The sequence below is a fragment of the Chroicocephalus ridibundus genome, chromosome 1 (genome assembly GCF_963924245.1).
Source record: "Chroicocephalus ridibundus chromosome 1, bChrRid1.1, whole genome shotgun sequence".
Classification (NCBI taxonomy): domain Eukaryota; kingdom Metazoa; phylum Chordata; class Aves; order Charadriiformes; family Laridae; genus Chroicocephalus; species Chroicocephalus ridibundus.
Genome location: NC_086284.1, coordinates 170,199,359 through 170,253,816, shown reverse-complemented (window position 1 = coordinate 170,253,816; position 54,458 = coordinate 170,199,359). Strand labels below are relative to the sequence as shown.

General features: G+C 44.4%; 2 protein-coding genes across 6 annotated transcripts; one reads left to right on the top strand and one right to left on the bottom strand.

Annotated features, from left to right (window-relative positions):
- Positions 1 to 5,905: 5,905 nt before the first annotated feature.
- USP44 (ubiquitin specific peptidase 44) lies at positions 5,906 to 28,936 on the bottom strand. 5 transcript variants are annotated; one of them, XM_063322770.1, is made up of 6 exons: positions 28,789 to 28,936; positions 21,653 to 23,167; positions 9,803 to 10,001; positions 9,238 to 9,346; positions 8,221 to 8,426; positions 5,906 to 7,318 (listed from the first exon to the last, which is right to left on the bottom strand). In XM_063322770.1, exons 2-6 carry the CDS (start codon positions 23,084 to 23,086, stop codon positions 7,119 to 7,121), a joined length of 2,148 nt encoding a protein of 715 aa, XP_063178840.1. In that variant the 5' UTR covers positions 23,087 to 23,167; positions 28,789 to 28,936; the 3' UTR covers positions 5,906 to 7,118. The 5 variants fall into 5 exon arrangements, with proteins under 5 accessions (XP_063178840.1, XP_063178837.1, XP_063178838.1 ...); XM_063322767.1 differs by lacking the exon at positions 28,789 to 28,936 and adding an exon at positions 28,512 to 28,589; XM_063322768.1 differs by lacking the exon at positions 28,789 to 28,936 and adding an exon at positions 28,178 to 28,314.
- LOC134511503 (uncharacterized) lies at positions 26,055 to 28,729 on the top strand. The gene is made up of 2 exons (XM_063325587.1): positions 26,055 to 26,199; positions 27,768 to 28,729. Exons 1-2 carry the CDS (start codon positions 26,055 to 26,057, stop codon positions 28,727 to 28,729), a joined length of 1,107 nt encoding a protein of 368 aa, XP_063181657.1.
- Positions 28,937 to 54,458: the final 25,522 nt, after the last annotated feature.

Genomic DNA, 54,458 nt, shown 5'->3' with positions numbered 1-54,458 from the left:
AATACCCAGAAGACGGGAATCATCTTGTTTCTCGAGTATGTTTTTGTAGAGAGTATATTTATTAGAAGTGCCAAAGTAGAGAGTTCAGAACCTACTTTGCAGGGTTTTTCCTTCATGCAGACCTTGAGACACACGCGTCATTACAGAACGTACAGCAGGACCTCACGCTCTGTCCTTTTGATGCAGGTATGGCCTAAGATTTTCCTCATTAGGAGACTAATTTTAGACTTGAACAACATGCGTCTCCTCTTAGATGTGGGGTTTGGGTTTTGGGGTTCTCCCCGCCCCCCCGTGCTTCTTGATTACCCGCTTGAGTAACTCTTCAACCAGAATGAGTCTTCTATTAATTGAATGGACCCTTACACTAGTTTTCTGACTGTAAAATAGCGAAGTTACTTGGTTTCATGTTCAATTGCATTAGCAGCGTTCCTGACGCAGTGCAGGCGCTCGCAGGGGGCAGCAGGCACCCTCAGTTTGCGGCAGTCTTTCCCAGGTTGTTGGAACTGTTTAAATCCTGCCCGCTCTGCTGGCACGAAAGGAGCAGGACGAGGCAGAAACTTTTGACTGCAGCTTTTGCCAAAGCGAAGTGCACTTGACATTGTCCCCAACCAAAAAAAAAAAAAAAAAAGCTGTATCACATTTGAGTTTGGGTGAGCTGCCCTGGTGCGTTCCCTTTCCCTCGGGCAGGGTGGCCCCGGGGCTGGAGCTGGGCGCAGGATCACGCGGCGCCGTGGAACAGGGGAAGCAGGGCCGGGGGATGCAAACGCTGCCAGCCGTAAAGGGGAAGTCTTGCGTGGAGAGGTGGTTTGGTCATCTTTGTTTCTCAAAGCTTCTGCAGCGTGGGTACTCTGTAGAGCATAACAAATTTTGTTAAAACTACAGGGCCTTTCCATCTAAAGGCCAGATTCTACTGCTTTTACTTAAAGAGGTCGGAGTATTCAGAGTCACAGGGCTGCTGTTCAAAACTATTTTTCTGCCTGTGTTTGTGGTAGATGATTACCTTAACGACTTTTGCATTTGTCATTTTGGCTTAAAAATGTCACCTTACTGGAAAGATCAAGGGTTTCCCTTTTTAGCGGCCGACTTTATGAAAAATGGAAATAAACTTGGTGCTAAGTAGCAGCTGTAAGGTATGTCCCTGGGGACGCGCTCTTCTACTTCAGGCTCTAGCTTGGAAATAACAAAGCCCTTCTAGCACTAACTGTGTGGAAGCTGCCGTGTAGCAGCCCGGCTTGCAAGGGAGCAGGCATTTTAAGGGCGAGTATAACTCACTTTTGAGCATCGAGGGAGGGAGGTAAAGTCGCTGTTACAGCGAGAAAGCTGCCGTTGCGCCTTCCAACTTCCCGTTGCCTCCAGTATATCAAAATAATATCCATATTGCATTAAAAGTACAAAACCAGAGTAAGATGGTATCACGGAAACTTAATGATGTGATATGTAAACGTGACTGGAATTTGTTAATTTGATTTCTACAGGTGGTATTTGGAGGCAGAGGAACTTTGCCAAATGCTACTTATTTCAAATATTATTTTCTTTCAGGAAGGAAGAAGAGAGTTAGGCTTTTTGTAGTTAATCATTTGCTAGGATTTTGCACTTCCAGCTTGTTGGTACTCAGCGTTCCGTGGAACTTCTATCATCTGTCCATAAACAGAAGGCAGGCAGTGTATTTCCTTAAGTCCATTCAGAAAATAATGTTTCTGGCAAATGGTTTTATGAAGGTGTGTTTAGAGATAAAGACAATGTAACTTGAGAACAGCATAGCATCATTTTTTTTTTTTCAATAGTGTGTATTTTTCTACATGGATTCAGGAAGCAGTTCTCTTTTTACAAATTGAAATGTTTGAGTACTTTTAAAGTACATGAAAGAATAATTAGACAACTGTGCTGTGACTCTCTCAGGATTTTTGATGTGTGTTTTTTGTCGGGGCAGCCACCCAACTCTTGTAGCCGAGGTTAAGCGTCATAGATTTTTACTTTTGCTTTTATACTGATGCTGACTTCACTCTTATTTTGCAAAGCTACAGTGCTATAAAAACAACAACAACAACAAAAAGCTGTGTAGACTAGTCAGCAGTTAAGACGCAGAATAAGGCTTTTAGTCATTTTTGGGCTTTAGGTGTCTGCTTTCCCAGTTCTTGAAGTTAACATTTTTTCTCAGTAAGGCCAAATCTCTGAAGCCCTTGAAATGGAGAGAGCTGTAGAGAAGCCTCATTTACCACTAGATGAGAGTGAAGACGCGTAATCCCACTGCCTGCTCTCTGGATGCGTCTGTCTATTGCCACCTGGGGCTGGGAAATGGTTTTACTTTTCAGTTTAAGAATGGGCTACTTTGACCTGCCTGACGTGTGGGTGGCGCTCAGCATGTTCGCAAGTGATAGAGGGTGGAGAGCGAGTAGCTGGTGGACCAGCTGGGGGCACTGCCACCCAGAGGGAGCAGGACAGGCTGTGGAAATGGGCCAACAGGAACCTCGTGGACTTCAACAAAGGGAAATGCCAAGTCCTGCACCTGGGCAGGAATAACCCCAGGCACCAGTACAGGCTGGGAAGCAGCTCCCCAGAGAAGGTCCCGGGATCCCCAGGGACAAGGAAACCATGAGCCAGCAATGTGCCCTTACGGCAAAGCAGGCCAGCAGCCTCCAGGGCTGCATGTGGCAGAGCATCCTTGAGGGAAGTGAACCTTTCTCTCTCCTCAGCCCTGGTGAGACGCAGCTGGAGGGCTGGGTCCGGTGCTGCCTTTCCCAGTACAAGACACGGACTTACCGGAGTGACTCCAGCGAAAGGCCAGGAAGATGATGAAAGGGCATCTGAGCATTGGAGCAACTGATATATGAGGAGAGGCTGAGGGAGCTGGGAGTGTTCAGCCCGGAGAAGGGGAGCTCATGGGGATCCTATCCATGTGTGTAAATACCTGATAAGGGGGGGATTAAGGAAGATGGAGCCATGTCGCGGGCAGAGTGATTAACTTCACTTGTACGAGAGAAGTAGTGAAATGTTTATTAACATAAAACAGTGATTTAAGAAAGTTAGTAGTGAGTGCGACAGTGTTTTACGAGATTCGATGCCAGGGTACACTTGATTATTTACTGCATAGAGGCCAGGGTCAGACAAGCTGCCAGGGAGACCCTCCCATTGAGTCACGAGGTTCAGAAAGGACCCCCTGGCTTTCTAAACTCCTTCTCAGAGAGGAGTCTAGGTGCGGCTGGATCCAATCCTAGTCCCAGACTTGGTCAATGGTTTATGTCTAAAGGATTATCTATGCGCAATCAATCCTTGTATCACTTAGCTAAGATTTCAAAGTTTAGCATGCTATTAGTCACTTACCGAGAATCTGCTGCGGTAAGGAATCTCTCAACCTCGAGAAGAACCTTAAGTGAGCGTCCCCACTCAAGGGGAGATCCTGTTGTGCAGCCCGCTGCCGTGCAGGAGAGCTCAAAGGGCTCCTGGGCTGTCCGCTAGTTATGGAGTAAGAGAATTGACCTATAGTCGTATTCTCATGGGAACAAGACACCTAGGTCCCTACTCCAGACAGTGTTTTGATTATGTTGCCAGCCATCTCCCACAGTTCAAGTGCAACTCATAACAACTCCCGCTGATGGCCACGGCTTGAGCAGGAGCCAGGGGAGGAAAAGGGGAGGGCACACCACCACAAGCCAGGCTCTTCTCAGCGGTGCCCAGTGACAGGACAAAAGGGAACGGGCACAAACTGAAATAGAGGAGGGTCCACTGAGACAGAAGAAGCAAGTGTTTGTAGGGTGAGGATGGCCTAGCACCGGCACAGGTTGCCCGCAGAGGTTGTGGTGTCTCCATCCTCGGTGCTATTGAAAACCCGACTGCGCACAGCCCTGAGCAACCTCTTCTAGCCGACCCTGCTTTGAGCGGCGTGGGACTAGGTGATTTCCAGAGGTTCCCTTCTGCTGTCAGCAATTTTGTGCACTCTCCTCAAACATACTCGGTAAGTGACTGGTTACGGCGCAGTGCCACTTCCCTGGTGTATCTGGGGGGAAGAATCCAGCCATTCTCCTGAAGGACTGAGGAAGGGAGTCAGAAAGTGATCTCACAAATGCACGTAAAACCGGAATTACTGGAAACATTTCTATCAATGGAAACATCGAGCTACAGCCTGTGTGCATGCTCACCCTATGCTTGGCTGGCAAATTACTGCTTATGGAGTGTTACTGTGTGCACGAGAGGGTCCTGAACCTCTCATTAACAGTAATTGCTTTACTGAGTTCCTACAAGCACTGATTGTGCCGCGAGAGGAAATTCAGCAAGGGCAGAGGATGGAGTTGTAGGTGGTCAGGTAGCAGGTATCTGGGCTGCAGACAGTTCATACCAAGGTAGCAGTGGAGCAGAGCCTTCAACCTGAACCTGGTTTTCTGAATGTAGATTACAATGAAGGTGAAGAGTAGAGGAGACAAAGGTTATGGCTTCTTGAGATGCTTTCACATGATTAATCTTTCATGCAAGGACCTTGGCTACCAGACCAGCTCCCTGCTGATAAAGGAGGGAGCGCTGGAACCATCAGGTGGGTTTGCCCCTGGGTCTCTTCTGTTGTAACAGACCACTCCACCTCACTCTATCCCTGTTGCTGCTACAGGTGCTGGACCCTTGAGTTGTGGAACCCTGACCCCAGGAACAGCTGCTGCTAAAACGGGTAGGTGGCCTTTGATCAAAGAGTTGTCTGGTTTCCTAAGGCCTACAGCACCACGTAGGCTTCCGCACTGGTTATGGTTATTTCTGCTCCTGAACCTTGCCACTTCTTGGCTCCGGTTAGAGCTCTATTTTCAATACTTACTAGAGTGAAGCAAGGCAGAAAATAAGCACGTAGACTCATGCTGTGCTTAGGCCTTACTCTAGGTAAGGGGTGCAGAGCCAGAGACATGAAAGAGCAAATATGAAGAACCAAAGCAGAAGCTGTTGTTGAGAAACGCACTTGAATTATCTCAGCCTTACGCTGGACTGCAGTAATCATCGCTATCCTTCCCACTGACTAGAACTGACTGGGACTAGAACTCTATGGTTGAGTCTGTCCTTTCTCCTTCCCTTCTCCTGTTCTACCCAAGTGAGCACCAATGGGAAGAAAGCAGAATTTGATTTCGCTAAGCTAATGATGTCTTTTAGAGAAAGCCTTGAGACTTAGCAATGCCTGCTGCAGCGAGAACAAAGGCAGGAGACCCGCTGTAAGCACAGCCCAGGCACATCCTTCTAGAAACAATGGCAGGGTAAGATTCCTTCTAAGGGACTTATTATCTGCTTAATACTGATGGATTGAGGCTGGAAAAGTTGTGTGTGTCCCGTGGCTCTCTACAATTCCCAAGATAAACTCTTCCATTAACGGTCTCTGAGGACCCCTATCTGGTTGACGCACTCTTGGGGGAAGAAGTATCAGAAGTCTGAAAGGCAATTAGCACAACACTTTCCCCTTCCTTTCTACTCCCCTAAACTACCTGTAAGTAGAAATAAGTGTTTAAACTACATTAATTTCCCCACCAGAAAGGACAGCAGAGAAGGAAAGTAATTTGAAAGACTGCACAGCTATAAGAAGTAGATTTCTCAGATAATCTCACTTCAGCAGGTGGCCCTTGCCTTAAAAAAAAATAAAATGGGACTAAACTGACTAAACTGCTTTTGCACACTTGATTAGGATGAGCACAAGGCAAAGACAGTTTGAGATCTGAGGCCACTATGTGCTCGCTATAACGTGGTGTCTTTCAGAAACACAGATAAAAGCGGTAGGAAAAGTCAGGAATAAAACCAGCTCAAATGCAGTTAAATCAGTGACAGATGGCCAAAGCGGTCTTATAGTTATGCCTTAACCCATGTTAGACTAAGTTTAAAAATAATTTAATAAAAAAATTGTAATGACAATGTAGGAACTAATTCCAGTACACGCACAGTTTTCTGTCCACATCAAGGCATTTTATTGAGGTATAAACTTTGCAAAAGATGAGGTAACAATTTGCATAGGACTTATGCAAAATAACTTCACAATTAAAATTTACTTGGCATTAACTACTGTATGTGGAGACTGCTAATTCCTGCTCGTTAGATTCTCCTCAATGCACAGTTTCTGTTAATGCTAGTGGTAGGGCCGCAGCGAAGGTACAGCAGCGGGAGGTAAGGAAACCAGTCAGATTGAAAAAACACTTTCGTACAAGTTTTACAGCTTCTCTTCAGTGGTTTGTGTTGGAGATTACTGAGACAGGTGACGCTTGCTACAATTTAAAGTAAGCTTGTCCAATGCAAGAAAGGGGGTGCCAATGTTCTTGTAGCAATGACATTGGGGTGGGTGAGCGTGGTTTTGTTGAGTTTCTTTTTTAAGAAAGCTTTTTAAGTTATTGGAATAAAAAGCCCCTGGTTGTCAAAGTTAGTGCTTTGAATTTGGCACTCGAGTTTTAAGTTGTCAGACTTGCTAAGGCTAAAACATGGAAGTCTTGGTAAAGATACATTCTTGTGTTATTAAACGCTCCTCTTTCTTACGTACTTATATGAAAATAAGTACATGCTCTATTGCCTCCATTTCAGATATTAAGAAATTTTATCACCGTATCTTTAGTGTAGCTCCCTTGAAGCTTGCAGAATAATTTCACTTCAGTCATGAAGAATATACAGAAAGTTTCCTACAAAAAGTTCAGTTACTATTTGACATGTAAAACATTCCTTGCTGGTGAATGTTAATATTCTAAGACCTAGTAGCGATTCCTGCAGACAGTAAGAATCATGATATCATTAGAACTATACTATAAAAAGTACAGAAGCATATATAGAAAATTAACCAGAGAAACATCAGTTGCCCATTCAATCAAAGTCATTTTTCTAAACCAATTCAAAAAGATTATCAAAATACAAAACCAGCTTAAAAAAACCAGCCTGAGGTAAGAGTTAAATGCAAGTAGCAATCTTCTTAAAAAAATAGCTGTATTGAAATTCTAGGTTACTTACTGTCAATAAAAACTTTTACTAACAATTGTAAAGAGTACTTTAACTAATACAAAAGTATATAAACATTGTACACGGATTCAAAGTAAAAAAAGTACAATACTGTACTTTCATTTCATTTAAAAATATATAGTTATGACAATTCGAACTTTTACCATACATGGTTAACTGGCTTTGGATTAGCTGCTACTGTCGTGCATGGAACAGGCAGCTAATTCTGTGTGCTCCTGACTTTCAGCTGTGCTGGGACATGGTATTTTGCCATGTCCATTTGCCTGAGTAAGTCGTTGGCTGTAAAACAAAATGTAAGCTTGAGCCTTGCAGACTTCTTCCATAGTGCACATGTTGAGTTTCGAATCATTGCAGTGTACCCAAAATCCTGCAGTGAAGAAATACACCCAAAAAAAAAAAAAAGTCATCAGGTCACCGATTTGAGGTAATTGCATTGCATTTAATAATTAATTACTGAATATCATTTAGCAAGTTGTGTAGAAATAGTATACTGTTTCAGTTGATCTAGCATGTTTGCCTCTACATTTTTAAAACCCCAGCTTAGCTTCTTGTCATGGTTTAGCCCCACCTGGCAACCAGGACCATGCAGCCATTCACTCACTCCACCCCCAGCAGTGGGATAGGGGAGGAGAACTGGAAAAAAAGGAAGCCTCGTGGGTTGAGATAAAGGCAGTTTAACAGAAAAGTAATGGAAGAGAAGACACTAGCAGTGACAATAAATGAATACACAAAATGAGTAATGCAACACCATTGCTCACCCCCTGATGATCGACTGCCCAGACCATCCTGAGCAGCGATTGCTGATCCCTGCCCCCAACCAACCCCATTTATATACTGAGCATGACACCTATGGTAAGGAATATTCCTTTGGCCAGCTTGTCCCCTCTATGCTCCCTCTCAGCTTCTACGGGAAGCTACAAAGGTCCTTGACTTAATCTAAGCATTACCTAGCAACAACTAAAGCAATATGTTATCAATGTTATTCTCATACTAAATCCAGAAGACAGCAGCTACTAGGAAGAAAATTCTCTCTATCCCAGCTGAAACCAGGACGCTTTCTCACATTTATGAGACTTTATAGCCAGAATGTGTTGAACAAGCCAATGCAAAAACTGAACTGTTTTGGTCTACAAAACTGCGATTCTCACTCCAGGCAGTTCAGCTACAAGCGATTCCCTTTTGCGTTTGAGAACAGACAGTAAGCTTATCAGTTTAGAATTAACGAACAGCCCTTTCTCCCACACTCCTGATTTCACAGCTGGTTCCTACCTCCTTCTGAATTGTAGCAGTAGGCAGTGTAGTGCCCTGAGCCAAATCCTTTCCCGTGATGCATCACCACAGCAGACAAGTCGTAGATAAAGCAGTCAGGTAGGAGGGACTTGAGGGATTCTCTGCAGCAGTACGGCTCCATGTTCAGCATTTGATCAAAATTAACATGTACCCCAATCTTCTCACGATGATTGCGTCCTGACCACCTGGGAATTTAAGACAAATGAAAATTTATGGTTTTTTTCAAAGAACGAACACAGCATTCTGAATTACGTTTTGACATAACAAGTGTTACCTTCACTATTGTCTTTGTGCACAAAATAAATGCTAATTTGCACATGTTTTTTCCAGGCTTCCTCTTTCACTTCCCTTTTATTTCAAGGCCTTTTAAAACGTGTTAATGGTACCTACTATTCTCATCTTCTGAAATATCCATCTTAAGATCTATGTAACGGTGAGTGGGAAATACTTCCCATGTATCATATCTCATTGGTATTTCTCATTTATTCTATCTCATTTTTAGTTTCCTTTGTATTCCGGACAGACTCTGTACTAATGTGTGGACTAAGAGTTCACAGAGATGCAGCTTCTACTTCCTTACTCTCAGGCTAATGCATTAATGTATTTGGTTATGTGAAGGTTATGTGAGACTTCCACTGAACGCAATCTCGGTTTGTACGTTAGTGAATACAAGCATTTACTCTACCTGAAGATAACGCAAGATTAATTTTTATCGACAGAGTTCACAGCAAGGTTAGTAGGTTTGACTGAAAAGGAGGATTAAATAATTTTGGTATTAAAGTAGCAAGTAGTTGGAATCCAAAAGGTCAATCCTCTACTTACAGCGTATCTTACTGATGTTTAAATTAAACAAGAAAAATTAAGTTTCTAATAACTATTTCTCATCATATTAGTAAAGGGAAATGACACTGATGCTGAAAGACATTGACCCCAAACAGCAGAAGAGCAGGACTGAACTGATCAGTTTGCAGCACTGTTTGTTGCAGTACTACTTACCTAAACCGTTTAAGATGTAATCTGAGAACCCGAGGTAGTCGACACACCATAAGCTGCTTCTGAGCTTCTGTGAGTATAACTGGTTTAGAAGAAAACTTCCTTCGTTTTGCTGAGGCATAACACACAGTTACACAATACAAATCTCAATAACAGCCTTGTGTTGTGTTTCAGTCTAAGATTTATCCACCAAATTTGTCTATCCTTAAAAAAGATACACTCTGAGAGCCATTTTGCAAAGATTATTTTATGGTGCAAGTATAAAATACTTGTGGTCACTTGGGTTAGTCACCTTAATTTAAAAAGCTGACGGGTTCTTCAGCTGCGAGTATCAGAATCCCCATTAATGTGCGATCAGACTTTATGTAAGAGAAGCATCACACTTTAAAACATCCTTTGAACAATTCCATCTACTAGATGCTAAGTAATAGCTGTGAAGTGACCACACCAGGACTTCATTTGCAACATACTTTTAAGACTTTTAGTATTTTCCTTTCACGCTTTCAGTCAGTTTACTTTATATTTTACACAGAGAATGTATGCGTGAGTACATACTGCCTTTACTCACTGTTGCACTGATCACATGCATATATCTTTCCTTCCAAAGCTTCAGTTTCTGTAAACTTGGCCAGCATTTCTGTCAGCAGACACGGATACTGAGACGACATCTCCTTGCCGTTGCAGTGATACCTCTCAGGAAACTCCAGGGACAGGTCCCAGAAAGGTTCTATTGTATTTGATTTATTGTCACAGGCAAGACACGTAACCTGTAAAACAGTATTTCACCAGTTGCTTACACTCAAAAAACTTCCTTTGCTAAAAGTCCACCATAACATAGCTCTAAAAAAAAAAAAAAAATATATATTTTTTCCCTAGAGATAACTGATGCAACCAAAGACAAGACAAGACGACATAGTCATTTAACAAAAGAAACAATACACCTAATTTCTTTTCTCTGAAGCAGCGTGTCCAATACTGTTATCACAAATAGGTACGTGTTCTTATGTTTTACTGAGAAACAAAAGCCGTGTCAAAATGGTCTGTCTGGGCCTGTCCAAGAGAGAGCAGCTGGTGGAGTCTCAGGAGTCTTTTCTCCAAAAAGAAACACTCCAAAAGGAAAATTTACATGAAAGAGAGAAACTATAGTTTAGGTTAATTAAAAAAAAAAAAAAAAAGTCACAAAACAAAACAACACACAGCTGGGGATTTTAAAGTCATATCCTTCTTACTTTGTAAGTCTTCCAGGGAAGCCTGGATTAGGAAGCACACTTCTTCAAAGAAAAATTAACAGGTAAAAATAATTTATTTCTTCTTTCAGTAAGTGGATCCATCGTCACACTAGGGAAAGGACAAGCAGTAAGACAACATAAATAAAATGTCAAGAAGTGAAGTGAGTCAACCTGGAAAATGCAGATAATACAGCAGGGGACAATTTATGATAACATTCAATATTTAGGAAAGTAAGTTAAAAGCAATAGCTCTTCTACGCTGGAATGGCAACACATTAGGTGTTGATTTGCAATGCAGTTTCTAAAAGCCAGCTCAAGCTGATTATAGAAGAGTGTCACATCACTCGAGCCCTCCTCCAAAGGACCTCCACCCTTCCACCATGCACATGGATGAACAACTAGCAGCTGACCTACGCAGTAATGAAACTCCATTTAGATTGTAACAAGCGTAATTCATAAAAGCTATAAAGAAATAACAGTAAACACCAAGTGTGTGTGAGAGACTAAATATATCTTCACCTTTGTATGTTCAGTGCAACCAAGTACAATACAATCCTGAAGAGTAATTACCTGAGTTTTCTACCGTTGGCTTTTAAGTTGCAGTTGACCCCTAACTCAAAGCAGCTTTAACCTCACTGCTCTAGAAAAGACGCATTGGGACAGTAAGTTGAATTTTAATTGGGCTCACATAGATAGCTTTGACAGAACTTCCGTAAGCATCCAACATGTTCCCACCCCCTTCCCCAACAATTAAACTTTCCCACCAAAAAGATTAAAGGAACTCAAAATTTTCATATAGGACCAACTGTCAAGGTACTGCTATTTACTAGCTCAGGATAACAGCCAGGTGTGACGAGACACCACCCTTCGTGTTTTACAGTAAATGGAATATCAAATATTTCCTTATTTGTTTGCACCACAAGGGTAAATAATTGCCAAATTAAACCTCTATAAGCATGCTTCCCGTTTAGGAAAATACCACAAGTTTTTTGGAACAAGTAATACAAAGATGTAATAATAAAGGAATGAAAATCCATGAGGGATCCAAATACCGTTATTTCACAGGCACGCCTTTGCGTTGCTGTTCTACATACATTTAGTGTCATTCCCTTCAATTAGGTTAGTAAGCCTACACAAGTGTGAAAATACGCTCAGTTTTGTTCAAGAGCTCCTTTATTTTCCTCTGAAGGTTTTCTGCTACGTAATTATTCACCCTGCTTTGTCTGTTATTTCATCATCATTTATAGAGGATGGATCTCCCACCTTATGGTACCTTCCTCCTAGGTGTTCTTGTGAGTAATTATTTGATACATTCATTAGCTAAAACAGTTTACACATGATCTATGCATTCTACCTCACGTGGATGTGTATTTGTGTACAAGCACACGTGTTTAGCAGTGGAGTTTTAGGAAAGCTGTTAGCTGCTTTAAGTTCTAAGAAGAAAAGGCCGCTGCCTTGTTCTTGGAAAACACAACTTTGAACTTACATGGCAGAAAAGAGGAGAATCTTCTGTTTTAATTTACACTGACAGGAGCTTCTTTTTAAGTGCTAACATCTGGCAACGTTTCAAAGCCACAAACTATTAGTAATTCAGAGCTGGAATCTAGACTTGGAGACAAAATGATATGTTTGGCCACAGTTCAAGCTAACTCTCAGCATAAACACAGAATGACTAATAGATTTCTGCTGTACAAATGGGTGATTTTGTTGGGCCAAAAGTTTATTTAATGGACGAGTTACTTAAGAATCTGTTGCACATGAATGCACACCGAAGATTAACAGGCTCAGGACGAAGTACATACATGAACTCAGTACAGATAATTTTAACAACTTCTGGGGTTTAAAATTTAGTGTGTAATGTTTTCAATCTAGGTTATTTTAAGATCCTCTTTCAACAACTGGTTTATAAGTTCTATCCCAAAGAAAAAAATAATTGTACCAGCTTCCAATTTTTGCCTCCCAAAAAACCAAAATAAGGTAAACATGCTGCTTCTCATCTCGTCATGCAACTGTGAGCAAAGCTGATTTGTTCTGACAAAATCCTGTAGTGATACAGAGCTGTACTTATTTCCCCAAATGCAAGACACTCCTCACCGTAAGGCCGCAGCGGAGTTAAACTCTGAAGAGTTATCTGGGATTTCCATACCTGCCAAGAGCCAAGTGACATGTTTGGATAAGCATACACCCAACCCAAGCATATCAGCTCCAGTGCGCTAACTGCTCCTGTACACACTCTCGCTCAATGGTAAGCGAGAGGGAAATCAGGGCTGGAAAAAAGCTTGGAAGTAGTTTTCTTAGCCAGGCCTAAGCTTACGATTTGGATTACTCAACAAGTAGGAGGGTCCCTGCCCTTCCGTGGAATCCATCTGCACTGGCTTGTCCATCAGCATGGGCTTCACAATATTCCCATCACTTCTCTTTCTGTCCTAAATGAGACTCTTTTATCTCACACTCCACTACCATTCACACAGTACGACACAGATTTTCTTTTTTTCATGAAAAGCACTGAAATTGTACAAACTGTTCAAAAGTTGGTTGAACAAGATGTGAGGTTTTTATAAAAAAAACAAAACAAAACCAAACCTCCCCAAACATGAACTCAAAGGGCTAGCAAAAACTTTATTAATCTGTCCAGTGTAACTTTTTATGGTGTAAGCATGCACAACAGTAATAGGGAAGTGAGTCTGCTCTAGCTATCTGGTCAGTGACATGTATCTTTTTATGACGGTATTTTACAAATTCAGAGTTTGATTTCACCTCCCCATTATATTCCACAATTGCTATTCTAAGAAGCCTTAACGCTGTCATTTATAACAAAGCTACATGAGAAGTTTACATTAAAGAAAGTAAATTACTGGGTTTAGCTAGTCTGAAATCTCTACCTTATGTTCTGTCCTGACCGCCCGCTCACGCCTTGAAACGCGGGTGCTACATACAATTGTTTGGTTACAGCTCAGTATTCAATCATGGGCCAAAGGCCAGGCTGAAAAGAGCTGGATCAAATTGCTTGATTCAAGCTAAGCACGGAGGCCACTCAGACAAGCATCATTGTGCCCACAATAATTTGATGGACAGCCACTGCCCCGGATGGCATTCAGCCTAAATGCAGCCAAAGAAAATAGTTAACATATTGCTGCAGAAAAAGCCAGCTCCATCATCAACTGTTTAGCCTATGCTCCCTGCACTTGCATGGAAGAGAGACAACTGTTACCATCTCTGCTCTAATTCTTTTTTGGTTTTTAAGAACAGGAAGATGAATAGCCCCATTTTTATGCTTCCCCTACTACTTAAGTTTTCGCTATATGAGACATATATAGAAAGAGTGGTAATTGAATTTTTCCACAGCAAAGTAGGACTCCTAGGATGCTGCTATGATATGTAATTCCACACGACAGTCTATACTGTATTTCTTCAGTTATAAAAATAGCTAAACTTTGTAGTGGTGAGCATAGACCATTGCCAAAATGATCTGTACCTATTCACCAGAATAACATAAGCATAATGATAACAAACTGTGGTCTGTGATTCAATGGCCTCTTATGGATTAACATTTTTTTAAATGTCACCTTCATCTATTTGGAAAGCAACTTGACAATCGTTTTGTCATTCAGGCAACACAGAAAAGCACAGAGACTAATACCAGAATATAGAAATCAGCATACAGGTCATGGATGGGGCTAAGTGCAAATCCTCTTATTACCTACCTGAAGTTCTCATAGTTTTTAACAGTCACACACAGTCTCACAGTGCAACATTGGTCACCCTCAGCATTCTCCCTCAAACTTTTAACTCACAGCACACTACCCAAAACTGAAGGGCTTTAAAAAACCCAAAGATTGCACATTTCCGCTCCTCTCAGACAATCTGTCCTGAAATACATCAGTTGAGCAAGTAAATGAAGCAAGACTTACAAGGAGAACCACTGCCTTTTAAAACTTTAAATATATTTTGCATACTACATTGGCTAGAACCTACTTCACTCTCTAGGTCTTGACATATTAATTTCTCTTTGTTCATTTCTCTTCATTTCCCTGCACATTGTTCTTCTGCCCTGCTGAGTGGGGCTGAGGGGAGGCACTTTGCTCAGATTTCACCTTAAACATCATCAGGAAGTCATCAAACCACTTGGGTTGTTTTTTTTTTTAAGTATGCCCAGAGATATTAAAAGCTAGTTCTTACTAGGCATTGCTGTAATAAATGGTGAATTATTGAGAAAAAAACCTCACAGACCAAGATAGGTTTGTCCTAAGAAGAAACGGTAATTAATCACAACTTTGCTGTAAAGGAAACTCACTACTACACCAGCACAGCCACCACTCCTCACTTGCACTGTTTGGTGTTGCTGTAACAGGAATCTGGGCAAAGAGCTTTACATAAGGCACCAGATTCAAAAGCAGTGGTATCCTCACAAAGAGGATTTCACTGCCTTTCAAAACCCCAAACAAAACAGTTTCTAAAGGGTTCCTCACCACTCCAAAAAGATGTTAAAATTACATTGGCTAGGTATATCTTTGATCATTTACATTAAATCTGAATTTCATCAAGAGTGCTCTATGAAGAAATCATCAACAACTATTTACTGCTTTGCAACATGTGCCAGTTCAGTATAACACTGCTTTCATAATTCAACATTCATTTTCTTCCTTGAATTACGTACCCACGCAGCTTTCACTTAAATCAGCACAAACCTTATTTTCTCTCCTCCCTTACTGGGCCTTTTTTAGCCACAGAAAATATCAACTGTCCTCTTTCCGCTTCCCTAGAATCAGAAACTACCCCTGATTAAACTGAAAGAACAGAACGAGCTGGCTGATGGCATTGCAAGGTTGTCTTCCACCTTTGAAAGGTCCTGGCAAAGTCATGGCAATCAGGGGATGTTCCTGAGGACAGGAAGAAATCAAGCGTCACTCCTGTCTTCAAGGGGCAGGATCTGGGGAACTACAAGCCAATCAGCATCACCTCCACCTGTGGGAAGGCTGATGGAGCAAATAATCCTGGAAACCATTTCCAAAGATACTAAGGATAAGATGATGATTGGGAGCAGATTAAGACTGATGGGAAAATCACAGTTGACGAACCTGATAGCCTTCCTCCTACGATAAGATGACTGGTACAGGTAACTAGTGGATGAGTGGAAAACAGTGGATGTTGTCTATCTTTACTTCAGTGAGGCTTCCAACACTGTATCCCATTAACACGCCCACAGAAAAAATGACAAAGTGCAGGCTAGATAAATGGACAGTGAGATGGACTGAAAATTGAATGAATTACCAGCCTCAATGCACTGTGGTCAGCGGCATCAAATGCAACTGGAGCCCAGACACTACTGGTGTACCCCAGGGGTTGATACTGGGGACAATTCTGTTAAACCCTCATCAAGTCTGCTCCACCTGGATGGAGCATCTGGTACACCAGAAGGTTGTGCTGCCTTCCAGAGAGAGGACAGGCTGTGGAAATGGGCCAACAGGAACCTCATGGACTTCAACAAAGGGAAATGCCAAGTCCTGCACCTGGGCAGGAATAACCCCAGGCACCAGTACAGGCTGGGAAGCAGCTCCCCAGAGAAGGTCCCGGGATCCCCAGGGACAAGGAAACCATGAGCCAGCAATGTGCCCTTACGGCAAAGCAGGCCAGCAGCCTCCAGGGCTGCATGTGGCAGAGCATCCTTGAGGGAAGTGAACCTTTCTCTCTCCTCAGCCCTGGTGAGACGCAGCTGGAGGGCTGGGTCCGGTGCTGCCTTTCCCAGTACAAGACACGGACTTACCGGAGTGACTCCAGCGAAAGGCCAGGAAGATGATGAAAGGGCATCTGAGCATTGGAGCAACTGATATATGAGGAGAGGCTGAGGGAGCTGGGAGTGTTCAGCCTGGAGAAGGGGAGCTCACGGGGATCCTATCCATGTGTGTAAATACCCGATAAGGGGGGGATTAAGGCAGTGGTGCCCAGTGACAGGACAAAAGGGAACGGGCACAAACTGAAATAGAGGAGGGTCCACTGAGACAGAAGAAGCAAGTGTTTGTAGGGTGAGGATGGCCTAGCACCGGCACAGGTTGCCCGCAGAGGTTGTGGTGTCTCCATCCTTGGTGCTATTGAAAACCCGACTGCGCACAGCCCTGAGCAACCTCTTCTAGATGACCCTGCTTTGAGCGGCGTGGGACTAGGTGATTTCCAGAGGTTCTTTCCAACCTCAACAATTCTGTATGTGTATTCGTATGCACATGCGCATATCTGCATGCACACAAGTACACATGAATTTAACTGTCAGGAAGTTATCAGAAAAATAAGGAATGAAAGCTGAGCAACTGAGGGAAGATAAACAATCTTTGGTAAGAGAAAAGTTTTCTAAAATAAATGATTTGATCTTCGGTGACTATTTTGACAATTTATTTTGTTATTAGACTCAAACATGCCTTTACGTCTCTGCATACACAAAATAAGAATACTAAGACATTCAATAATCTGAATTATTATTCTGGCATTATTTAAGAGTAGGTAGAAATATTTAGAATCATCCTGTCTGTCTTACAGAAAAGTCATTTTTTCCTGATAATTCTCATGACAAGAAGCTTACTTTGAACTTTAGGAAATTCTTAAGGTTTTATCAACACAGTGGTAGAAGTTTTCCCAAGGCAGTAGCCAAAAAGCACAAGATATATAAAACATCCAGTGTCCATTTTCCTTAGTAACTACCACTTTTTAGTTCCTGAAAGCTTCATGCCATACGGGGTGAACTGGGGGACAGTTATATATGGGCAATTTATTTAGCACATCTATGTGCTATGCTCCAATGTCAAGACTGCCATCAAATCAGCAGTATCAGAAACACATGTCTATTCTTTCACCATTTTTGATGTCTTGATAGTTTTGACTTATACTTTTTGTGAATATTAAAATCTTCAAAAATACAACCTAAAACAGCCCTCTAGCTTTCAAACAATCAAAACCTGTGTACTCAACATTATCCTAAGGGCAAACCAATTTAGTTAAAATGCTAAAGTTCAAGAGGTAAAAGCTGTGTCTACACATAAGATTTGACAGCGATCTGTGAATTTGCTAGATCTGCTAGGCTAGCTTCCTAGATCAGCTAGATTGTCTACATCAGCTTTCATAAATTCTTCATACTAGTTTCCCTGCCTCCCTCCCCCTCAGTATAAATCATCCTGACAAGCATAACTACACACACCAGAGTTTCTGCTAGTATGATTTCTGCAGACATGTGGGACACAATTTTTCCCAAAGCAGTGCTGAAAAGATACATTTACTTTGAAAGATAAAATATGCTACTTCAGCCTCTGGTTTTTGTGCTTTTTTTTTTTTTTTAATATACCCGCCCACTTCCTTGATTAGTATGGACAAAACTTGAAATATAGATCATTTAAAGATTGTTGCATATTGTGATATTCAGCTGGGAACATTTAAAAAACCCAAACAAACAAAAAAAAAAACTCTTGAGGGAGATGGTGGCTAATCTCCTTGAGCTCTTGAAGTGTACTTCAAAGATCTGTGGATGAGCATGTGTCAGTTTACCAGTGGCACGTAACTTCATTGTGCAGTCAGTATTTTCCTCTTTTCCCATTGAAGGATCAAGGACAGGAGACAGTGGGTACCTCCCCACAAGAGTACAAACACTGAGGGACTGAAAACAACTGGGATTTTAATATACATATATATTGGCATTTCCTTGCAGTCCCAACGGGGTTGAGGGATGAGCCACTGCTCCAGCAAATCTGCCTCTGAAAGCACAGGTTCACGAGATACAGGCTCCTTTGCCCAATAAATGCTACAGCACAACTTTCTCCAGGCATTCACTGGAGGAAGACTGGCATGTGAAAAAGGAAAGACTAGAGGGGAAGGGTTTTGTAGCTATATATCCTATCTTTACTTCCCTTCAATGTACTGGGTATTGAAGTTTCACAGTCCGTACTGCAGAGGAAAAAGCTGTAATCCTAAAAAGGATATTGGAATAAATAAAACATTAAAAAAAAAAAAGTCAAGAGGCAATACACTCATGCTATTCCTGGAGTTACTCATTACCTAAATTAGTATTCCATAAAACAGTAAAAGATTTCAAGTAGTAGGTGAAGAAGGCTTACTTTAAATCAGCTCAGAACACAACAAAACAAAATCAAAAACCACTAACTCATATAAAACGTGCAGCTGTTTTCACATCACCTAAAGCTTTTTCTAGTTATCAAAAAGTGATCTGCCTAAGATTCTCACACACACAATTTTCTCCTTTCTTAATCCTAAATTCAGTTGCAGTGCTGAAGCAGACAGACGTTTCAACAGCAACAGACTGATGGCAAACTCAGGTTTACGACTTCCCTTCAAGTTAAAATAGAACAGCTAGAAGAAAAGGGAAAATGTTTTATTGCACATGCAAAAGTCATGTGAAACCTAAGTAAACGTACAGCTTATCTGGTTGTAAGTGACCTTCTGTGTACTGTATCAGAAGCAGTTCACAGTATTCATAAAGTTTGAAGGTCAAGAAGATTGACTTCACTGCACTCGACTATCTCACAGAATCAAATATCTTTAAATAATATTTTCAATACTAAGGGATAGTAAGTATAATAACTTTTCTAGTGATCTTAAAATGGAAAGCAACTGCACAGAAACAAGCTTCTGAATTCCCCTTATTCACTGAATAAAGAGGTAGCTTATTGAATAGTCTAGACTAAATGCAGCAGGCTACAGCTCCAGCTACCTTCTAGAGAGAAACTGTAATACTGAGCATATTGTAATACTTGAGCCTAAACATGAGGAGGAACTTCTTTATTTTGAGGGTGGCAGAGCACTGGGACAGGCTGCCCAGAGAGGTGGTGGAGTCTCCATCTCTGGAGACATTCAAAACCCACCTGGACACATTCCTGTGCAACCTGCTTTAGGTGACCCTGCTCTGGCAGGGGGGTTGGACTAGATGATCTCCAGAGGTCCCTTCCAACCCTACCATTCTGTGATTCTGTTGTACTGTTACAGCTTGTAGGTAGTTAAATTTAAGATAAAGTGAAGCCTACAAGGACAAAGCATACAGTCCTTGCTTTTAAGAGCTAACATCGTTAAAGGTGTGATGACATAGCAAGAAGTCTCATATTTTTCTTCAGCCCTGTATGGATGTTTCCTTGCCTTTTATGTTAACTTCATTATAGCAGTTTGTGCCGGTTCTGACAAACGCCTAGGAAAATCCTGATAGCAGGAATCTTTTTGAGGAGAGGAAAGTAATTGCCTAATAGTTTTTAAAGCTTATCCTTCCATGTGCAAACACCAGGGACCAAATCATTAAGATGACCTGAACACATTTTATCAAGGAAGAAATACAAATCTTCAGGGGTTACCTTTTGCTTTTAATACTTACAGCGTTCAAAAGTGCTAGCAAAGACTAAACTGAAACAGAGGAGTGGCAGAAGACAAAGGCAAAATTAGGAGGTAAAATGTTGGACACTGCCTGTGGGAACTGCTTAATAAGCCAGGTAGAAATTACTACAGATAACAGCCTCCATGTCTTTTTCCTTGTCCCTCTCACTTTAGGTGTTCTGAAGTTCATCAAGGCTGTGTTATGCACACGGACATTAACCAGCTGCAGTAAAAGAGCTGTGAGTTGTAGTCACAGGAGAGCTCAAAACTGTTTTAATTCCCTTTCAGTCTTACTCGATGACACTTCTCACTACTCCCCTCCCTGGTTTCAGGAAGGTGGGAGGGTTTCTAGTCACAAGCCTCTTCACATAACGAAGCTAGAAACATGTGAAAGAAGTGGTACTACTGAAAAAAAGTTTGTGTCTTCAGAGCCTTAAAAATTCTTGCAAAAAACAAGCCCTGTAAGAAGGCTTAGAATGTAACCAAGCCTTGTCAGTATACTTAGGCAATTACTTCGTTTTACTAACAGTTACTGTTTTGGAGAGGAATGTGTTTTTCAAATAGAAAGCTTTAATGACATAATATACTAGACACTTACATTAGCGCAACCCTGATACAAGATATGTTTACTACCCCGAGGAAAGGAAGTATGCCAACAGAAATGCTCTTACACTGGGACAAAGAGAAGGTAGAGGATGATCTGGTTTTATTAGTAAATATCAAAATTTCTAGTAGTTATGCAAAATCGCATATGACATAAAAGCTATCATATGCTGCAAACAGCCCTAATTTTAAAAGCCCTGTTATTATAAAGTTTATAGATATCATAGCAGTAAACAATCCTACCTTAGTCAAAAACCACTTCGATTTCTAGCTTAACATACTAAAACATTAAGCCATCAAATAGAATAACGGGAACATCCACATTTTTGTTTATTTGTATTAAACCTCTACTCCTTCACACAACACATCCATTAAATGCTTCTGGACTCCCTCATTAACGTGTGCGTGCATAAAGACCAATTCCAGGGGGCCAAGACTTTCTCAGTTCCTGCTCCTGCTGCAATTTGGTTAGTTTTCAGATTAATTCAACAGAAACCAGCATCGTTTGTTCACACAGTTCTCAGATGTTTGAACACGCACACAGATGGGATATGCGTAATAGTAAGTGGACACATTGAAATACTTAACAGTAGAAGAAGGAAAAAGGTGAGTAGTCAGGCAGAAAAAAAGGAAAACAAGCATCACCTCCACCCCACAAATTTGGGGTGGGGTGTTTTCCTGTGTTGACAGCGCCTTCTATTTGTGTTGTAACAGAAAAGAAGTATTAGTATTCCCATACATGGCATCATGACAGGCAATTACTCTGTAGTAATGAATCTCAAATTCAAGGTATTTACTGAAATAATTGCCTATGTGGCATCCATTACCTAATCAGTTTCCACTTATAGGAGATTAACACCTTCCTTAACACCTTTTATCTAGCATCACTATAGTGATAAGCTGGATGCCCAAAACTGTAAATTCTTTACTCCTGCAAATGAGTTGGTGCTTCATAGTAAAGTCAGATATTTCTCAGTAGTTGCAAAGGTGTGCTTTAAAATACCAAATTTAACACTTATGTTTATCAGGTGACTCTCGTATTGAAAGTTTTAGGAGTACTGTTGTGGCTTAGAAACCACCTTTCTTCTGAAATTGTGTTTATTATACCCTCCCCCAAACACCTCAATAGTTATAAATGTATTAACCTTTGAAGTATGCCCATCACTGACCAATATAAAACCATAACTACAAATCATTCCACACTTTAAAAAAAAAATAATCACGAAACATACCTGACTTAATAGCTGTCCATGAAAAATGTTGTTAACCACATTCAAAACCTGTTTTATAAGTTTTCTTTGAGAAGCAGGGATGAGAGCTGGGTATCTGGTCCCCGTAGTCTCCAATTCCTGCTGCACTTTATCCAAAAGTTCACAGAGAAATTCCTGAGCATCTTGTTGGGCATATCCTCTGAAGGCTGGAATTAGTCTCCACACAGAATGAAGCATGGCAAAAGGAGACACCAGTGCCCATTTGCCAGACCACATAACTTGAAACAGAGTATGCAGCTCATGACAGAGAGAAATATGCTTTGAACTGGGCTCCCTGGGCTGAATAAGTTCCATATTTCTACTTTTTGATGCTCCTCCACTTAATCCAGAGGATAAACTAGGCCGCCTCACAGAAGACGATCCCTTTACTTTCTCTTGGTTCTCATTCACATGCAATGTGGAGGCAGCTATTGACAGGTGTTTAGATGAAGATCTGGTTTTACCATTGGTTGCTGTTGCCAGCAGTTCCTGAGTTTGGTTGAGATCAAGCTTTAAAAAGCATTCTCGAAAAATAAGTAAGTGACTTAATACCTGCAGGACAGAATTCATATAGCATGTGTTTCCCAGGTTTCTCAGTCCCGTTACCCCAGGAGTCACTGTGGGCCTTCGTTTAATTGGAGAGTCACTTATTTTTTTCAATCGTTCTTCATCTGAGGTATACATTTTTTCCAACTCTGACACAGATTCCATGTTCTGGGATGTTTTTTGCAGGCAGGGTGATGTTTCTGAGGACATTCTAATCTGATTTTGTAAACGACTGCTCTTTCTTGGAGGCATCTTTTCCATCTCTGCTTTTAACTCACGCTTTCGTTCTTGTCTTCTCTTCCTAGCTTTGTCCCTTCTTTCCTCTTCTTCTTCCTGCAGTCTTTCTTCTTCCAAAATCTTTTTCCCAGTAGGTGTCAACTCAAACCACGATCTGAATATTTTGCCCAGGAACGCACGCCGTCGGTGCCAGAGAGCTGTGAACATGCGATCTTCATTCCGAAGCAAGGCTTGGGCACCACCATGTGAAAGGTAAGAATCATCACTTGTACCCATAGAACGCAAAGTCCTCCCACTTCGAGTAGTGCACTCATAGTTTTGACTCTTGATTGCACTTAATGTACTTCGCAACAATTTTAAATCACCAGTTGCATTATCATTAAGAACATAATCATCGCAGAGATAACAGAAAACATACAGCTCGTTTACTTCCAATGCCACTGGGTGACTGCTCTCCTGAAAGTGCTTTAGTGCATGTTCTTCAATATATCTTCCACACGCCACATGCGAGCAGCTGAGGCACGCCCACACAGATTCCGTCGTATTGCAGTCCACGCAATGCCACTTCTGAGGATTCAGAATGGAGTGATCTTGGGCCAGTCGCAGACGTCCTATGTGCTTACACTTATCCATTGTTAAAACCAAAACTGCAGTGACACGCTGGCAAAACACATCATCCAAACTATTTTCTGTCCATGATATTTCAATCTGCACCTAAAAAAAAAATAAGTTATGTTACAGTTCATAAATACCCAGCTGTATCACTTCTACAGATGTCAGCATTTCAATAACTCATACTTGAAGTTACGATCATGATCTCCATCCAAGTCCCAACAAACATATTAAAGGCAATCAGTTATGTGGAGCCACAATCTACTTTATCAACAGCAGTTCGACATTCAGACTAAACGGTCTGAATAACACTGTTTATATTCCCAGTACCATCTGGCTGAGGATGGAAGCATACTTGCTACACTTCAGATTAGGCATGGATTTTTCAAAGGAGCACCGGTTTCGTTTAAAGACGTTACAGAGTTTGCATACAAACACAACTTAAAATGGGACAAGTTGTCCAGAAAAGCTGTGGATGCCTTACCACTGCAAGTATTCAAGTGTTGGACGGGGCTTTGAGTAACCTGATCTAATGGAAGATGTCCCTGCCCACAGCAGGGGGCTTGGACTAGATGATCTTTGAAGGTCCATTCCAACCCAAAATACTCTGTGATTCTATGATTCCAAAATGCTCCTATTAATTCTGTCCCTAAGCATACAGGTGCAGAAGAGCAAAGTTCACTTAAATTTATTATGTTTACACAGTGCCAACAGTTCAGACAAATGAGGCTTTCTACAACTCAAACCCTTAATTAAACCACACCTTTAATTAAATCACTGCACCTTTGTGCTCGGGCAAGACCATTATACCACTGCTTTCTACAATAATGTATCTTCAATAAGTACATTTTTAAATGTCAGCCTAATATCTCTGAAAGAAAAAAAGTGACTTGGAAAAGCAGAACTTGATTTCTTAAGACAGAAATACCATTAGATATCTACCTCAGTTGCTGCAAACTTTATAAAAACCTGCATTTTGAACAGATCTTTCTAATCCATATCTTCAAAAAAATCACTTACAAATTTGGCTAGCACTGGCTTACATCCTTTAATAAGTTTATGTGGTAGCATTTACTTGTTCAAAGCTGCTGTATTTGCTTTTTCCTATAAGGTGCATTTACCTAAACCAAACAGGCAGGCTCTGACTAACTAAAATTAAAGAGACAGGGATTCATTAAATTTTGACCATCTTTCTTTTGACTATGTCTAGTTGAGAGATATCATCTAGAGACAAATAATGTGTCAGGAAGTGATTCTATTTGATCTGGGTGTTTGTGCCCACGATGTCACTGACTAGAAGGGCTAAACAGCACACAGCACCAGAACTATTATAAACTGTACGTGCCAGATGAAACGGTTACTTCATCTGAGAAGTACCAAGGGTTTGTCAAATATCCAGGCTATGCCAAGCGAGACAAGTTATGCTATTACAAATGCACGCACACTGTGGAATTGGCCTAAGCTGTAGAACTTCAAGGTCCACAATTCTGTTTTACAGGTAAGTAAACCAGCCTACAAAAATACTAAGTGATGTAGACAACTCTGGATAGAACCCAAAATGATAAAATACAGCTATTATCCTTGAATATGCTAATATTTATCCAGTTTTACAGTTCTGATGGATAGGAAAGCAGCTTTGTTTTTTATCTGGTACTTAGATAAAAACTGTACTTTAAAGATTTAACAAAAAATGGCTTTGACTGGTTAATTGGCCCACAGCTAGAGACTTTTAAAATGTTACAATAGATACCAGCATAAGTGCTTTAATAATTCTTTAAGCACATAGCCAGTATCCAGCATTGCGTACATCTTACTCCATAACACAGAAAAGGCTGAGACAGCTGTAGTGAAACTAGCAAATGTACACAGTTTTACATGCCCGTATTCATCATTCTCATTCAACTTATTTAAGATCTGTCTCCAGTTCATATTGACTGCACTGAAGGATTTCAGGCACCATGACCTCTGGGTACCCAATTCAGTAATTCCCAGATTAAGTACCAGCCATAGTGTACTATGGGAGGTTGAGATCCCTTGTGTGCCATGGTCAACAGATCACAAAAATAATGGCTTGCTGAACTTTTTCAGCTTGCTAGCATCCACAACATTCCTTCTAACAGGTAGTCTATTCATAGGCTGCTAATGAGATTCTTTTACAAACAGTCCTGCATACGAAGTTTGCTTTTTATACTGTCTTTATAAATAAGACTACTTACATTATCCCATGTCTTCACCTACTCTGACAACCTGTTTTCCCCAGAGCTGTTTTTAACACTGATAAAATTCACATAGATTTCAGAGTTAGACTATTTGTTAATCCCTCCTGGAATACTAAAGTAATACCTATGTAAAGCATGCTGCAATAATTAAATATGGTAGACAGGATTTATAGAGACAAGACTCATCTTTGTGCTTTTGGGCTAACAGAAATAGATTCTCCTGCATAACATATTAGTAGTGGACCTTTTCCAGCAGGCCAGATAAGGACACTAAACCCTGCCTTCCCACAGGGCTGTCACATACAGCAATGCTGTCAGTCAGAGGAGTCTGAGAGGTCGACCCTTTCTGGTTTTGTCGAAGTCACTGTGTAAACACTGTGCCCTTTTTTTTTTCTTTCTTTTTAATATTACGTGGTCAGAAAATTTGGTTTTCTCCATTTTAAAAATATTATCAAGAGTGAAACTACTTACACACCTCAAGGTAAGCAGATATTGGACTGAGGACAAAAACAGTCGGCTGATTTCAGGACGACCACTGTGTAAACCAGGGGTTGCACAATCAAGCTCTTCACGCAAAAGCAATACGATTCTGCGAAAGCGCAAGATCAGCGCCTTGAAGAGAAAAAAACTAAAACCTCAGCTCCCCCACCAGCAACCAAGCCAGCATGACATTTTCCCACCTACGTCGATGTGTGGAGAAAGGAGATGGGGGTGGAAAGGGGGAGGGGGAGGAAACATCTTGGCACGGGAGAAGTCTTTCTTTGAAGAAAATGCGAAGAAATCAAAATGCAGAGTTTGGTCAAAAAGACAGAAATACCCGAAAAGACTGTGAAAAAGCTAAAAATACAAAACTGAGAACAAGAAAACTTCAGCTGAATGTCAAGCAGGACACTGACAGCATGAATGCTTTCAGACGTAGAGCACTGAAGTACCGAAACTAAATCAAGTCACAAAATTTTAAAACTTTACCTTAGAACCAAGACCTGGCAACAGTCTTGCTTGGGGAAGACAGAATAGCTTGGGGAAAAAAAACTGGAGTGAAGTAACAGATAATGGTGGACGAAACCTAAAAAATACTGCATACTCATTCCCACGCCTACAAGAAAGCTGCAGCTGGAATAAAATAATACAAATGCTCCAACGTTAAAATTCCCTAAAGAAAGTTATTCAGCACTAGTTCCTGCATTCTTCTCTCCCGAGGTTCAGTTCTGTGCACACACACAAAGAAACTGTGAATTAGTTGACCAGCACTTCAGAGATCAAGCCCCCCTGCGTTCTTAGCACAGACCTGAGCTCAAGTAGTAAGCAAAATAACGAGTACTAACATACAGAATAGCATTACTCAAAGCATTAAGTTGTCTGGGAAAAGAGAGATATGCAAAAGTCTTTTCTTGCGCCAAAGTTTCACAAGCGAGAAATAAAGACATATGGAATAGGATTTATTTTTTTTTTCAATGAACCACATTTCAACCTTATTGAAATGTTCGTTTCTTCAGTTTCACCAAAAAATGGCTGGCAAAGTGTACATTTTGGGGTAACTCATGAGCTGAAAAATCGATGTTAAAAAACAACGCAGAAGTCAAGAAAATATGTTTTCCTCCCATTTGTGTTTCATGTAAACAATAAATTTAAGATTCATCTTCGCAGATGATATATTTTAAAACTGTAACTCTAAATGTAAACAAAAGGAAATATTTTCCCTTCCTCACTGCATTCGTAATTAATTGCTTGGCATGTAAATGGAAAAAAAAAGTCAAAACCTATCTCAAGCGTTAGACTAGAAATGCAGTATGTAGTTTTACTAATATATATACACGCACACTGTGCTCGTGCGTGCCATTAATATTACTGCTTTTAAATCAGATGACAGAACCTGATGATTTTCATCAGGTTCAGAGTACCTGTTTCATACGAAAAAACAGGAATCATGGCTACTTGAACAACTTCCAGTTTTAGATAACAAGCATGCTAGCTAGAAGGCAGAGGTACTGCTTTTCTGCTTTCTTACCCAATTTTTTTTTTTAAAGAAAACAACCCAACAAAACGTTGATGTCCGTAACTTCACGCTGCACTACAGTCCTGCAGGCGTAAGATTTAGAAGTAAATAAGTACTCAGAAATCAAAGCAGCGCTTCAAAAAGGAAATTTTGTACGTTATTTCCCTTTTTTAACTATACAGCCTTTGACAAGAAACCCTCCAGCCGCCTTTCGCTGGAGCCATAGAGATCGTAATTTAACTTTTTCCCTCTCTTTTTTTCGCCAGCTAAGGAATGTATACAGAGTTTGCTGCCCAGAAGCAGACAGGACACCAGCCACCGGTGCAGCATTACACTCTCGTGTCTCTTATTGCAAAATAACCGCGCATTTCCTGCAGTTGAAGAGTTCAAGGTAAACAAACAGTTCCGAGACTGAAGCACTGCCCCAGAAGCACGAAAAACACGGCATTTTCTGTATTTACTCTCGTGGAATGTTCTTCCCGTTTAGGAAAACAAGCATCCCTGGCCGCTCCGACAGCTCCTCGGACAACGCCTGGCTCCCGCATTGACAGCGATTCCGAGCAGGACACGCCAGCTCAGTTCACCCGTGGGCTGGGTGCGGGAGTCCGAGCGGGACCCACCACCGCCCCGACCGCCCGGCCCTTGCCAGCGCCCCGCGGCACGGCGCGGCTCTTCGTCCCTCGCCCACAGCCAGGGCACCCGCCGCAGACCCCACCGTCCGGCCTGGCAGCCCCGACACCGACACCCTCCCCTCCTTCTCCTCCTCCCCCGGCTCTCCCTCACCTCGACGCCCCTCCGAGCCCTCCGGACCGGGAGTCCGTCTCTCCGTCCCGTCCCCCCGCCCCGGGCGGGGCCCGCTCCCCTCACCCGTCCCCGATGGGCTCCCCCACCACACACCGACGGCGGCGGGACAGGACGGTCCCGGGGGGACCCCGCTCCCCCGCCGGAGCCGTTGGCACGGCCGCAGCCACCTCACCCCGGCGGCTCCCCCGGCCCCGCGCCCTGCCCGGCTGGCCCCGGCGGCAACTGGCGCCCCCTCCTCAGGGTGCCCCTCCGCGGGCACTGCGCCGCCGCTCTCCCCGGGGCAAGGGGTACTGCTGCCCTCGGCTCCCGCCCGCCGGCCACCTGCCCTCCCCCGAGGGGTTCCCTCCGGCCGCCCCCGGGCAGCGAGGACTCAGAGCCGTCGTCCTGTCCCGTCCCGTCCCGTCCCGCCGGCCGCCCCCGCACGCACCCGTCACCCGCCGCTGCCGCCATCTTGGGCGCCCCGAGCCGCAGCCTCCTCGGAGCGGCCCCTCGGCGACGTCAGCGCCGCGCAGAGGCCGCCCCCCCCCCCGCCCCGCGTGCCCCCCCCGCGCCCGCTCGGCGCGGGGATCCCTGCTCCCTCAGCCGCTGGGGTCGGGGACCCGCCGGGACACACGCGGCGTCGAGCCGGCGGGGGAGCGCCGGTAGGCACCCCCAGACACCCCCCGCCATGGGCGCCCCGGCCCGTGCCGCCGCCCCGCACCCACCTGCCGAGCGCGGGGCGGGAAGGGCCGATCGCCATGTGCCGGCGGCGGGTCTGTCACCGGATTTGTAGCGGCAACCCGAGTCCTTCCCCGCGTCTCCTCCCACCTCCCCCGGCCTCCCCCGCCCGCCGCTGCCGACGCCGCCGCCGCCGGCCGGGCCAAGCGGGCCGGTCCCGCGGGGCCCGGGCGCAGGAAGACGGGCGGGGGCCGGCGGGGCCTGCTGCCCTAGCGCGGCGGGCGGGATGAGGCGGGCGGGCGATGGGAGCCGCTTCCCGAGCGGCTGCTTCTGCCCGCCCGGCCTGTGCCCGCCGGGCACCTGTGTTCCCGGCGGCGGGGCTGCAGCTACCTGGGAGGAGGTTGTGGAGAGGTGGGTGGGGGTCGGGCTCTTCTCCCCGGTAACAAGCGATAGGACAAGAGGAAACGGCCTCAAGTTGCGCCACGGGAGGTTTAGACTGGATATTGGGGAAAATTTCTACACCGAAAGGGTTATCAAGCATTGGAACAGGCTGCCCAGGGAAGTGGTGGAATCGCCATCCCTGGAGGTATTTAAAAGACGGGTAGACGTGGTGCTGAGGGACGTGGGTTAGTGATGGTTTTGGCAGTGTTAGGTTGATGGTTGGGCTTGATGATCTGAAAGGTCCCTTCCAACCTGGGCAATTCTATGACTCTGCAGCCAACCAGGAAGACGACGGGTCTTGGGCTTGCCCGCAGAGGGTGTCTTTCTGGTTTTCCTTCCTACATTTCACTCGTGTGGCATCATCCTTGTTCAGTCAGAAGATGACCTCTGTGTGTGTTTCCCTGGCAGGCCAAGCGCAGCGATGCACCCCCCGGGCTCGCAGGTGCTGCCAGGAGCTGTTTCTGGCCCTGCTGGTGCTTGGGGTCCATGTGCTGGGACGTGACCGTCAAACACACAGTACAGGGGGGCTCAGGCTCCTTCAGCGTCTCTGTGTGTGTGTTGTTTGTGGAAACTTCTGCCAGGCAGCTCACACAAAAGTAATAATAAAAAAAGCTCTTATCAGGCCCTCATTGCCCATCTATTGGGTACTTGTTCAGTCTTGGGTTTCATTACAGAAACTTGAATAGGCAAAAACTTGTACACTCACATCCTGCAGATGTCCTGTTTTGTAAATATGAAGCGTGTTTACACGGGTCCTTTTAAAGCTAAAATTTCTGAGATGCAGCCAGCTCTTTTTAGCTGCTTTCCAGTTCTGCTTGTCCTGAATTGAGTTAGCTTACACTTGGGCATGCCTTCTGCTCTGCCCTGGGAGGCACTGGGCAGCCGGGCACAGGCTGCCTGTGTTGGGGGGCAAGAGGTGTTTGGTGAAAACACCCTCCTGGCTGGGCTGAGGTCGTTTTTGATCAAGCAAATGTCCGTGCTCAAGCAGCTTGGCTCTTGGTTTATAGGAACCTGCCCAGAACACTACCCACGGTGCTGCTAGTGATTGCTGAACATGTTCATGGGGTGTGTGTGTGTGCTGCTGCTTTGTAGCCACGATAAACAAGTGGTGCTTTGATGCAGAGCGTGAGCACTTCAGATCCCCCCCCCATTCTCGTTCTGGATCCGTTATGCATCAGGATGTTTTCATGACGGCATCAAAATCTCGCACATCTGTTTCTGTGTTTCTAATTGTGTCATCGCAGAAAATGTGTTTCAGTTTAAAACTTGAAATGAAATCTATAGGCCCCAGTTGTCTCCTCCAGTAGTACTTTCCAGTTCTTGCTGCTTCTAATGAGACTGCTGAGGTGGTGTTAGCAGGATGTGGCCAAGAGAGACACAATTCAATTTTCCTGCAGGGTCACTTCATCATGGTGCTTTCAGAAGCTCATAAAGAGTATACGGAAAAAGTAAACTCACCAGCCTTCTCTCATGATTCCAATGTGTTTCTCACTTGTAAATTTAAAGTGAGGAATACTGTTGCCTAATCAAAATATTAATGAAAACTGTTCATGCATGGTGATTCCATGTATTTGCACATCCCTCTTAGGTGTTTTTAAGACAATCTTCCCGATTTTCAAATAACTATATTTCTTTCTGTCAAGTTACTACCTCCATCTTTAACAGTAGCGTTTTTTTCTTCCGTCATAGTTGGGAAACTAACTCTTCTGTAGTGATACATCACTGGAATCCTCTTAAAATATTCTCACACTCCATATCTAAACCCAGTTCTGTGTGGATGTTGGATCTGCTCTCCGGACAGGCTCCCTACTGTAACCTCTTCGGCTGCATTTACAGGCTACCTTCACCTGAGCTCCTCAGCTCCCATAACTCTCTAGAGGGGGAGAGCCCAAGCTCCTGGTGGCTCCGCGCACACACTGGAGGTCTTATCCGTGTTGTTCGGGTGGATGAAGTCTAGATGAGGCTCAGGGTATTGCCATTCAGGGCACTGAGAAATAATCCCAAATCCTGGTTTTCCTAAGCAACCAGGGAGACTCTGATCCTGGGCTGCCCACAGGAAGGCTAGGACCAGCAATGTAAATGGGAAATGGTGGCTCTCAGCCATGCATATGCTTAATGCCACTACAGAGCCCATTACTCATCCAGACACAGCCTGAGGCCTTGTCACCAATCCCCTTTATGCCCTAAATGGCCACTTTTAGCAGCCATTCCCAAAGTGATTATGACCCTCAAAAATTCTTATTTATTTATGGTATTTTTATGCCTATCATCCCTTTAATGCACAGTGCTACCCTTTTCTCTTTCACCAAATAGTGCCTATCTTTCAAAACCCTGTTCTAGTGATAACAGAGATTTGCCCTGTCTCTTACAGTATCTGATTCAACGCAGAATAAAGTTCCTCTTTTTTTTTTTTGTTTGGTTTTGGTTTTTTTTGTTTGGGTGGATTCCCCGTGTTAATGGACAACGTTTCCGCTGATTTTTACTAAACACACTTCATACCCTTACTGGCTTAGGGCAGCCTTCAATCTCCGTTCCTGACGCGTTGGCTAATCCATTGCAAAGTATTGATTTGGAGTTAGAATTTGTCTCCGACATAACAGGCAAATCACTGAATTGCTATGTGCTGGTCTTACCATATATATCCTGCTTCATGTGTGCCTTTAGTGACATCCCACTTAACATTTTTCACCTTGCTTTAACCTTTCTCACAGTCGCGTATTTATTCTCCTAAATAATGGCCACATTAAAAACATTCAAGGCTGGTAAGAGAATTCCTGAGCCTTAGGGACACACATAAGACCCAGCTCCTTTCCACCATCCAGACGTTACAGCTAGAATGTTTGTGATTTATTGAGACAGCCAGAAATTGATTTCCCAAATGTAATTTAATTTTAAATTCATTGGGCATTTATGAAAATGCATGCCAGATATATAATATATATCCAAGAAGCAAGCAAATATAATAAATCCCTAAAAGTAATGTAACCTCCTCTCTTCCTCTTATGTATAAAAACATTCTCTGGAGGGGAAAACACCACTTCTGACTCAGTGTTAAAAACTTTCCAATACAGCAAATAGTTTTAATGTGTTTTTAAAATGGTCCCTAGCATTAGATACACTGTGCATTGTATACCCTCTGTGCACTTACTGCATTAATAAAACTGAAAAAATATTTACCTAGCTCATTTGATGGATGGAGACAGACATCATAAGCTGTTATTTCGAATGAGGCACCTAAACTTTTACAAATGCCTGAAATTTTAAATTTCTATCAAACATAAACATAATTATAAAACAGTAATAGGTTTTGATACTCCAGAACAACAGAGGGGTAGGTTAACCAAACCTTCTGAGTCTGTCTGAAAAGAAAGTTGATGTGACACAGCGTATCAGTGAAGACTGGATGCAGAGGCATCTTTGTCTCCACTAGGTTTGGGTCTGGTTTTGTGGTTTGTATGTTCAGAACTGGCAAAAAGGGAGAGACAATGAGAAAGCCTTATATAAGGCAAGGAAATGAAAAATGAACTTTAAACAAATATGCAGCCACCTTTTGCTCTTGCTGATGTGAACACCGTTAGTTGTTTGCAGCACCCCAGTTAGGAGTGGTGCCCCTGCATCCCGACTGCGCGTGCAGGGTATGATGTCACCCTGGTGGCCACACTGCTGGGATGTGAGGTCATGTTTGTCACCACTCTGGTCTCAAGCTGCCCGCATCCACACTGCTTGCACCAGGAACTGTTTCGGGTTCAAGATGTTCCTACATGAAATTTCTCCCAGAGAGCCAGCGGCTTCCCTGAAGTGCAAGGCAATATTGGTGATTGGGAAATTTGTTCTTTTGCTTTTATGACAGTACAGACATGTCCTGTGTAGACCTAAGCAGATGGGGCTCACAATATGGAGTTAATTACACATCTGAGGCGCAGAAAATAGATGGCATGAGGGGACCCATAATAAATCACAAAGTTGCGTATATTAATACAAGCAGCTTGATGGTTTCCAGTTCAGCTCTCGATGATGAACAGAAAACTTTTTTTTTTCTAAAACAGTGTGAGCATTTTAAAACAGCACATAACAAAGGGAATCTTGGAAAGCTCGTCTAAAAGCTTGATACACATGTACACCGTTATTTACATGTTTTGGGAATGTTTGCATGCTTACCTTCATGCAACATCTGCACTGGGCATTTGTTGTGTTGCCGTGTTTCTCGATACAAACAAAATGCTTTAATTTATCTATAAATAGATTCAGGACTCAAACAGAAATTATCTGTGTATGCGACCCTGAAAATAACACAGGATTTTCTCCAGTGCCCATGAAATTTTTGGGCTGCAGTTCAGTTCAAGATGAAGTCATGCACATGTTGGTGTCTACATACGAGCTAGGTGTTTTAATTCCCAGTAGAGCTGGGGAAGGAAGGGAGTCCTGCATCAGTTATATCTGAGGTACTTCTGGTCCGTGAGACATTCCGACAGGGCTGGCCAACCTGGCACACAATCTACAGGACTGTAGAGCCCTTCTGGAGCAGCAACTGGAGACAAGATGGAGTAGCCTTTAGCCTCTCAAATGGTATTGGGTGCCAAGACAGCTGAACTGAGCACTGGAGATCTTCTTAGGATGACCCTAAGCAAATAGCTGATGGCCAGTTAAATGAGTCAATCTCCAGACTCCTTTGAATACATGGACCAACAGCTCAGTCAGTTCTGTGAACATCTCATGCCACTTGAGAAGCTGTGGGATGACCTACCTGGTCTCAGGCTACCCTTCTGGAAAGCATCAGTTCCCATGTGCCATATCTGCTACCTCCAGAGATATGGCTCAGATACCTTAGGGGTTCTCACATCACTTTAGATGCCAACGTGTAGGCAACTGAATCAAGCCTTGGATCTCCATCAGCTGTAACAGGAATGCAGACACATTTAGTTGCCTAAATGTAGGCCCTAGAGATGGCCATGGGCACCAAAGGCATCCTTGAATGCTGACTGGCACGATGGAGGGTCTGCAGAAGAACCAAACCTTCCTGGACCTCTCCCCAGCCCAGGTCCCTCAGTGGTGACAGGTTCCTTATTCAGTTCCTTAGGCAATTGAATCCTGCACTTAGCCTGTGCGTGGATGCTTAGGTTTGGGTGTCTGCCCAGTGCACTGGATCCCACCCCTACTCGCTTCATCGAACTTCCAAACATAGAAGATATATTTTGCAAATAAGTATTTTTCACAAATGGGATGAAAGTTTGGGAGGATTCCTGAGTCTTTAAATGATGTGCAGGTTTAAAAACAAAGCAAAAAATGTAAAGCATACATATGACGTTACGAATCACTAGATATTTTTCCAAGAATTGCCCTATTTTTCTGTATAAGAATAAGGAAAACCGAAGATACTAATTTTAATGCTGATTTGAGGAAAAATTGTCATTGTCAAGGTTAATGCCATGTTTATTCCACTCCTTTTCCTACCATTCGACTTCACTTCTTCACATTGGCTTTGTCAGGCAAATGCAGACAAACCCATCCCCGTGGTTAAAATGGTTTAACAGTAAGGAAGTATTTAGACCTAGGGCTTTGAAGGCCTATTGACAATGTTAAATACACCAAAAGGCTTAATGACACTTTGAATTTTTTTGCTTGTTATTTCTCATTTTAAAATAGCTTGAAATAGAAGTAAAAATTTAACAAATGATTGTTTAGGCAGGTGCTATTGATTTTAAAGGAAAGATCTGAGGCTCTGTGGTTCCTTTTCATTATTAGGCATTTGGCTTGTTCTCCTTGTGCCACTGGTGAGCTCCTGAGTGCCAGCTCTAACACAAATATTGTTACTAAAGATGCTCAAACAGGTCATCTTCCTGACAGTCTTTCATATAAACCAACTAAACATGTGTTGGAAGTGCCAAGAGACAGAATTTAACGCAGAAAAAGTGTATCAATCAAATCTCGCAACCACTCCTTGTAAGGACAAGCATACAGTGAAAAGTGGTTTTGATTTTCAAACTCAGGAGGCGTCCCCTTGAACCCTGAATCCAACGTATCCTTCTGGTGAAAACACGCTTGTCAATATTTTCTTCGTCTGCTCTGCTGGGACCTGCCCTACACAAGGGCTGCTGCGAAGGACCGTGCAATGTGATGAACATCTGATTTTGTTATACTTACATTAGATCTGACTTTTGACTCTAGACACCAGAAGATTTCTTAGTGATGTTGGGGTTAACAAACAAGGGAATGTTGCTCAGATTACCTCTTAATTCAAGGGCAGTTTTAGTTCCTACCCTATCGAGCAGAAGAAAAGAGAAGTGCCCTGCTCTGCAGGAACCTTCATATTCCAGATCTGGCTGCCAGATAAGAGAGTGCTGAGAATCTCTCACATTTTCTAATTCTCTAAACCCTATATTCCTTTTCTCTCTCCCTAAGCCCTATATTCCGCCGCCTTTGCTCTGCGTGAGCCTGGGGAGCCATCGTCCCACGTCCTCCCCAGAATACAAAGCACCCTCAGTGCATGACCCCACTCCTTGGCCAAATGCTGAGTCCTTTTCTTCTGCGCTAAGAGCTTGTTCTGCATGACAGTGCTTGTGTCTTTAACACGTCCTTTGTGTGGCAAGTTCTGCCCTAAAATTTGCTATGGATCTCCCATCGAGGTCAATGGATGTGGTAAGTATGTCTGCATAGCTCAGCCCTGCTTTACTGTAATTGCAAAGAAAGGCAAAGTGCTCAGATGTGATAAATGTGTCATTCTTCACTCTGGATGCTGGATATCACAGCTACTGTAGCTCACTGGCTCCTCAGAGGGAAGAATGAGGGCACAGCTGGCTTTGCCTCCAGCCCTTCTCCTACTTTCATCCTCACCAGCCTCCGATGGAGCATCCATATACACAGTGTGACTATCACAGACGTCTTTACTTCTTCTTCCTTATCACAAGGGACCAGACCAAACCAGATCCGTTGATGGGTTTGGAGTTAAAGAAATGATTTTAAAGCACAGAGTTTACTTCAGCCAAGCTGAAGATTCACCTTATTTCAGCTGCAAGTGCCTATGTCCATGGACTTCAGTGGGAGCTGTGCCTGCGAATAGACCTGAACCTGCGAATAGACCTGAACCTGCCAATAGTCAAGCTGGCAGAAGAAATTGGACTTGATTCGGCTCCTAACACAATGTATAATTCCTTTAAAGAGGCAGAGGAGGACGTGCTTGTCCCATTTGTTTTGCTACTAGGTATTTTTTGTTGGTTTTGTAGCCACACGTTGTACCCTTTAAGAGGTTCTTAAAAGTTTAATAAGCTTTTTAAATAAACATTTTGTTACTGACTATCTCAGGCTTTGCTTGGTCACCTCAGCTGAGAATCAGCTCATTAAAATACCTCTGCAACTGTAAAAATAATAACTGGGGAAAAAATGATTTGGATTTTGGGGAATTATTGCTGCCATTGCGCCGCATGGTACAATGTCGGTATTTCTGCCTTCAGATGTAAATGTCTGTGCTTTTCAATTAAACTGTAGTACAATTCGTTGAAGTTTAGCCAAAGAAAGCCTGTGAATGGAAACACTTAAACGATACATTAGGATTTAGTTACAGACTTTGCATTTGTTTTTTCAACCAAATGTAAAACAATTGTGTAGTGGCCCATAGGAGAGAAGATTGTACTTGGGTTTTGTTTGAGCGTCAGTGTTAACGATCAGTGCTCAAGCGTTTTAGATTTCAATCTTAAATTAGCAATTTAAAGACAACAAAGAATGATTTTCATGCTTGTCAGTTCTGATTAATGCAACATTAACCCCTAGAGAACAGTATATTGCTCCGGTACTTTATTTCAAGTTGCAAGAGACCAGCTCTGGGAAACAATGAAAGTCTGTTTTGTTTGGGTTTTTTTTTTTTCGCTTTTTTTGCCCCCTCTTTTTTTTTTTGAACTTGAATTATAAAGATACCACTATCTACTGCTGCTATCACTCTTACTTATTGCGGGTCTTGTGGTTGTTATTTTCCAAGGCATGCGACAACGAGAGATTTCCTAAATTGCACCCGTACCAAGTTAATGCCATTTCATTGCTTCCTACAGATCCCGGCGCTGATTTTGCGGCTCCCGTGTTGATCCCGAGGAGCCCCCAGCTCCCTACCTGCTGATCTGAGCTTTCAAGGGCAAAAACTGCTGGGAGCATGCACAGGAAATTTATATGCTTCTCCCCCGCTGGGTAAATTACAGAGGGAGGAAACAAAACCAGAATGTTAAAGTGGCAGATGAAATAAGAGCAGTTTGGCTGTAAAAGTGGTTGCTTTTTGATAACCGCCTGTAAAAACAAAATTTGCTGTAATTTCCCCGACTGTAGAACAGCAGTTGAAATGGTTGCTGTTCGTTATCCCCAATTTGGAGATGGTGAGGCGTACAAGGAGGATGGTAGAAATAAGGAGAAGCCACGAAATAGTGCATTTGTCATGTGGGGTGGATTAGGGTGTGAATGGAGGCCCTCAGGTTCCCTTGGTCCCTTCCCAGAGTCTGATCAGATGGAAAGTCCATCCATATGAGACTGCAAGAGATCTGCCATTGACATAGATACTGTCCCCCAGAATGAACTTTTGGAAACCTGGTTCTCTGTTTGCAGTGTGCTCGGTCCACTCTCTGCAGAAAATGCTCCTCATGCATGTTTAAATGAGGGCTTCAAGTCAGGAAAAAGAAGTTGCATTAGAAGGAAAAAAAAAAAAGAGGAAAAAAAAAAGAAAAAAAAAGCCTTGGAAAGTTTCACCTTTCCAAATTGCAGCAATTAGACGAACAGTTTTGTATACAAACTTTGTGAGACTTCCAAATAATTCAAATATATCCTCTAGTGGTTGCAATCTCTCTCACCCAGCGATCCCTCTGTGGGAAAAGCAAAGATCAGAAAACCTCAGTGGGGCCATGGAAAAAAAAGTTTCTTCCATCCCGGCTGTTTATATCAACTTGTGTGTTTCCAGGGGTTTAGGCCACATTTTGTTTTGCTTCCCTTCTGTTACTGCCTAAACATTGGGAGTGGAGAGCCAACAGCTGCCTCACATGAGCCCATCATGCAGCACTGAAGGCAAAGAAATAAATATCTACTGAACAACGTGCACTTTTTCTGCTTGCTATATTTCCTTTGACTCCAGTGGGAGCCTGAGGATCCGCAAGAATCACAGACCTGGTCTTGAAGGATGATTTATGCTTCATATATTTATTTTGCTGTGGTATTTGTGTATTTGGAAACATTCACAAATTTGAATGGAAAATCAGCGTATGCCCACATACACGTACATGTATAAATATGGAAGTAAGATGGTGTGTAACCCACACAACAAATAATCATGACTTTTCGTTTGCACCAGAACAGTGTACCAGAACATTTGTACCAGAGCCTCTGACCCTGACCGTGGATCTTTGGCATGACCTGCCCTCTGAGCCTCCGCACGAGCCTTATGCCAGGAGTGGGCAGCTGCCAGCAGATCCTCAAAGGGGGATGCCCGAAGAGGGGCTGCAGGTCTGCCTCTGCACGTGCCTCTCATCCAGGCTCCCCCAAAACTACTCCTAAGGCCCACGAGGAGATGCATGCTCTTACCACTGCTTCTCTCCTTTCAGGTCTCCCCTACCAGCTCCAAGATGTCGGCATATCAACGCTATGTCAGGACAGCACGGGTGCGTGGGGTGGGTGGGGAGCTGCAGCGTAGCCCTGCAAGAGCATGAGGGGCAGCTCCACAGCAGAAGAGGGTAAGGAAGCAAGCACCTAAGTTCATCTCCCACAAGATGTGACAGACTGACAGCAGCATCCTGCTCCTTTAGGCGTGGTAGAAATGCACAGCAAAAGGAAGTTCCAGCAGTGAAGAGGCTGCGTTTTAAGTTGATGATAAAGACACAGGGGATAGGAGAGGAAGCGTATGGTATTAATTTATTGTAGCTGTCATGCTTCTTGGGCTGCTTCACCTGCATGGGGCTAAGTACCAGTAAGTTCTTCTGGGTGACAGCTGGCTTCCCAAAATTTGAGGTGCCTTTTAGAAAGCCCTTATGTAAAGAAAAAAAAAGAAAAATAATGAACATCTGGAAACATGCTGGAAAGCTAATGATGTTTTCCTCAGAGGGTGGAAGTTCCCTCCCCAGATGACAGGGAGGGGCTGGGGGAGCAGAGTAGGCTGGACACTCCCCAGGAAGGAGCTCAGGAGTCAGCCTTGTGGCGCACCCGAACCTTGGCCGCCAACAAGACGGAGGAAGAGGAAGGATGGCCAGATCCAGGAGCAGAGGTCCTCCCTCAGCCCCCAAAGGCAGCCCCTGGAGGCCAGTTTTATACATGCATGAAGGCACACACCTTCCTGCCTGTAACAACTTTCTTTTTTAAATGCATGCCTGATGCTATTTTAATAACAGTGGTGCTAGAGAGTTTTACGTTTATGTTTCACTTTTTTTAAACTCTTTGGAGGCTTCTCTTTCCTCCGTCGTTTGTTGCTCACAGGGAACTATGTAAAAATCAAGCATTGATTTTTGAGGCTAACCTAGAATTTTGACAACTTCTAGTTATCCAGTGCTGACATTTAGCACAGTTTACTGTGCAGTCACTCAGTGCTATTGCAGTGAAGTTTCATAAAAGCTGCAATTACAAAACAGATGAGACACTCTAGTTTACATAGAGGAGGCGGTGGTGTAATTTTTGTGGTTCTACTGCCAAGAGACTGAGGAACCAGGGCTCGTTGCAGACTCTGATGTGCTCTTTGTAGGCAGTGAGAGGTTCAAGATATCACTTTAAGAAACACCAGTTGAAGACCCAGTTCTGAAAATATTTCACCTAATATGGGTAAAACTACCTCCTTAGTGTACTGGAACTTGAAGCAATTCAAGGAAATGTCTTTTCTCTTTGTTTACTTCAAACCCTCAACAACATTGTGGGCTTAATGAGGTTCACTGCTTGTCTCCTTTTTCTAGTTGTTCAGGGTGTTTTGGTGCTCTACCACACAAGTGAGTCTTTTATGCAATAAAGGTGACAAAATACTGCAATAAAACTGGAGGACAAGATTGCGAAACCACTGATGGTGGCAAAGGGCATTTGGCAGGCACGACCATTGAAACAACTTTGATTTTTTTAATTTACTAGATTTTAAAGCAATGACATCTTTCTGACTTCCCAGACTTTTTACCAAAATCAAGCTTTTTGGTAGGCTTCTCCTTGAGGCCTGCTAAAGGCCCACTGACCTGGGAATACAGTGCTGAACTAGGTTCTATACACCTCATAAGCTCGATTTCAAACATCTTTCTGCTTTAGTTTTAAATGTGTATCCTCTATGGGTAGTGGCTTATACAGTATACGTATTCAATTTTGCCATTTGGAAGACCATAGGATCGCAGAACCGTAGGTTACTTAATGCTGGTGGGGACATGAGGAAGTCTCTTGCCCAACCTCCCACCCAAAGCAGGAGCAGCTGTGAGATCAGACCGGGTTGCTCAGGATATCCTCCAATTGGGTCTTGAAAAACTCCAAGGACGGAGACTGGGCAACCTCTCTGGGCAGCCCATCCCACTCTTTGAGTGTTCTCATGGGGAGAGATTATGTCCTTATATTCTACCTGAAACGCATTTTTCACCTCATGCCTATTGCCTTTCATCTTCCCAGCAGGCAGTGAGGAGCCTGGGTCTTCCTCCTCCATAACCCTCCCATTAGAGGCTGCTGTTAGGTCCCCCCAAAGCTGCCTCAGCTCCGGGCTGAGCCAGCCCCCCATCCCTCATCCTCTCCTCATGGGGCAGGTAGATGAGATCTGTACCTCCCTCCAGGCTGGCCTGACCAGCAGGAACTGAGGAGGTGTGACGTGGTACTTGTCCCATGCTACCTGCTGCCAGCAAGGGCCTTGCCCTGGCCACTGCATCCAGCTGTGGGCACTGTCATTTAAGAAACATGGTAGAGCAGGTACAGAGGACAACCAAAAGGATGAAAGCTGATCTGTTAGGAAAGGCTGAAGGAGCTGGATTTCCTTCAGCTGGAAATGAATGGAGTATGTGTAGAGCAGGAGTGAGGGGAAATGGTAACAAAGATCTTCTGATGGGTAGAGGTTTGTTATATTGTCGGTGGTTGTCACTTGTCTTTGATAGCCATTGGGAGTAAGAAAATAGAAATTACACACAATTTTCAATACAGATGATGCAGGTTATATATAGGGGAAAAACATTCAAGTGTACAGGCAGTGGAGTGGTGCCTGGTCAACCGGCACAGTCATGGATTCTCTCTCACTTAATTTTTAAAAATAATTTAGGTGAATCTGTATCAGAGTAGATATAGTAGTGGTTTATTCCTGCTTTTAAGCAGGTTTTCATGGGGGCTCCAGCTTGTCCTGTTGTTCTCCAACCATCGGAGCCCTAGGAATCAGGAGTTAGGGTTCTGCTCTCACCTTTGCTAGTGACTTTTCTGTCCCCAAAAAGGGTCCCACAGTCCTGCGATGGAGTTATCTCCAATGTTGTGAACTTAATGGTGGGATATGGGGGTAAAAGAATAGGACATGGCTACTCCGACACTGTGGGGCCTTAATCTTTATGAAAAGGGCATATTTTGGTATATTTTTAAAAATCCTCTTTTGCTAGATGTTAAACTAGGAAGCAGAGGGATAAGTCTTATGCTATGAATTTGTGCTCCTGTATGACATAGTCATTCCTACTGTTGCAATCTGCTCTGGGCCCATCAACATGCACTGGGGAACTTTACAGGAGTCAGTTTTAATCTGAATTGCAGGGAGACTGTATTTGCCGTGCTGTGTTGGAGAGTTAGTGCTTGTTCTTCATCCTCACCGGCAGGATGCACATCACTAACACAGAACAGTTACCTTGCCATCGTGACCATCAGGGATTGGGGCCTCATGGTCATGGATGCTGTAACTGTAGGATGAAAAGGTGGTCCCTCCGCTGGGACACTTAAGCTAAATGAAAAGCAAGGAAAAAAATATCAGTACAGGCAGGGAAGTAGGAAGGAAGATGGAGAAAATAACACTGCTCTTGCAACTCAACTAGGCTCGTAATTCCTTGGGTATGTCAGCAGCAACCTCGAGCAAGCAGCAGCAGAAAGGAAATTGTTGGTAGTGTTCATCACAATGCCACAGACATTTCCTGCTCTAATTATAGATGTGGTATCTTGGGCAGGGCACTAGAGGCATGGCACAGACTTGCCGGACTGCTGCCGTGCCGTGAATTGCAGTGCATAGGCCTTAAATGGTGTGGTCACTGGCGATAAGCGCTGGGGCTTTCCAGTGGTGATCACTGTAGGTAGTTTGTGGTTGGAAGGATGGTGACCACAGTGATGAGCTTTCAAATTGTCATTTAAAGTGAAAGGTAAACCCAGCAGGAGTCTGTAGGCATTTGCAAAGGCATCCAGGCTGTTGTAGGGGAAACAAAGCAGTCACTGTCCATTTTTTTTTCCAATGTCCTCAGTTAACAAAACTATTTTTAAAACTAAAAATACTTGTGATGTTTGGGGTTTTTTTTGGCATTCAGTTTTGTTAAACACTGACCAACATTATGAAATCTTGACTTTGATTTTTTGGTTGTAAACTGACCCCTGTGGGTCCACAACTGTAGCTGCCAGTGTTGCTCCCAGTACATGTCCCAGGGCCAGATCCATGCAGGCTCCCTCCAGGACAGCTCAAGCAGAGATTTTACTCTTGCCTTGTGGGGAAAGGATGCTATCTTTCTGGTGTGTTTTCATTTCGGGCCCTCAAAACATCTGAGAAATACTAATGACTCAGATGTCTTGGATGTCAGCACGTGTGAGAAAGTTGAACATACCCAAGCGTTGCTGGGTGAGGCTGGGCAAAGCCAGCTTTGGACCAAGCCAGTCCAGGTGAGAGGTTAGCCTGGAGTGAAGGCATCTCCTCATCCTCGTGGTGGGCTGCAATTGCACTGCAGTGAATTGGCCTGCCCTGAGTTTAAGAATTTTTCCTGGGGTTTTCCTACTTGCCCCATATCTGCTTTATGCTTGGGAGAGAAAGGAGATGAAGGAATTATGTCACACATTTAATATTTTTGATGATTTGAAAGCCATTTTTAAAAAATGTATTTACCCAGGACCCCTTGGGCACAGCTTCCCCTCCCTCATTGAAGAAGGGAGCACCCATGGGATGCTGCCTGCCCATCATGAAGGCTACCAGAGGCTCTGAGCCACTTTATCAAGGGTGAGGAAGGAGAGACGTCACACTGTCTGCCTGCAGCCACTCGTGGGGGAAAACAGCTGAGAACAGCCAAAACACAGAGCCCGTGCCTCTGCCCCCAGCAGCCCCAGTTCGGCATCAAACCTTGTCAAAGGTTCATCGGGGCAGCTGTGGCCTGGAAGAGATGACTGGCTCAGGGACCGGGGCAAAACTGTGGGTCCTGTCTGCAAACCGTCAGGGTTTGCTGGATTTCAGGGCGCCTGAGGACAAGAGCCAGGAAACAAACTCCACTCCCAGCGGCTCCGGAGGAAACAGCTGGAAGGGGAACCACAGGGGACCCTGCAGAGCCTCCTTCAGCGCAGGCACAGCCACGCTTTAACGTCTCATGTTCGAACCTGTTCTTGTTTGGGAGGTGCATGGTGGGGGCTGGAGTCTGGGCTTCACGTGCTGAGGCTGGCAGCCTGAAAAGTAGGGTCTCAAATGTTATATTCCCCACAGAAGCGGAACAGAGCCTATAAAAGTCCTCATGCTCCTGCAATCCATCATCTGAGATGAATAAAGGCAGTAAAAGTAATGATGATCATCTCCACTTTATACACAGGAAAGCAGATGGCTGAGGGAGAGAAATGACTTGTTCCAAGTCCCGGCAGGGAGCACAGCCCCATTTCCCAAGCTGAGGAGTCAGCAGGTAAGCGGATGACTCCTGGGGGCGCGCGTTTTCACAGCAGGGGCACCTGCTCATTAGAAAAGAACCAGACCTTTATTTATTTTGCTTCCTCGTTGGTTTCATGCTTTGAATTTTGGTCTTCTGGCAACTCAGTGCCTTCTTGTTCATATTCTTCTAATTTCAAAGAAGGAAGGTGTTTTGCTGACATTTATGCAATATAACCATTTCTTACATCAAATCCTTAGAAAAGTTTTAAAGTTGCTATTTGGGGGGGTATAAACAGGCTCCCTCCTCACTCCATGCAGGACTGTAATGCATAAACCAGGTGCGACTCCTGGTTTAGAAATCTAAAGCCTTGGGTATTGCTTTTCCAGATTGAATATCGAAATAAAAGAGGTCACGTTGAGACTTCATAACTCAGGCAAGGTAACGTACGCTAAGAGCTGGGAGCCAAATGGGACTGAAAAAAATGTTGATGAGTCAAGTATGTGTTCACCTTCTCCACCTACCTCTCTATCTACAAGTCAGCTGTAGGAGGAAATAACTCTTTCCAGAGGGCTGTACTGTCATGCAGGCAATGTATGTCCCTTCACCAGCCTGTAAATAGTTGCAGTCAGGAGAGGGCTGTACCTCAGATGGGCCGGTGCTGGTTAGGAGGATGTAAATGTATCCTGGATTAAATAATCTCTGGCTCTGCATGGCTGGAAATAAAAGACAGAGTTTCTCTGCAGGTCACTGCCAGTACAAGTAATGCTGCCACTATAGTTTCCTTTCTCTGCCTGGGCATTTGAGCATTTTGCAAGGATTTGTATGCTGCAGGTAACATCCTTGGCCTTTTTCCTGGTCACACACCTACAGAAGACCCAGGGCACTGTCTTAAAATAAACCACTGACACCACTTTGGGGCTGAGGCTTTTTTTTGGCCTTCCTCCCTGAGCCAGACTTTACTACCAAAATGTCACTCCAGCCACTAGTTCCTTGCAGTCGTGCATACGAACTACTTTCTGCTATTTTGGATGTGTTTATACACACGTGAATGCATTCGCCATGCCTGTGCAGCTGTGATGAACAGCTGGCTACGTGACACCCTCCTGCTGTCCTCTAGCGGGGGGATTCGGAAGAGCTCAGGCATGCTGCAAGGGGCCATCTCTGGTGGAAACGCTTTAAGTCAAGAGTAACAGCTCTGGGACCTGAAGGACATGAGGTGTCAGTGCCACCACCGCAAGGCTCCAAGTGTCCAGGCAGCCACCACGGCGTGGACTGTGAAGGCTTAAGTAACAGCGAAAACATACTCTCTAGAGTCCTTTCTCTACCATTTGTGTAGATTGCGTGTCTGGAGTAAGTGACTGCGGTTTTTTTAAAGCATTTGCACATTGAATGGACATCATGAATCCACAGATTAGACCAATTCCTCCCCTCCCCTGCTTTAAAACAGTGAGATACTCCTTTGGATGTAGCCCTCTTCACTCACAGCCCCATGCTGACCACCATGTGTGGGGCAAGATGAGTTCCCTGGGGAGGAGCAGCCAGAACCAAAGTGGGCAGAGCAGCTTTGAAGGTCTGGGGAGGAAGCCGAAGATTGTCCTGCCTGTGGGCACCCTCCCTACTTGGTCATTTCCACCCGTGGCTGGGGTTGCTGACCCATGCCGAGCGCTCCCATGTTTGCATACTCATCTGCAGCCAACTGAGATGGCCTCCAGGATCGTTTCAGTGGCCAGCAATTTTACTGCCCTGGTTTTCTGGAGCTTTCTGCGACAGGGGAGAGCTCACCTGTGGCTGCAGCAAAGCCTTGTTGGCAGCTGACCCCTGGGTTTGAGAAACTCCTCTAGTTTGCCAGGATTCGGAGACCGTTGATAACCTTCATCCTACATGAAAGACCCACTTTTGTGAAGTCAGGCCTTCTTTACATTTGCAAAAGCAGAGTGTGTGTGTGCATACATGCACAAGTGTGTTAGAAAACTTCCCTAACCGCCCCCCCCAGCTGGGCACACATCTGTTGGAGGAAGGGTGGGTGAGCACAAGGGTACCAGGTGGTGGTCAAGCTGCCGCCCAGGGGCTTGGCAGTGCTTGGGCACAGCAGGATGAATTGGTGACAGGACCTGTGTGGGGCAGAAACGAATCGGACAACCACGACTTCTCTTGTCTTGTTGTTCAGTAATTTTTAAGACTAAAATTTTCAGTAACTGAACTTGCAAAACCTTTGTAAAGCCTGAGAAAAACGACAGTTTAACATTTTGCCATAAGAGGGCAGTCTGAGATAACTGCATATGTAAGTTACCTTGTACACACATGAGTTTTTACTTAAAAAAACCAAGAGATTTATAGGAATAAATGACTTGTCTCAAAACAACATCTTGTATTTAACTTTAGAAGGGATTTTTGTAATTAGTGACACAGAATGAGGAGGGCACTTACAGTAAATACAATGAAGTTCCTGCTTTCCTGCAAGAAACATAGAATGATGTCCGACTCCCCATCTCAGGAGCCAGAGGGATGAGATTCAACTTTGTACAGCTGTATTCTCCTACTGGGACTGTGGGTTTTGAATTTTCCCTTCAGAAGAAAAATTGTGTGATCTAACTTGGTAAGTGGACCACGGCAGCACATGCTCGTGCTGAAAGTGCAGAGCTACTGCAAGGCAGGGAAGGGGCACTACGGCATCTTCAGAGAAATGTTTGTAAGGAGCTCTCAGGTCTTGCTCCCTGGTAAGGAGGCCAGGTCCTGACAAAAGAGGACTGGCAACCACGACCCTCATAGTTCCTGCTGTGTTTTTCCCAGTGCGCATAATCTCTAATGTTGGAAAAGAAAAAGCCGGCCTGGCGCAGGGCTTTGAAAGGTTGCCCACTGCTAGTCTGATTGCTGGGGTCTGGAAGAGCAAAATTCCATCCTCTTTAAGCCCAAACTTGTCTTCCTGTGGTGCTGGCCAAGGCTCTTGTATCCCCTAAGCATAAGCCACTGCTGAATGGATGCAGAATACTTCCCACAGCGTTGTTCACTGGCTGCCTCTTGCAGAGTGCCTTAAAACGCCGCTGCCCTTCCATGTCAGATATATAATGCACTGCCACCCCAACCCTGATTGCTGCTCTTGGCCACCCCCTGGCACAAAAGGTAAGTCCAGGGGGAAAAAGGATTAAAGCTGTGGAGGCTGCTGCCTCCCAAGGCACTGCTGAGGGACTGGTGGGGCAGCATCAGAGAGGACAACCCCAAAGCTGTCTGCAAGCTTCAGCTCCAGAGCTGGGAGTGCTGGTGGGATGCCACCTCTTCTTCCCTCCTTAGCTTGGGTCACAGTGGCTCAAAGCAAGCCCAAAACATTTTTTTTTTTTTTTTTGTGAAAACATCATTTTGCTATGCTCTTTATCCTATACAGGGTACATTTCACACTTTTATTAGCTTAGGCAAATACATTTGCTTCGTGACACAGCTCAAGGGCAGCTGTTCAGGCAATAAAAACTGAAGAGAGAACAAATGTTGTTTATGTTCCAGTATCACCCTGGAGGGCAAAAATAATCAATCTCAGACTCTCCTGCAAGAAGAACCACAAAGGGAGGCAAACACCAGAGGCGGCCAGTGACAGTGTGACACTGGAGCACAGAAGCAGGCTCACGTGCAAACCACAGCAGCACGCAAGGGCAGGAGACCGAACCCCTGGCCTCCAGACGTATGGTGTGAATTGCTCTCATGAAATCAGAGAGCTGTGCTCTCTGGGCTGTGCTGTAACGTACCATCAGGCTGAGAAACCTTCAAAAGCTCTTTCTGATGTTTATTGAAGCTACCAAGCAAAGAGGTTTGAGTGTGCTCTGGGAAGATTTGTCCAGTGATGTTGGAGAAAAGTATCCGTGCACCTAATGTACTGCAGAGTCTCTTTGGGTATAGTTTAGGTTTTAAGAAAATAAAGTTCTCATTAACCTCCCACAATCACTACAGCCTTAGGGGTTTGCTAGATAAGTGCCTCTGCATGAATTAGATGTGCTTTAGCTGGGATAGCAAAATCTGGCTTCATGCATGGTGAAAATCCGAAGGGAGCTTTGAGTCAGAGCCCATTGTAGTTTAAGTTGCCGATTCTGGGTTTGTCCTATTTTAGTAGATGAACTTCTGGGTTGCACGAGTCCTCCCCCTGCTCCAATGTGGGAAGAGGCTGAAGCCCTATCCTGTTTCCCACCCAGGGCTTGCACGCGTGCTGCTCCCCGTGCTCCCTGACACTGCGCTCCAGCGTCCTCAGCAGAGCCCTGTCCCGCTCCTGCTGTCCCTCTCCTGCGGCGACCAGGTGACAAAACTTGTCTTCTGGTAATCTGCCCTACTTAGCTTCTCCTCGTCTTGAGCTCAGTGTCTCCGGTACAGGTCAACCTAGAGCTAATTTTCTCTGGGATGAGGTACTGATTTGTACGGGAATGGGCGGGGTTACAGCAAGCTAAAATTGGGCTCTGCCATAGCTTTCGGATGCAAAATTAGCTCTGATTTGGTGTCAATAGTTCCAGCTAAAGGTTGTTTGCTGTGCCTTTTTCAATGTTGTTTTTCAAGAATGGAAACCAAAAATACATAAAACATTTGATATTCCGCCCTCAGGTCCGCTTTTACTATCACGTATAATGCAATAACATGAATTGTTAAAGATAAAACACCAAATACTCAGAAATAACAGCCTGTGGGAGGAAGGAATTGAAAATTCCCAACCTGTTCCAACCCAAATAATCCAAAAAACCCCACACTGATTTCAAGGCTTTTTTGGGGGAAGGAGATAGAAGGAATGGCACATTTGACCGCCCATGCTATCATCATGGGTTTATTGTCTGTCATGGCAAAAAAATGAAAGAGCAATCCTTTTATTTTGAGCTCAAGTTCACAACATGTAATAGTTGATAAAATTGTTCTTGGGAAAATCTGAGGTCAATCAAATACACAGTCAGTCTTACTGTAATTATTGTGTTAAATACGATTAAGTGCTAAGTGGTTAGCAATAGAGGTGATCTTGCTTTTGATGAGCAAGAGACGGAACTTTAATGACAGTGATCCTTTGCCATGCCTGCCTACCTTTCTACCTTTGAAACTGAGGGAGCAGGCAAACAGCTTCGGCGCCCAAAGGGAGTTTGCAGTTTGCTATAAATGCACACAGGGGCTTCATAAGAGCAAACTGAATTCCTCAGCTGTATACGGGCAGATTCCTTAAATCAGTGCAGTCCCTTAAATCAGTGCAGTCATGCTCACAGAATTAAAAAATGGACCTGTCATCTCGGTCATCTCAGTGGACGGTTAGTCCACTGCTACACTCCCATGGGAAAAGGAAAGGCAATTTTCCCAACAGAAGGAATTGCTCCATAATGTGAGAGATCATTGAAATGCAAGTAACAAACCAAAACAGATGAAATATGCACAAAGTAAATAGATCAAAGACATTGAGATAATTAATTACCGGCAGTCCAGTTCTCAGAGAAAGACCATTCATTCACAAAGAAGCTACTGTACCCGACACTTCCCAATATTGGTGTCTACAGCACGGAATTGCTGATGTTTGTTAATAAGTAAAGACAGAATTATTATGCCAGATAACTGGCTGCCCTAAGAGTTTATGCTCTGTAGTGATAAAGCCTTGGCCTACAAATAAAATTCACTACATTCATAACATTTTAGTTTAAGAAAAAGTGCCAAGTCCATTTTTGTGTTTACTAATGTGGAAGTTTTGATCTCTATCTGCTAATCATTTGTGTGTTTACACAGCCATTTCAAAAGAAAACTCAATGGTCTTTTGAACCCAAATTCTCTTAATTCTTAGTGCCTGGATACTCATCTTTTTAATCCCATTAGCACAGCAGGAATATTTCTGCTGTAAGGACAGTGAGTGCGGAAAGGATGAAGCCCTGCATTAGTGCTGGCTCTTTTGTCTGCCCGCACACTGAGATGCTCTCATCCCCTAAGGAATTACTGGAATGATATAAAAGAATGGACTGAATTTATTTTGCGCTGCGCGCTCTGGTCTGATGGGGAGCTGAGCACCTGGAAGGCATGGTAAGGCTTGTGGCCACAGTGTTAGTTCGGTGAAGAGGAGTGTGATACAAGCCAACTGTGAACAGTAAATTTTAGTTGCTCTGAGTCTGCAAAGCCAAAGGTTTGCCAAGTGGGAGGATTTGTTGGGAGCAGGCATGAAGCTGAAAGTCACCAGGATTGAGGAGAGAAAGATGCTGATTGGTACCTGGGGGTGGCACCAGGCACCTACCCTCTGCCAAAACCACCAAGAGCTCAATTTAGCCATTAGGCATCTAAATCTTGTTGAAGATTTAGATTGCATTTAGTTGCATTTAGAGCACCCTGGGGAAGCTGCGTGCTTCTCAGAGAGTTTCCAAGGGATGCTGAGGGTGTTCATCCCACCCATCCCCAGCACCTTCTCCACCAAGCCTTTCAGCCCCTAATTTTGACTCCTAAACACTTTATGGGTAGCGAGGGCACAGGGCTGGAGCTCCGGGCCCTGCAGTTTCTCCCACTCCTTAAAGGAAAACAAAACACTTTCCTGAGGAGAGGACTGGACCCGCGCAAAGGAGTCCAGGCAGTGGGGGGGAGGTCAGGACAAGTGAGAGGCAAGGTCTCTCATGTATGCAGGCATCAGCGATTTGGGACTTTTGATGTCCCAGCTCTAGCTTTGTGTCCCCTAGAAACTTTGGCTCCACTTGTGGTCTTGTGGAGCTGCCTGAAGGATGCGCAGTGCCATAGATTGGGATTTTCACCCACTGACACAGGATCTGTGAACCCATCAAGGAACAGGGCAGGTGACTACACCAACCGTGGAGGGAACGGCATTAGGGGGCAATGAGAGAGGGAGGGGACAAACACCTGGGGAGCAGGGCTGGGACAGAAGGCAGGAGGACTGAAGGGGCTTGGAGGGAGAAGGGGGAGCAACTGCCGGGACCTGAGGGTGGAGAGGTGGGGAGCTCTGGGGTGGAGGGTAGTTCCAACGTGGATGCAGGAGATGGGAGGGCTTCTGGGAAAGGGTGTGTGTGTGTACACAGTGCAGTGCCCCAGTTGGGAAGCACTGTCGGCTGTGGACAAGACTGGAATGATACCTTGGAGGCAACAGAGATGCATGTGAGGGACAAGGCTGAACTCTGCAGTATGTGGGATGGCGACCAGGGCTTTGGGTCAAGAAGGATGTGGGATTCAGGAGGAAGAAGGTGATGTTGGGGTGGAGCAGTCTTTGCTTCCCCTCTCCTCTCTTTTTTCTTTCCAAAAAACCACAGCAGCCCTCACCTGGATGGATGGATGGATGGATGGATGGATGGATGGATGGATGGATAATTGGCAAGGGGTGACTGGTTTGTCCTCTTCCAGGATTACCCCCCAAACAATTATATCCCAACCGACCATGTTCAAACCAGATGGGCTTCCAAGTGTTTTCCTGTGAAAATTTGTCACAGATTCTCTCTCCTTTTTAACGACATCTCAGCACCTATAAAAAAACCCTGGATAAAGTGCTCTCTGTCTATTTATGTGAATGAGGGGGCTGCAGAACATCAGCTGTGGGACTTTGGGCTTCGTATCTGGCAAAGACCCTGCTGTTGTCTCCAGCTTTAACACTCTCCCAGAATAGTGTTCTCCCACAAGGTTATAGAGCCTAAGCCAAGGGATTTAAGGAGCACCAAGTGATAGGGGACAAGTGTGAAGGCTTAGTTTACTTGGTTTAGCACAGACCTTTAATTTTAGCCACCACAAATATAATAAGGCCTTTTCTTTATTTATCTATGCAGCCGTGGGGCAGAAAGGGCAGAGGAGCTTAAAAGACTTATTCATGCAAGCAGGGCTGCTGTGCTAAGTCCACTATTTACACACTGCGATTGTATTTCGTTCACATTAATGCAACATGGAGGAAAATGGATGCAAATCATGTGTCTCCATCTCCATGGCAGTACAAAGGCTGAAAATGTAACCAGAGGCCAGTAATCTTCGTATTTTCCCTTCCACAAAATGGAAAGTTCACCTGTGCACAAGGGCTGAAAGTGTTTTCTGAGCCACCCCAAAGCAGAACAAAATTTGCTTGTGTCCTGTGGCTCAGGGGCTGCCATAAAAATTCTCTGTCATCTCTCTGCCTGTTCTATTTTAAGCAGAATGGTTTCCCAGCTAAGAGAAGAATAGTTCAAGTTTAAGACATTTTTAGCATTTTTCAAGAATTCTTGCTTCCAGGCTCTTGCATGTGCCAGGCAAGTTGATTTTGCTGAACTTCGGCACAGTTTATGCAGAATGTTTCTGTGTTACAGGCAGACCTTTGGGCTGTAGGCTGGTGAAACCTTGGTACAAGCACAGAAAAAAGGCAAAATGTAAGTCATGTTTGCGAGTTGCATCCCTGAAGCGGTTTAACTGTACCCGTGCACCTTTCTCCTATTGATATCAGTAAATCAGAAACGAACTGGGATTTTAAGATAAGAACAATTGAAAAATCAAGGCCAAGCTGTTTTGCTTCCAGAAGCCTGTGGTAGGACTGGGAGAGGGGAGGAGAGGAGTGCTGCGTGACGGGATGCCACTGATTCTCAGGGGGGCAGGGACATGGGGACCCTGCCCGTGGGTCACGCCAGGCCATCACCAGTGCCCCCCAGCACCTGGGGACACCCAGCAAATGCTGCTGAACCTGTGGCAGCCATTCAGTTGCTCTTGCAGGCGCATTTGGTGCTCCACAGAGCCAGCACCAGTCCATGCAGAGGTCCAGAGCAGGTGTCCCAGCAGTGCTCGGCCACCGGTACTGGGGACACTCAAGCCAGGACCCTGCACAGCATGTCACCGTGGGAGGACAAAGCAGAACTTTCCTGCTTCTGCACCCTGTCCAACACCAGCACCTCTTTCCCTCCAGCTCCGTCACAGCTGAAAATACAGTATTAACGGCTTGCCAGTCCTACTGGGTGAAAATTCCTGAAATAACACCTTTTCCCACCCTTCGCTGCCCGGAGCAGGGTTATTTGCCAGCTCTACGCAAAACAAGGACTAACCTGTACCATGGGAACACCTATTTAAAGAGATACACGTTTAGCTACTCCTTTTCATAGCTGAAGTGCCTGGAGAGAGGCCAAGAGGGATTCTCAGGCATCTCTGAGCCGCTGGGTAATTCGGCTGCAGCAGAAGCACTGGGGTGTGGGGCTCAGGGTGGCAGAGGACTGGTTTCATCTGGCTCACAGTTTTACAGTCACTCTTTCCAGGAATATGTTCAGAACGAGTCTGCATTACTTTGCTTGGCCATTCTTGTTTTCCAGCTGATTTCCTGATTTCTGCCCTGGCTTTAACATTTCAAAAAAAAAGGATGCACACCAAGAAGTCACTGATGAAAAAGTACAGTCTTCCTTCTTGTCTCTTATGGATTATCAAGGCTGCCGAGACCAGAACACGTGTTTTTCCTACTGCATTAAACGTTTTGAATGTATGCTAAAAATGTTAATACGTTATTGAAGGGACTGGAATTTTTCCTTCAGGTGCGATGCCTTTGGGCCATTTGTGCTTCACACACGACTGCAGGTAAAGGCTTGTTACATTGGCAGAAACATGCACTTAATGAAATGTTATTCTCCGTCTTATTATAGTCAATAAGAGAGCTCAGCAGTCACTCAGCTTTAATGTATCCTACATTTTCCTCAAAAGCTTTGCCCTGGAGTCAGAGCGGCAGTGAGGCTGGGGCAAGAGGGATGTCTGTCCTCTGAGGAAGGCCCTACATGGGTACAAGCACCCCAGGACCCCTCTGGACACTGTGGGCACCTGGAAGAGCAGCCAGGAGATGTGCAACGAGCAGGAGGTGACAGCAGCAATGGGAAGGAGCCCAGGAAGGAGGAGAGGGCACTGAAGAGCACCAGGAATAAAACCTCCGGAAATGGAAAGGCATGGTGGGGGCAAGGTGCTGGATTTTGCCCTCCCTCTGTCGGCATACCAGCTTGATGTCGCTGATGGCCTGGTCCTCACTAAATTTGCGTGGACCCAGTGCTGCGGTCTGAAGAAGCAAGGAGGCTCCCCGGGAGGTTGGGGATGTTCTGACAGCAAGATGTGCAAGGGAGGGCAGACGGCCTGTGGGTGCCAGGGCTACGCGTGGCACATCTCAACCCAGGGGACCGGCACCCCGGCAGTCAGCCATGCCTCACAGACACAGCCTTGGGGGGATCCAGTCAGTCCCTGTGGCCCAGAGGTGTTGTGGGCCTCCTTCACACTGGGAAAAGTTAGTGGTGCAAGCCCTTGAGCTTGGAGAAGCCTCTTCCTCCTCTTGACAGCTTTGCAGAAGTTGGCTATAAGCTGGCTGCTCTGCTCTGCTCAGGTAACACCCCGACAGGGTGTCCACCTCAGGGATCCCAGGGCCCTTTCGGAGACTTGCTTTCCTTTCTGGCTAGCTTTATCACCAGTCGTGGTGTGGCTAGTTCATTCTCATTGCATACTATAGGTTAAAATAGTCGCACACTGTCTCATCTTGCAGCCTTAGAGAGGCAGCAGGATGAGTCTCCTGAAGGTATCGATCAGTACCCCACTTACGAGGGCTGGAGTTCTGCAGTATAGCTTGAACCAGC

Excerpts from the sequence above, each read along its gene's own strand:
- USP44 (XM_063322770.1), bottom strand. The coding sequence starts at position 23,086 with ATGGATAAGTGTAAGCACATAGGACGTCTGCGACTGGCCCAAGATCAC. Across the intron at positions 9,347-9,802 it reads TGCATGTGATCAGTGCAACA|CAAAACGAAGGAAGTTTTCT; the intron begins GTGAGTAAAGGC and ends GTTATGCCTCAG. Across the intron at positions 8,427-9,237 it reads TTACATCTTAAACGGTTTAG|GTGGTCAGGACGCAATCATC; the intron begins GTAAGTAGTACT and ends TTAAATTCCCAG.
- LOC134511503 (XM_063325587.1), top strand. The coding sequence starts at position 26,055 with ATGCGAAGAAATCAAAATGCAGAGTTTGGTCAAAAAGACAGAAATACC. Across the intron at positions 26,200-27,767 it reads CAGCATGAATGCTTTCAGAC|GAAAACAAGCATCCCTGGCC; the intron begins GTAGAGCACTGA and ends CTTCCCGTTTAG.